Below are 72,089 nucleotides of genomic sequence, written 5' to 3'. Positions count from 1 at the left end.
GGTAGATGAACTCAAGTAGATCCCAGTACTTGTATCAGATGAAAGCTCCAATCACAATAACTTGGTTTCAGAAATATTGGCATTGGCCAAGTCCTTTTGCATAGGGAATGTTGCCTAATTCTATGTCCAAGGCTCAGATCACATCCAACAGTCCAAACAAACATTTTTAGGGTTTTTGTTGTTTATTAAGTATTTTAAGGTCCTAAGACCATAAACACAAACAAGATACACAAACAAATATATACAATCATATTATATGGCTCAAGTGAGAAAAGTGAAAATGGCATAAACATGAACAAGTTAAATGATATGTAAATGGCAAAATGGTAAATGACTTGAATTTAAATGACATAAAGTAAATGACTTGAAATTAAAAGTAACAAGAATAAAAGTTAGTCAAATGTTAGTTGATTAGATGTTAGTATTGTTTTGCTTTTCAATTGATTAAGTCATTCTTTGGAGAACACTCAACCCTCTATTCACAAGCATGGATCCTTGAACCAAGACATCTTCCAAAGGAAGGAAAAAACACCAAGTTTCCATATAATACCATGAAAGGGGGGAGACTTACAATCTCACTTACAAGAATGCTATGTCTTTTGGGTCCAAATTTAGCGCCATGTTAAGCAACCATAATTGGACTTACGTAGAAGTAACAACTATCTGAGGTCGGGCAATAGAAATTTAGGTGTTAATGCATGTTAGAGACATGTTATAATGAATCATACTCCTAAAACATACCACACTCAAAAAGAAAATGATCAAAGGATGGACCTAATCTCATTCATACTTGTATTGGTTGATCTAATATAAGTTATTGATGAACTAATTAGCCTTAGGATATTGAGATGTCATTGGCAAATGGAAAGGATAAGATAGAATGGGATTGAAGATGAAAAGGAAGAGGAGGTGAGACAAACACAAATTGGTCATGGGAGGAATTTTATCAAATTAAAATCATTCATTCATTTTAGGAGATGAAATGTACATTTCATCAATCCCCTAAATCCAATGATTTTAATCCAACAAAAGTCAAATCAACTTTGACCAAGGCCCAAACACATAGTCAAACTTCACAAGTCAATAAAAATGACTCAACACAATTTATTCACAATTTGTCAATTAAAAATCAAATTAAAATGCATTTAAATTAAATTATTTCTGATCAAAAACCTAAAACTCCTCAACACACCAAATAAATGACCAAGAGATTTATCCTAGGTCAATGAAGGTCAAAGGACCTTGGACTAAAAAATTCATTATTTTTGAAAAGTCAGAAGTATTTTTAAACAATTAAAAATATGCACAAAAACAATTAAATCATGAAAAACATCAAAATTAATCCAAAAAATAATTTTAATTCAAAAAATGAATGAGAAAAATGTTTGAAATTTTTTGGTGAAAGTCCCATATTTTTTGGATTAATAATGAAATTAATATGATTAATTAAAAATAATGGATTAAATGAAATATTCAAAAATTCAAAAAAAAATGAGAGTCATCTGGTCTCCCTCATTAATTGAGGTGGCAGATCAGATGGTGATATGCGCGCGTTCCATGATGCACTGCAGTCAACACGGAATAGACTTGGTAATCAAAAGCAACGCATGAGATTAAAACATTTAAATTGGATCTTATGGTTGAGTTCCATGACAACACATCACCGGAGCCATAGCTCCGGTCTTCTTCTCTGGTGGACCTCACCGAACTGGTCCACCATCAACCATCACCAAAATGAAAAAATAAGACATGGACTGAGTTGCTTCGATTTGACCTCAAAGCAACTCAATCTTCTTGCCTACATTGATATGACTTCAGACAACTAAAAATCACAAAGAATGGTGAAGAATTGAGGAAGAATTGAAGAGAAGAAGTTTCTAAAAAATCACCTTCGAGTTGATCTAATTCCACTTGATCTTGATCTGGATTTGATTGATTTCTCTTCCTCTTGCTTGGCGAAGTCAATTGAGATGAAAAGGGAGGTAAATTTCTGGAGTAAGAACTTCCAAACAGAAGATGAAGTTCAAGCTCGATTTCAAGAGAAAGATTCAAAAATTCTATGGAAGTGAGGGTTTGAATTGGTCTAGCAAAGCTTAAGCAAGGTGTTTTTGATGAATCTGAAGCCTTACGCTTGTTTAAATAGGCAATGTACTTGATATTTGCACCACTTGAAATTTGACCAATTTTAGAAACCTCCTTTCATGGATGCATGGGCAATGATTTAGGCTTTAGGAATGATGCAATCCACTTCCAATTCGTGTGCAAAGTATATTGAATCCAACATGTCGAAGCATGCAAAAGAATTTGATCATTTTAAATCCAATCTTGCCAAAACACTTCCCATAATGAAGCCATGTGCAAGTACCTCAATTTTGATCCAAATGAGCTGATCTTGGACTTTTTGGAAAGGTGATATCTAGGGGAACAATTTTCGTGTTTAACACATTTTCATTTGAAGCTTGGATCATGATGAATTTTGAGGTGGAAGTTTGGAAAATCAAACATATTTGAAAATTTTCTAAGTCCCAAGTCAAATGTTCACTTCTTCCACATTGAATAACTTTTTATATGGACTTCAAATGAGAAACGTTCCTTTATCAACGTTGTATCTCCTTCAAACCGCTTCGATTTGGTCTCAAACTTGACCTCATTTGGATTTGACATGAAATAGTTATGCATTTTAGAAGTTGAGGAAAATCACTTGTTCAATGGTAATGACCCAAAATGACCTATAATGTTTCCTCTTAGCACATGCATTTGCAAGTTGAATTTGAACTTCCTACAAACATACAAGTTTAAGTAGACATATTAAATTTGATCATGGAATTTGAATGGATTTGATCTCATACAAATTGAACAAGTTATGGTCTTGGGAAGTTGACCTCCAAACTAGGGTTCAGACAAAATAACCTATAATCTTTCATCATAAAAATGACTTTCCAAGCAAACCTATCTCTTTACCTCAGCATAAAATTTGTTTAGAATTTCATTTATAGTAACTTTTCTCTTGGAATAATTTTCATATGACAAAAATTGTAGGAGATAGGGTATAGGGAACCCCAGTTTTGACCAGTTGACTTTCTCTGGTCAACCACCATGAACCAACTTGCTAGCTTGACATTATCTTGACTTTTGGGGATCATGGAGGATCATATATGCATAAGATGATGTAATGTGAAGTATCCCTTGAGATATTTGATCAATTGTTAAAGAAACTTGTTGAAGAAGTCACATAAGATACCCAGATGAATTAGGGTTTCCAAGGCAAACAAACCCCCAAACTCTTGATGATTTCTTGATCAAAATAACATGTGAAGATCATGGGGATCCATATATGATACTTAGAGCCAATTTGAATCATTTCTTAATTGAGCTCCTTGCATTGAGGGTCTTAAACCCTAGATATGAGCTTGATAGAGCATAGGTGAGCACACACACACTACCTACAAAAGCAACAAACTATACATTGACATATTTTTGGTATTTTGGTTAGTAAATAAAGAAAAACAAAGTATGATACAATCTAAATTTCTTGGTGACCTCTCCCAATGCAAACCCAATGAATGAAGGTAAAGAGAATTCCAAGGTGTGATCCCAATGCCAATGCATATGATAAGATGGCATGAGGGATCTTTGGGTCAAAATTGGGGTCTTACAGATGGATGGCGCTTCATTCTTCCATTTGACTTTGAACATAGATGCCAATGTGGCTAGAGCATCTGCTAACTGATTTTCTTCCCTTGGAATATGATGAAAAGAGATTTCTTCAAAATAGGGTACTAGTTTTCTTATATGCTTCTTGTAAGGTATCAACTTTCTATCCCGAGTCTCCCAATCACCTTTTACCTGAATTATCACCAGAGCCGAATCACTGTATACCTCAAGAATCTTGATCCTTAATTCGATGGTCGCCTCCAAACCGTAGATGCATGCTTCATATTCTGCCATATTATTGGTGCAGTCAAAACATAATCTGGCGGTAAATGGAAGGTGGAATCCGGTCGGAGAAGTGATAACCACGCCTATGCCATGAGCTCGAGCATTGGAAGCACCGACGAACACGAGCGTCCACCGCAATCCTGGTTCGGGGCCTTCCTCAGGGCATGTCTCGAAGCCTGACATAGTGAAGTCTCTGATAAACATAATGTCTTCGTCGGGGAAGTCAAACCTCAACGGTTGATAGCCTCCGACAAGTAGGTGAGCAAGGTAGTCAGACATAACACTCCCCTTTATCGCTTTCTGGGTCACATACTGAATATCATACTCGGTCAATGACATTTGCCACCGGGAAATTATACCAGTAACAACTGGCTTTTCGAAGATATACTTTATAGGATCCATTTTGGATATCAATAAAGTAGTATGGCAAATCATGTATTGTCTCAGGCGTCGAGCATCCCAAGTCAAAGCACAACAAGTCCTCTCTCAAAGTGAGTATCTGGTCTCACAATCAGTGAATTTCTTGCTGAGATAGTAAATCGCATGTTCCTTCTTGCCTATGTCGTCATGTTGACCCAAAATGCAGCCCATAGATTCATCGAGTACTATAAGGTACATAATGAGAGGCCTACCAGGAACCGGTGGTATCAGGATTGGTGGTTCTTGCAAGTAATTTTTTATTTTGTCGAATGCCTCTTGGAAATCATCGTTCCATACAATTAATTGATTCTTTCTCAATAGTTTGAATATCGGTTCGTAGGTTGCTGTTAAGTGTGATATGAATCTAGAGATGTAGTTGAGTCGGCCAAGGAAACCTCGGACTTCTTTTTCTGTTTGAGGAGATGGCATTTCTTGGATGGCTCGAACTTTGTCAGGATCAACCTTAATACCTTTCTGACTAACTATGAAACCCAAGAGTTTACCGGATCGGACCCCAAAAATGCATTTAGCTGGCTTCAGATGCAGCTTAAACTTTTGGAGTCTGACAAACAATTTCCTCAGGTTCACCAAGTGATCTTCCTCAGTTATGGATTTGGCAATCATGTCGTCTAAGTAAACCTCAATCTCTTCATGAATCATATCGTGAAAGAGGGTTACCATGGCACTTTGATATGTTACCCCTGCATTCTTCAAGCCGAATGGCATTACTTTGTAGCAGTAAGTTCCTCAGGGCGTGATGGAAGTTGTTTTCTCCATATCTTTTGGCGACATCTTTATCTGATTGTACCCGGAAAACCCATCCATGAAAGAAAAGACGGAAAAATGAGTTGTATTATCAACCAAAACGTCAATAGGAGGCAACGGGAAGTCATCCTTCGGACTTGCTCTATTGCGGTCTCGGTAATCTACACACATTCTGACTTTACCATCTTTCTTCGGAACTGGGACGATGTTAGCAACCCACTGTGGATACTCAGAAATAGACAGAAAGCTAGCGTTAAACTGCTTCTTAACCTCTTCTTTGATCATGAGTGTCATATCGGGTCTAGTCCTTCTGAGCTTTTGCTTGACTGGAGGACATTCGGGCTTGAGTGGCAAGTGATGTTCAACGATGCTGGTGTCTAACCCTGGCATATCTTGATATGACTAAGCAAAGATGTCAACATACTCGTGCAATAACTCTACCAACTCGGAGTGTACATGCTTGGCAAGAGATGCCCCAATTTTCAATTCTTTTTTATCAGTTTCAGAACCCAAATTAATGACATCCACTGGTTCTTTGTATGGCTGAATCTTTTTTTCTTCGTGCTCAAGTGTAAGACCCCAATTTTGACCCTAAGATCCCTCATGCAATTCCATCATAAGCATAAGCATCGGGATCATGTCTTAGCAACCTCTTTACCCCTCTTTCGTTGGGTTTGTTTTGGGAGAGATCACCAAGCACTTTGTGATTATATCATACTTGTATTTTACCATTTCATTAACTAAAATACCAAAAATATGTCTTTGCATTTGCCTAACTCTTTTGTAGGAAGGACATGATCTCATTGATTCATCAAGCTCACATCTAGGGTTTGAGACCCTCATGAACAAAGAGCACAACCAAGAATTGATTAAAGTTTGGTTATGAACATCATATGTGAGTCCCATTGATCTCTACATGTAATATTGATCAAGTTTTCTTCAAGAGTTTGAGGGTGATTTGCCTTGGAAACCCTAGTTTGACTGGGTATCTTGAGTAACTTCTCCAACATGCTATCTCACCAATTGATCAAATTTCTCAAGGGACACTTCAAAATTCATCATCTTATGCATATATTATCTACCATGAGCCAATAAAGTCAATATAATTGGAAATTATCAAGTTGGTTGATGGTGGTTGGCCAGATGGATTCATCTGATCAAAACTGGGTCTCCCTAGACCCTATCTCCTAAAATTTTCACCATATGAAAATGATTCTGAGAGAAAACTTGCTCCAAATGACATTCCAAACAACTTTAATGTTGAGACCTAGAGCTAGTTTTGCTTGGAAAATCATTTTCTATGTTGAAACATTATAGGTCATTTTGTCTAAACCCTAATTTGAAAGTCAACTTCCCAAGGCCATAACTTGCTCAATTTTTATAAGATGAAATATTTATAAGCTTCACAATCAAATTTAAGGTGTCTACTTCAACTTTGATATTCTGAGTGGGAGCTAATTCAACTTTTTTGAGCATGTGATATGAGGTTACATTATAGGTCACTTTTGACCTATACCATTGATCAAGTTATTTTTCCAAACTTCAAAAATACATAACTCTATCATTTCAAATCCAAATGACATGAAATTTGTGACCATTTTGAAGTCCTTTGAGATAGATACAACTTTGATGAAGACACCTTTCTCATTTGAAGCTCATATATAAAGTTAAGCAAGGTGGAATATTAAGACATATGGCTTGACACTTAGAAAAAATTTGATATGTCACAAATTTCCAAACTTCCACCTCAAATTTGTCCAAGTTCCAACCTCCAAATGAAAAAGTGTTGAACATGAAAGTTGTTCCTCTTGATCTCACCTTTCCAAAGAGCTCAAATTCATTCATTTTGGACAAGAGATGCATAAGCTGTGCATGGCTTAAACAGGGTGACATCACTTAGCAAGGATCAAACTTCAAACATCCATGTGCATTTTCCTTGCAATCCATGCTTAGTTCCGAGCATCTGATATTCATTTGTGGACCTCAAGCAATCATTTCATGGGCTTATGCGCGCCCATGCACCATTACATCACCATTTGCTAAAATTGGAAAATGAATGAGAGTGTGCAATTATCAACCATTTCAGCTATAAATAGAGCTTCAATTGCTCAGAAATGAAGACAATTACGCCAGCTATGATCCCCCATTTCAAACCCTCACTTCTCAAAGGATAAGCCTAAAATATTCTATTGAATTTAGGCTTGAATCTCCACTGTTTTGGAGTTCAATTCTCCAGGAATCCATAGCTTCTTAACCATTCATTCCTTCTCCTGCAAGCAAGTGCAGTGAGATCAAGCACAAGCAAGATCAAGATCAATTGAATCCAGACCTACATTGAAGGTATTTTCCAGAAATTTTGAACTCTTCGATTCTCTCAAATTCTTACTCAATTCTATTGATTCTTTGGTTGTCTGAAGCCTACCAATGTAGGAAAGAAGTTTGAGTTTCTTTGAGGTAAAATCGAAGCAACTCAGTTCATGTACCTCAAATTTCAATTCCATGTATCTCTCAATATACTTGGAGTTGGAGTGAATGGAGGCCAGATTCGAGCTCAGTGCCATTTTTTCTTTAAGAATATGTCATTGTTTTTCATTTTGGTGATGGTTCATGGTGGACCAATCTGGTAAGGTCCACCGGAGAAGATGACCGGTGTAACACCCCGATTTAAAATAAGAGAATTATTTAATTAAGTTAATATTATGTTATTAATTTAATTAAATAAAGTTGAAATTTTGGGAATTATTATTATTATTATAGATGTTATTTATTTTAATAATAATTAAATAAATAAAATAAATGGAATATGAAGAGTGGAAGGGTAAAGGTGGAATTGGATATAAGAGGCCAAAAGGAGAACTCAGTTGGTTTTCACGTGTTTTGCTTCAGAGTCAGAAAAAGAGAAAGAACTGCAGAAGAGAAAGGGAAGGAAGAGGAAAAGGCCAAAGAGTGCTCAGAGTTTCCTTCAATCCAAAGAGGTAAGGGGTCTGAATCTTATTAAACGTTAATATGCGAGCAATTTCGTGATATCTGTTGGATCGTTGATAGATTTTGGGAATTTTAGGGAGATTGGGAAAGTTGGGGTTTTTGAGGGAAATTGTCCGATCTGTGAGTTTTGTGACGTTATATGTATTGTAATCGAAGTATGTTGTGTATATATAACTGTTGAATGTTGATTTTGGATTGTTAGCCGTGTGGTGTGAGTTATAGCGAGCAAAGAGGCAAAGCTGCGCTGGTTTTCGTAGCAGGGGAGTTCTGTTCGCGCGCGTTCGCGGCGCGAAGCTCAGTTCGCGGCGCGAACTGAGCAGGATTCAGAGGAGTTCTGTAATTCACTGTTCGCGACGCGATCCTTCGTTCGCGGCGCGAACTGAAGCGAAATTGATTATTCGCGACGCGAACCTATGTTGGCGGCGCGAACTGATAAATCCAGAATCTGATGTTAATGAGTTTTGAGTACGTTGAGTTGCGAGACTCTTAGTAGGTCGCTGTAATTGTATTATAACAATTAATAGTGATTATATGATGGTGTATGAGGTGTTTATGATGATTACATGTTGAATTTACATGTTTAATAATAAATGTGTTATGTAATGATGTGAAATCGATGAAATGTTGTTGTTGTTTTGTTGAGTTGTATATCATGTTATTAATGATGATGATAACATGACTATATGATGTTGTTGTTGCTATGATGATTATGATGCATGTTTGATGTGCATGCATTCATGAAAGGCCGATGCCTAGTGATGAACGGACTGAGTTCCAATGATGTTGTTGACTCCGGGCTTGTTGAGAGGCTTGGTTCCTTACGGGGAACTCGGATTCTATGGTGATGAATCTGGGAGTGGTGATCCTGTAGTGGTCACAAAATGGGTATACCGAGTCGTGTTGAGTCATGCATGGGTGTGTGCATTGCAATTGATGTGTTGTTTTGTTGATGTTCATGAGTTGTGATTATAATGATGATGATTGATGATGAACTGTGTTGACATGTGTGCAATATGTTTATATTATATTCTGTCGTTATATTATTGTTTAATAATGAAATTCTCACCCCTTCTGCATGTGTTTATGTTCATCTATGATGAGCAATGTGCAGATAATGAAGAGTAGCTTTTGTTGAGCTTTGAAGAATAAGTGTAGAGTTATTCTACAGAGTCGAGTCAAATGCTCTGGTCATGTGACACCGGGGTTATGGGATTCGATAGATAAACGAGTTATGATTTACGTTGTCTATGATATTTAAATGTTAAGATATTTTATGAATTGTCATATGATGCATGACATATTCCTGATGTTGTCCGCTGCGAAATTTTAGCAAAATAAATAATAATTTTATTCTCTGATGTGATAAGTATTATATGATGTGAAATGTAAACTCTTCTACATGTTGTACTCTGATAAATTAATTAAATATGTCGTTTGGGTAGAAGGTTGTTACATTAGTGGTATCAGAGCATGGTCAGTCCAGTCGAGTCATAATGTGATGTTTTCCCTGTTGGTCGATTAGTGTAAATGACACTGTCGATATTTAACGGTTGTAGTGGTGTTGTGCAGAGTATGGTTGGAGAAAATGACCGTGCGATTGCTGAGGCTTTGACTGCTATGGCGCAGGCTATGCAGGCGCAGCAGAATCCGCCGGTCGACGAGTTTAGGAATTTGGGAAGGTTTCTGAAGAATAACCCTCCTACATTCAAAGGGCGCTATGATCCAGATGGTGCTCAGATTTGGCTGAAGGAAATTGAGAAGATTTTCCGGGTGATGACGTGTACTGAAGCACAGAAGGTGCAGTTTGGTACGCATATGTTATCCGAAGAGGCTGAAAATTGGTGGGATAACACTCGCCAGAGAATTGCAGTACCAGGTGCTGAGATGACTTGGGAAAGGTTCAAGACGGCCTTTCTGGAGAAATATTTTCCTGCTGATGTGCGATGTAAGAAGGAGATGGAATTTCTAGAACTGAAGCAGGGTAACATGTCTGTTGCTGATTACGCTTCGAAGTTTGAGGAGCTGGTGCAGTATTGTCCTCATTATAATAATGCTGATGCGGAGGAATCCAAGTGTGTCAAGTTTGAGAACGGGTTACGTCCCGAGATCAAACAAGGCATTGGTTACCAGGAGATTCGTAGGTTTCCTACACTAGTTAATAAGTGCAGGATATTTGACGAAGATAGCAAGGCTAGGACTGCTCACTACAAGAGTCTTAGTGAGAAGAAGAATAAGGATCGTGGTAGTCCTTATGCATCTCCGAATGGTAAAGGTAAGCAGAAAGTGGTAGATGCGAAGAAGCCAAGTGGGGGAGGATCTCCCATAGCCGGTAAATGTTTCAAGTGTGGTGAGCCAGGCCACCGTGCTGATGGCTGTACCAAGAAAGTGCTGAGATGTTTCCGATGCGGTCAGACTGGTCATAGAGTTACTGAATGTAAGGATGCTGGTCCGACATGTTTTAATTGTGGCGAGAAAGGCCATATCAATTCGCAGTGCTCGAAACCGAAGAAGGCGGCTACTGCAGCTCATACTACTGGTAGGGTGTTTGCTCTGAGTGGGGCTGAAGCTCCTAAAGAGGATAATCTGATTAAAGGTACTTGCTTGATTAATAATGTTGAATTGCTTGCTATTGTTGACACTGGCGCTACCCATTCGTTTATTTCGTATGAGTGTGCGACTAGGATTGGTGTGATTATGTCGTCCCTAGACGGAAGCATGGTGATAGATACTCCTGCTAATGGTTCGGTGAGAACTTCTGTTGTCTGTCGAGGTTGTCATTTGACGATCTTTGAGAGAGAGTTCGTGGTTGATTTGGTGTGCTTGCCCTTGCACCAAATTGATATTATTCTGGGAATGAATTGGCTAGAATTCTATGGCGTGTTTATCAACTGCTATAGTAAGACGGTGCGGTTTTCTGAAGTTGGTGAGAATGATGAAGCAAGATTTCTATCTGCTAGACAGGTAGGGGATTTTGTGAGAGATGAAGCTCAGATATTCGCTCTATTTGCGTCTCTACAAGCAGATAAGAAGGAGGTGAGTGTAGAATTGCCTGTTGTCTGTGAATTTCAGGATGTGTTTCCGGAGGATGTAAGTGATTTACCTCCAGAACGTGAAGTCGAATTTGCCATTGACTTAGTACCAGGTACGAGTCCAGTGTCGATGTCTCCTTATAGAATGTCTGCAACTGAATTAGTTGAATTGAAGAAGCAACTTGAAGAATTGCTTGAGAAGAAGTTTGTGCGTCCAAGTGTTTCTCCTTGGGGTGCACCAGTATTGTTAGTGAAGAAGAAAGAAGGTACGATGAGGTTGTGTGTCGATTATCGGCAGTTGAATAAGGTGACTATCAAGAATCGGTATCCATTGCCGAGGATTGATGATTTGATGGACCAGTTGGTTGGAGCTCATGTTTTCAGTAAGATTGATTTGCGGTCGGGTTATCATCAGATCCGAGTGAAGTCAGATGATATTGCGAAGACTGCTTTCCGTACGAGGTATGGTCATTATGAATACACTGTGATGCCGTTCGGTGTGTCTAATGCTCCAGGTGTGTTTATGGAATATATGAATCGTATATTTCATCCGTACCTTGATAATTTTGTTGTGGTGTTCATAGATGATATATTGATATATTCTAAGACGGAAGAAGAGCATGCAGGACATCTGAGAATTGTCTTGCAGGTGTTAAGAGAAAAGAAATTATATGCAAAGTTATCTAAATGTGAGTTCTGGTTGAAGGAAGTGAGTTTCCTTGGCCATGTGATTTCGAGTGGTGGGATTTCTGTTGATCCTGCTAAAGTTGTTGCTGTATTACAGTGGGAGACTCCGAAGTCTGCTACTGAGATACGCAGTTTTCTGGGGTTAGCTGGTTATTATCGCAGATTTATTGAGGGCTTCTCTAAGTTGGCATTGCCGTTGACGCAGTTGACTAAGAAGGGTCAAGTGTATGTGTGGGATGCAGCTTGTGAAGCGAGTTTTGTTGAGTTGAAGAAGCGGTTGACCAGTGCTCCAGTGTTGATCTTGCCTAATCCTGGTGAGTCCTTCGTTGTTTATTGTGATGCTTCTTTAATGGGTCTTGGTGGTGTTTTGATGCAGAACGGTAAAGTTGTAGCTTATGCTTCTAGACAGTTGAAAGTTCATGAGAGGAATTATCCTACGCATGATCTAGAACTTGCAGCTGTTGTATTTGTGTTGAAAATGTGGAGGCATTATCTGTATGGTTCCAGATTCGAAGTGTTCAGTGATCACAAGAGTCTGAAGTATCTGTTTGATCAGAAAGAGTTAAATATGAGGCAGAGAAGATGGTTAGAATTACTGAAGGATTTTGACTTTGAATTGAATTATCATCCCGGTAAGGCTAATGTAGTTGCAGATGCGCTAAGTAGGAAGTCTCTACATATGTCTATGATGATGGTTCGGGAGCTTGAGTTAATTGAACAGTTCCGTGATATGAGTTTGGGTTGTGAAGTTTCCGCCAATAGTGTAAAGTTGGGTATGCTGAAGTTGACTAGTGGAATTATGGAAGATATTCGGAATGGCCAGCAAGTCGATGTCGCTCTAGTTGATCATATTACTATGGTTAACCAGGGTAATGGTGGTAATTTTGAGATTGATGGGAATGGCATCCTGCGATTTAAAGGTAGAGTTTGTGTTCCTGAGGTGTCTGAATTGAAAAAGAGTATTCTTGAAGAGGGCCATAGGAGTGGGTTGAGCATCCATCCAGGTGCAACTAAAATGTATCGAGACTTGAAGAAATTGTTTTGGTGGGCTGGTATGAAAAGAGATGTTGCTAAGTTTGTGTATGCCTGTTTGACTTGTCAGAAGTCAAAGATTGAACATCAGAAACCGGCAGGTGTGATGCAACCTTTGAAGATTCCTGAATGGAAGTGGGATAGCATTTCCATGGATTTTGTGACGGGATTGCCGAGGACAGTGAAAGGTAATGATTCTATTTGGGTGATTGTGGATCGATTGACTAAGTCGGCACATTTCTTGCCAATGAAGATTAATCACTCTTTAGAGAAGTTGGCAGAGTTGTATATTGAGGAGATAGTGAGGCTGCATGGTATTCCATCAAGTATTGTGTCTGATAGAGATCCCAGATTTACTTCTAGATTTTGGGAAAGTTTGCAGAAAGCGTTGGGGACTAAGTTGAGGTTGAGTTCAGCTTATCATCCTCAGACTGATGGTCAAACTGAAAGAACTATCCAATCCTTGGAGGATTTGTTGAGAGCTTGTGTGTTGGAGCAGAGTGGTTCTTGGGATAGTTATTTGCCGTTGGTGGAGTTTACTTATAATAATAGTTTTCATGCTAGTATCGGTATGGCTCCATATGAAGCATTGTATGGTCGGAGGTGTAGAACTCCATTGTGTTGGTATGAATCAGGTGAGAGTGTTGTACTCGGACCTGAGATTGTGCAGCAGACGACTGAAAAGGTTAAGATGATTCAGGAGAAGATGAAGATTTCTCAGAGTCGTCAGAAGAGTTATCATGATAAGAGGAGAAAGGCACTTGAGTTCCAAGAGGGAGATCACGTGTTCTTGAGAGTTACTCCGACGACAGGTGTGGGTAGGGCTTTAAAGTCTAAAAAGCTTACTCCGAGGTTTGTGGGTCCGTATCAGATTTTGAAGAGGGTTGGGGAAGTGGCGTATCGGATAGCTTTACCGCCGTCGCTTTCTAATCTGCATGATGTGTTTCATGTATCTCAGTTGAGAAAATATATTGCGGATCCTTCGCATGTTGTTCAGTTGGATGATATCCAGGTGAGGGATAATTTGACCGTTGAGGTGTTGCCAATTCGGATAGATGACCGAGAAGAGAAGACCCTGAGAGGTAAGAAGATTGCTCTAGTGAAAGTTGTTTGGGGAGGTCCAGCTGGTGAGAGCTTGACTTGGGAGCGTGAAGATCAGATGAAGGAGTCGTATCCGGCTCTATTTACTTGAGGTATGTTTTCGAGGACGAAAACTTCTAAAGTGGGGGAGAGTTGTAACACCCCGATTTAAAATAAGAGAATTATTTAATTAAGTTAATATTATGTTATTAATTTAATTAAATAAAGTTGAAATTTTGGGAATTATTATTATTATTATAGATGTTATTTATTTTAATAATAATTAAATAAATAAAATAAATGGAATATGAAGAGTGGAAGGGTAAAGGTGGAATTGGATATAAGAGGCCAAAAGGAGAACTCAGTTGGTTTTCACGTGTTTTGCTTCAGAGTCAGAAAAAGAGAAAGAACTGCAGAAGAGAAAGGGAAGGAAGAGGAAAAGGCCAAAGAGTGCTCAGAGTTTCCTTCAATCCAAAGAGGTAAGGGGTCTGAATCTTATTAAACGTTAATATGCGAGCAATTTCGTGATATCTGTTGGATCGTTGATAGATTTTGGGAATTTTAGGGAGATTGGGAAAGTTGGGGTTTTTGAGGGAAATTGTCCGATCTGTGAGTTTTGTGACGTTATATGTATTGTAATCGAAGTATGTTGTGTATATATAACTGTTGAATGTTGATTTTGGATTGTTAGCCGTGTGGTGTGAGTTATAGCGAGCAAAGAGGCAAAGCTGCGCTGGTTTTCGTAGCAGGGGAGTTCTGTTCGCGCGCGTTCGCGGCGCGAAGCTCAGTTCGCGGCGCGAACTGAGCAGGATTCAGAGGAGTTCTGTAATTCACTGTTCGCGACGCGATCCTTCGTTCGCGGCGCGAACTGAAGCGAAATTGATTATTCGCGACGCGAACCTATGTTGGCGGCGCGAACTGATAAATCCAGAATCTGATGTTAATGAGTTTTGAGTACGTTGAGTTGCGAGACTCTTAGTAGGTCGCTGTAATTGTATTATAACAATTAATAGTGATTATATGATGGTGTATGAGGTGTTTATGATGATTACATGTTGAATTTACATGTTTAATAATAAATGTGTTATGTAATGATGTGAAATCGATGAAATGTTGTTGTTGTTTTGTTGAGTTGTATATCATGTTATTAATGATGATGATAACATGACTATATGATGTTGTTGTTGCTATGATGATTATGATGCATGTTTGATGTGCATGCATTCATGAAAGGCCGATGCCTAGTGATGAACGGACTGAGTTCCAATGATGTTGTTGACTCCGGGCTTGTTGAGAGGCTTGGTTCCTTACGGGGAACTCGGATTCTATGGTGATGAATCTGGGAGTGGTGATCCTGTAGTGGTCACAAAATGGGTATACCGAGTCGTGTTGAGTCATGCATGGGTGTGTGCATTGCAATTGATGTGTTGTTTTGTTGATGTTCATGAGTTGTGATTATAATGATGATGATTGATGATGAACTGTGTTGACATGTGTGCAATATGTTTATATTATATTCTGTCGTTATATTATTGTTTAATAATGAAATTCTCACCCCTTCTGCATGTGTTTATGTTCATCTATGATGAGCAATGTGCAGATAATGAAGAGTAGCTTTTGTTGAGGTTTGAAGAATAAGTGTAGAGTTATTCTACAGAGTCGAGTCAAATGCTCTGGTCATGTGACACCGGGGTTATGGGATTCGATAGATAAACGAGTTATGATTTACGTTGTCTATGATATTTAAATGTTAAGATATTTTATGAATTGTCATATGATGCATGACATATTCCTGATGTTGTCCGCTGCGAAATTTTAGCAAAATAAATAATAATTTTATTCTCTGATGTGATAAGTATTATATGATGTGAAATGTAAACTCTTCTACATGTTGTACTCTGATAAATTAATTAAATATGTCGTTTGGGTAGAAGGGTGTTACAACCGGAGCTTTGGCTCCGGCGATGAGTTGGCTAGCATCTGAACCACATGATCCATGTATTTTGATCTAATCCTAAGCGTTGGTTTTGATTACCAAAGTTACCACGCACTGACTAAGGTCTATGGTGGATAGCGTGCTCTTGGCCACTTGATCTGCCACCTCAATTAATGAGGGAGATCAAGTGGTCCACGTATTTTTGATTTTCTGATTTTTTATTTTAATTGCATTATTTTCAATAATTCATATTAAATTCAATATTGATCCAAAAAATATGGGACTTTCACCAAAAAAATTCAAATATTTTTCTCTTTCATATTCTGAATTAAAATTATTTTTTGGATCATTATTAATATTTTTCATGAATTAAATGATTTTGCATTTGTTTTTAATTGTTTAAAAATATTTTTAAATGTCCAAAAATTATGAATTTTTTTCTCCAAGGTCCTTTGACCTTATTTGACCTATGATAAATCTCATGCTCATTTCTTTGGTGTTTTGATGAGATTTAAGGTATTGGACAAAACATATTTGATTTAAATGCACTATTTTATTATTTTTAATTGAATAAATGTCAATTAAATTTTGTGGACCATTTGTATTGACTTGTATGAGTTTTCTTATTGTTGTTGGGCCTTGGTCAAGGTTGATTTGACTTTGTCAAGTTAATATCATTGGATCTAGGGGATTGGTGGAATGTACATTCCATCTCCCAAAATGAATGAATGATATTAATTTAATAAAACTCTTCCTTTGACCAATTTGTTGTTTCATTCATCCCCTTCCCACTTCATCTCATTCCTCTTCTAAATTCATTCATTCCATTTGGCCTATGACATCTCAAAATCTTAATGCTAGTTGATTAAAAAATTGACATGAGTATGGATGAGATTAGACCACACCTTTTGCATATTCTTTTTTTTTGCGTGTGGTATGTTTCATGAGCATAGTCCATTATACTATGTCTATAACATACATTAACACCAAAATTCTATTGCCCGACCTCAAATAGTTGTGACTTCTACATATGTCCAATTACGATTGCTTAACATAGCGCTAAATTTGTGACATAAAAGGCATAAGCATTCTAGTTAGTGAGATTGTAAGTCTCCCCTCTTTCATGGTATTGTGTGAAAACTTGGCCTTTTTTCCTTCCTTTGGAAGATGTTTTGGCTCAAGGATCCATGCTTGTGATAAGTGGGTTGAGTGTTCTACAAAGGATATCTTGAAATGAAAAGCAAAACAAAACTAACCTCTAACCTACTAACTATTAACTTTTAATTTCAAGCTTTTACTTTAATGCAATTTACTGTTAGTACTCTATTTCATTTGCCATTGTTCATATCATTCTAATTGTTTATGTTAATGTAATTTTCACTTTGTCCATTTGGACCATATTGTGTGATATATTTTGTTTGTGTATACTTTGCTTGTTTGTGTGGTCTTTGACCATTAATGTACATAATAATAACAAAAACCCTAAAAAACTTTTGAGTGGACTGTTGGCTTGATCTTGGACAAATGGACTTAAAATCTAGGCAACCTTCCTATGCTAATGGACTTGGCCAATGCCAACTTGATGAAGAACCAAGTGCTTACAATTTGAACTTCATCTGATACATCTTTGAAGACCTCTCTAGGATTCATCTGCAACATGATCATTTATGAAGTTGTTATTTTGAACCTATGACCTGTAGATTTCATCTGTTACATTGGCTATTTTGAAGAAGATCATGGAATGGATAAGCTTGGATGAGACCATCTTTATTTGATGTCTTGCTCTTCAAGATAATATAATTGTGCATTTGTGTGTTGCTTGATTCTAAAAGTCCAAGGGAATTTTGGGTTTCTATTGACATTTGTGTCTATTGGATTGCTACCCATTTGGTCAAATCTTTTCAACTCTAAACTTTTAAATTTTGTACATAGGGCAGTCTCTTCATCTTCTCCCCATTTCTTTAATTTCAAAATCTCTCCTCCATTTTCAAAATCTTCTTTGTGTGAACTATTTTTGTTCTAAAACTATGACCATTTTTGCAAGAAGATAGAAACTTTGGCCTTATGCCATTGCATTTTCAAACTTATTTTCTTAAATCAAACTTGTAAACTATACTTGACTTAAACTTTCAAAAAAGCCAAAAAGAACTAACTCATTCAAACCATTTTAGGCCTTGGTACCTTCCAAACTTAAATTTTGTTAAAAGCAATGCATTCATTTTGAAATTTGTATCACGAACTACGAGGTTTTGATCCCTCATTTTTATGTTGGTACGTAGGCACAAGTCCGAAGGTCTTGTCAAACACAAAAATATAATTATTGAATTCTTTTCTCATCCCCTAATTCTATTTGTTTGTAAAACATCACTTTGTACAAAATACATATGCACACAAAAAGGGCTCCCGAGGAGTACCTAGGACACTTTGGGTGCTAACACCTTCCCTTTGTGTAACCATCCCCATTACCTGTGATCTCTGACTTTTATTAGTTTTTATTTGAAAACCTCTTACTTTTTGGGTTTTGTTCATACTTTTTCCCTTTTCCCTTGGAAACTATAAAAGCGTGGTGGCGACTCTTGTTAATTGATCTCTAGCTTGTCAATAGCTTAATGATCATGAATTTCCCGCTACAGAAATTAAGTGGCGACTTTGCTGGGGAGTAGTTGTCGCAACCTGAAAAATACAATGCGCGAAAAAAACAACCGGCGAAAGAAAATGACAGAAGAGTCGCCACCGTGCGTTATTCATCCCAAAGGAGGGAAAGGAAACGCTCGAAGTAAACCTGAAAAAGGAAAGGACAAGACAGGGTCTCGCAACCAAATCTTGGGTTCGGGAGTCGGTTATGCGAAGGGAAGGTATTAGCACCCCTACGCATCCGTAGTACTCTACGGGATCCACTTTTGTAGTTTTCGTCTAAAGGGTGTGGGTTTATCTTGTGCTGTTTTCCAAAAAAAAGGGTTAAATGCAAATGACTCGCGCGGATGTCGCATCCACTGCATACGTATCTCATCTGAATATGAGAATCAGAGTCTTCGTAGCTCGGCTGACCTATGGGTTGGGGTGTGTGCTCGCTAAGACATCGCGTCTTATGCCTACGTATCTCATCTGGCCTGAGAATCAGAGCAAAACGTAGTTCGGCTAACTACGGGGTTATGGATTGGGTTTTGGACGAACGACGTCACTACGCAATCTACCGGATGCTCGACCTTTGGAGACTTACTCGCCTGTAGTAGAAGGAGTTAACGTGTTGCTTTGGGTTTTAGGGTTTGGGATGCTCGAGGGCAAAAAGGCAGTCCTTGACGAAGGAACCGCGCTACCTGCAGGGATATGAATACAAAACACAAAACATGTATCTCAAAGTAAAATGCCACCAAGGGGCTCAAACGTTGCCTCCTATCGAGGTCTTCCAGCTAGGAAAGCAGTAAAATGCGGGAAAAATGTAAAAGTACCACGCGGATAAAGATCCGAAGTAACAACAATTAGAGAAATGGGAAACCCTGAGATCCTTCCAAGCTAACATCATCAAAGAAAGTGGGTCAGTACAGGTAATCGGAATGAACCTTCAGGGGTTATCCCACAAATAAAGTGGGAAACCACGCAAGTTATCCCTGCAAAAGTCATGTGAGCCCTCACAAAAACCCAACAAAAGGGTTAGTGAAACACCATAAGCATTTTTTTCATGAATAACAGTATGGTTTCAAAAACCTCAAACCCTGTGGCATACACTCAAAAATTAAACGGTTAAACATTCAAGGCATTGTTTATACATTCATATACATATTAAACCCATGGGCAAAGGTAATGGGGATAATGGCAAACCTGATTGGAGAGCTTGATTGAAATTGAGTTGCACCCGTGAGGTTTACAAAACAATCTTCAGGGTTTATGTGAGGCAGAGGCGATTCTGTGTAGCTGAGTTCCCTTCGGGGTTTGGAGGCTGCTCTGAACTCCGTTAGGTCTTCTCTCACTATCTTTTTCCTCAGGGTTTTGTTCCAAGGAAACCTCAGAGTATTTTGCTTCTCTTCTTTCTTCTCCTCTTCTGTGTGGCCTTTGTTTCAATGAAACTCTAGTATTTATAGGCTAATATTGGTAGCTTAGTGGGCTTTTGAGAAAGGTCCAAGTCAAAAAAATTTATTATATTTTATTTATTTAATTATTTATTTAATTAATTTTATTTTTTTTTTTGATCTAATTTTGATTGACATGATGAAATGCAATATGAAATGCTAAATGAATGCATGAATGAGGAGGGCAAATTTTGGGGTGTTACAGCTGCCCCTATTCAATCATCAGCTAAACCAAGTAGGATGAAAGCGAACAGCTTATCAGACAAACGGGGTGAGCTGTGATTGAATACCAAAGATAGACCGAAAATTTGCGCTCCGAGAACACCACAAAAACGCGGAAATACACCGTGCTGTTTATTTTTCTTCCGATCCTCTGGCTTGATTTGAATCAGTCTTCTGGCTTAATCTGGAGTGTCGATCCTCTGGCTGGATATTATTTTGATCCTCGGGCTGGATACGATTTTGATCTTCTGGCTAGATCTTCTTCGATCTTCTGGCTAGATCTCCTTCGTTTCGATTCTCTGGCTGAATCTATTTCCTTTGATTCTCTGGCTGAATCTACTTCGATCTTCTGGCTAGATCTGAATTGTTTCGATTCTCTGGCTGAATCTATTTCGATCTTCTGGCTAGATCTGGATTGTTTTGATGATAAATTCCCATCATTAGGATCCCGCATCTGAGGCATGCGCTGGTTGACCCTCTTTTGAAATCTACACTCAACCTTCATATTAGATATGCAGCTTCGAGAATATTCCACTTTTGGGCTTCGTACATATTCTTCGGGCTAGAACATGTTGTAACGACTCCTCAATTAGACTTGCTGGGGAAATAAAGCTTGTAGGCGACTTCACTGGGGAATCTTCAAATTGAGCCTCAGGCTGACTCTTGGGAAAACGATTCTCAGGCTGAATCTTCAAAAATGACCCTCATGCTGGATCACGGGAAAACGATTCTCAGGCTGAATCTTCAAAAAGTGACCCTCATGCTGGATCACGGGAAAACGATTCTCAGGCTGAATCTTCAAAATGACCCTCAGGCTGGATCACTCACGCTTGATCCTCTGGCTGGATCTCAAGACCTTGGTTGTACAGTAATTCTTCAGTCTGCTTGGAAGAACCTGTTTATCAGCTTATGTGTATGCTTGATATGATATGCATGCAAATGCAAATGTTATGCATGGTGTAAAAAGAAATCTGCTTGGGGAAGCAAACTCCGGTACGGAACAGATCGCTGTATCAATCCTTGAATGCTCTGTGGGGAATGATCCGTCTGCCGGGACCAATGAGCCACCAAAAATAAATTGGCTGCTTGAAAAGTTGACCTTGCGGGGGGAGTATCAACTATGGAAACTTTGTTCGGCGAGGCTCTGTGAGGAGAGTCTGTGGGGAAAACACTTCCTGGGGAAATGTCGTAGGAAACGACCTTTGCTGGGGATATGAACTTGCTAATCGCCCTCAAGCTGGGGATTAACAAATATGTTAAAAATAATCTACTGGGGATGAGATGAACACTGGGAACACCACCCTCTTGTCCGTTGGGTATGCAACCACTCCGCTGTTGCTAGGAAGATACAGTCTGACACCGTCAACTCCGTTGGGGATATATAGTTTGGATACTGTCAACTCTACTGGGGATAGACAGTCTGGATACTGTCAACTCTGTTGGGGAACATGCTCTGCTGTGGAGAGACTTTGTCAACCGCTTGGGGATGAGGATTCATGACTTGGCATCCGGTTCCTGTGACCTGCAACCAAAAATACACGTATGCCTCTGGGGAATTACTCGGTTTGAATTCACCGTTCGGGATTAAACACATTCAAAGCAATTTTAAATGTTTTCCTGTGCAAATCATCTGCAAAAGCCACCATTATGTTCATATGCAATATGTTTTATAAAAAATTCGGACATTTTTGCAAACAAACTGATAAATGAAAAATAAAGAGGCTCTTTAACTGAATTATTCGACTCTCAATGGGGAGAAAATTTGTGCCAGGAATAGGCGAGGGCATCAGGAAGCTGATCCCTAAAAAGAGGTGATCGCTATAAAAAGAGAACTATCCTAATGGCAATGTGGAAACGGGGTCCCACTGAGTTTCGACTCTGCTATGGTTCGTATGTCCTCAAGACGCTCTGCTCATCTTGCTTTCTGAAGTGGATGATTAGTCGATCTTTAACCTTCGAAGATTGTCGGATTGAATGAAATGGTGATATAACACTGATGAACTCAGATCACATTCATTCGCTTATTCCCTAACTTTTGCCTGGATCGCCCCCTTTTCGGGTTTTCAATCCACCGGGATACCCATTTTTGCCTGAGCCGCCCTTTTGGGTTTTCGACTCACCAGGTGTACTCTTTTTTTTTATATATCCCTAATTTTTGCCCGAACCTCTTTATTCTTTTTTTTTGGTTCGTCGGGATGCCCTTTTTTTGCCTGGACTATTCTTTTTATCGTCCAGCGGGTCTATTTTATGCGAAGTATTTTTTTAACTGCGTCTGAGTTGACAGGGGACGGGAAGTCTTCGCCATCCATGGTTGTTAGCATCAGAGCTCCGCCATAGAAAATCCTTTTAACCACGTACGGACCCTCATAGTTCGGTGTCCATTTGCCCCTGTGATCTGTGTTGGGAGGAAGAAATCTTTTGAGTACCAATTCACCGACTTGATACCCCCGAGGGCGCACTTTCTGACCAAATGCTTTCTTCATTCGTCTCTGACCGAGATACATCAATTTTGGGTACGTAGTTCCAGCATAGCACCATTTCCCGTTGGTTTGATTGATGACCAAAGCTGAATCCCCGTATACATCCAGGGTTTTAATCTGTATATTGACGGCTTCCTCAAGTCTTAGGATACAAGCTTCGTATTCGGCTTCATTGTTGGTGCAGGGAAAAGTTATTCTGGCACCAAATGGCATATGAACCCCCTTCCGGTGTGATCAATACTACACCAACTCCGCGACCATTGACGTGGACCGCCCCATCAAACATCATAACCCATTTGGATTCAGGGTCAGGCCCCTCCTCCGGGAGTGGTTCCTCTCAATCTTTCGATTTGAGAAACATGATGTCCTCATCAGGAAAGTCAAACCTCATAGGTTGGTAGTCATCAATCGGTTGCTCTGCAAGATAGTCTGACAAGACACTTCCCTTGATGGCTTTTTGTGAAGTGTATTGGATGTCATACTCTGTCAGTATCATTTGTCACCTAGTAACCTTTCCGGTAAGTGATGGCTTTTCAAAAATATACTTGACTGGATCCATTTTTGATATCAATAGAGTCGTGTGAGTCAACATATACTGCCTTAGTCGGCGAGCAGCCCATGCCAAAGCGCAACAAGTTTTCTCGAGCAATGAGTATCTTTGTTCACAGTCGGTAAACTTTTGCTAAGGTAGTATATTGCATGCTCTTTTCGACCTGACTCGTCATGCTGACCGAGCACACAACCCATTGACCTTTCTAACACAGTCAAGTACATGATCAACGGTCTTTCCTCTCGGCCTGTAGACTGGCCCCGATCTTGATCTCTTTCTTGTCGTCTTCGGTACCAACGTTGATGGTCTCAACCACCTCCTGATAAGGTGTAATAGCTCGGTACCCTTCAGGCAATTCACAAACTTCCTCAGCCCCTTCTTCGGCTTGATAGATAGGATTGTCGAAGTCATACTTGGCCATAGCAGTGTCGTTAGCAGTGAGATCCGAGTGGTCGGCTCTGCATGATGGAGGATCATGCTTTACCTTAGAATGAGAGATTTTTTTTTTGAAAAGAGAGAAAAAACGAAAAAAGAAACATTGCCATTTTTTTTGTAAAAGTAAAAAAAACTGAAAGAAAGAGAACACAAAATTGTTTGCAAAAGCCGTCATTTATTTATGATAAAAATAATTGCGAAACATAACTAAATGGATGGCCCTACAAATGAGTCATTACACCTTGGGCCAAGTGTAAGACTTTATTATGCATGTAATAAAAGGAAAACAATAAAAATCACTCTTTCAGCAGAATAACCCGGACGGTTTTTCGGACGACCAATTGTCGAGCTTTTCTCCTGGGACACACGGGCGAATCCAGCTATCTAAGTCACAGTCGCTGTCAGCCTTGTCTTCATCTGCAACATTGACGATGTGGGGAGAAACCAAACCCCCGCTGGAGAGAGTACCGGTTTCATTCTTCTGAGATCCCGGAGCATACCCCAATCCAAACTTGTCTTCTTTGATGACTGGCTCCACAAATTTGCCCCAGCCTTGGGCATTACCAGCTTTAACCACTTCGACAGCTTGCTTGTATGAAGAGATAGAAGTCCCGACCTTCTCAAACTCAGGTGAACAGACAGCTTCGGGCGCGACCTCATTGATGTTTGTAGTTTCGAAGCCCTGACACAGCATCTCATGCATCTCGCCATCCATCTCCACATACTTAAATGTAGACAGGTGGCTAACAAAAATATCCTCTTCACCACATACAGTGACGATCTGACCTTCTAGTTCATATTTGAGCTTCTGGTGGAGGGTAGAAGTAACAGCACCGGCAGCATGAATCCAAGGCCGACCTAGCAGACAGCTGTAGGCAGGCTGGATATCCATCACATAAAAGGTGCTCTTGAACACCTGCGGTCCAATCTTAACTGGCAACTCAACTTCGCCAAAAACAGCTCTCTTAGAGCCATCAAAAGCCCTCACAACTAAGTTACTTGGCCTCAGGATGATGCCATCGCAATCCAACTTCATTAAGGCTTTCTTTGGAAGAACATTCAGAGAAGAGCCTGTATCAACCAAAACATGGGAAAGCATCACCCCTTTGCACTCCATTGTGATATGCAAGGCTTTGTTGTGATTCCTGCCCTCAGGTGTCAGGTCATTATCGGTGAAACCTAGCCCCCGGCTAGCGTTTACATTGGAAACTACCGACTCCAGCTGGTTAACAGTTATCTCCGGTGGAACATAGGCCATATTCAGTACTTTCAACAAGGCTGCTCTGTGCGCCTCAGAGCACAACAATAGTGAGAGAATGGAGATCTTTGAGGGTGTCTGATTTAGCTGGTCGACTACCTTGTAGTCACTTTTCTTGATAATCCTCATAAACTCATCCACTTCCTTCTCGAATGCGGTCTTAGGAGGATCTTCCTCAGTAGTAACCTCTTCGGTGGATACCTGTTTCCCTTTAGCCTTGGCAGCTGCCTCGGCTTCAGTATTCGCGCGTAATGTTGATGGTGCAAATAGGCGTCCACTGCGAGTGAAGCCACCAACCCCTCCAACATTGTCTACAGCGGAGTTACCAATGTCAATCTCTTCTTCGTTAACTTTCTGCCCCTGGCAGTAGATATCAGCCCCATAGTGCCACGGGATAGCACTGTCTTTCTCATACGGAACGGGTCCTGGTATTGTGATGGTGATCGGACCAACCAAAGTCGGTTGAGGGCTGTCTGTCGCATCACGCGAAAAACCGGCGGGAGAACAAGAACAACATAGCCGCCACCGTGCGTTATTTATCCCAAAAGAGGGAAAGGAAACGCTCAGAGTAAACCTGGAAAAGACATGGTCTCGCGACCAAAGAGAGTGGGATCGGGAGTCGGTTATGCGAAGGGAAGGTATTAGCACCCCTACGCATCCGTCGTACTCGACGGGATCCACGCACAAAAGGAAGGAAAATGGTTGCTAAACACTGCTCAAACACACACACACTGGCTGAAAGAGACACAAGAAAACAAAAGAGACTGACTCGGCAGGATATCGCATCCTGGGCCTACTTAGTCTATCAGGCATAGACATCAGAGTCGAAGTAGTTCGGACTGGGGAAACGACACATGCTCGCTAGGATATCGCATCCTATGCATACGTATCTTCTCGGACGAGAGAAGAATCAGAGCACTCGTAGCTCGGCTAACACGCACACAAACAAACACAGGCAAAGGCAAACGTGGAGCCTGAATGCCAATCACTGGACTTACATCAGCATCCGAACCAACAAACCCACACTGGAACCCAAATGCCACTCGATGGACTTACATCAGCTTCCAAGCACATAACAAGCAAAACAAAGACACAGGCGCCCGGAGAGATCAGCTCATCTCCTGCCTACGTACCTCATCTGGTATGAGGATCAGGGCGACGTAGTTCCCCTACGGAGGGATAAAGGACTAGCCTAACCAGATAACAGAGGGAGACACAACTAGGGAGACTACGACTCGAGCCTAGATGTCATCATGCAAAATCATCCCTAAGTTAAGGTTTCTAGCTAACTGGCACAGGGAGCCAGCCTATCCTAATCATGACTTACACAGGAAGCAAGCCACACACACACTTAACTTGCACAGGAAGCAAGCCAAGCAAAACCTAACTTGCACAGGGAGCAAGTCTAAACTAAACCTAACTTGCACAGGAAGCAAGTCAAACAAACATACAAGCACAGGTAGCACACACTATACACAAGCAAGGGCTCACACAAGGGTTAGGTTTTAGTCGAGGGGTCATATCAACCTCAACAAACAAACCTCTGGAACTGGGTAATGTTAGCTCTTAACCTTGCCATTGAGGGGCTAAGGTGAAGCAGATGATAGGTGAGTGAAGATAAGACTTCACAGCTCTTATCCCTGGCCTGGGAGAGCTTAAGACAAGAATGTGTGGGTTCAGAAAGTGGGAACCCTTCTACACATTTAAAACTGACTCAACTGTACCATTGTACAAGATCTTGGGTTTGTATCTGCAATGCATCAACACAGTGGTGTGAGCAAAGCAGATGACACACAGAATAGCAGGGGATAGGTTGCTTATCCCTTGGTTCTGCCAATTGCCTCTTCACTTAGGAGGTCTTTGAATATGTACAGGGACAAATGTAAACAGTCACAAACATTGCCTCTTAAGGAGGGCTTCAGACAGTTGCCTGGCCAAGTAACAGGCCAGGTCTTCCAGACTACATGAAGATGAGAAATATACCTCAATGCAAATTGCTTATATAAGCAAAGCAAAGCAAAAGTTCACAAGGAAATGAGCAACTAAAGTACCTGAAATAGTCAAACTAATCAGTACACATTTCAACAGCTAAAGCAAAAGGAATTGGGAAACAACAGACAAATCAGGTAATCAGATGTGCAATGCACAAGACTCAAATCACATGAGTCAAGCCACCTTCAAAACAAAGGTTAGCTCATGATAAACAGATAAACCCAATCAACTTGCAAAAGTTTCTTTGAAGCATTTGTAGCTTAACCTGAAACAATGAACTCAAACATAAGCCAGGAGACCCCTAGGACAAGCCTAGGGTCAAAAATGAATGAGAAAGCCAAAACAGCAAGCCATATCCAATCAAGATCAAATTCAAACATTTAAGAAGCAAACCCAATTGGTTTCAAGTTCATATCAATCACTATCATCATTTCATGAACAATTTAGGTCAAAGTGTGGCAAACAGAAGCTCATAGAAGTCAACAGCATGACTTAACTCAAAAGCAATCTTAAACATTTCCAAAAATCACCAAATAAATCATGACCAATCACAACCCACAGCATGGTAAGCATGTCACATTTCATCTCATTTGTACAAGTGGAAGGCAGTCAATGAAAATCAGAAAGTCAAAGCAATTTTGAACATGCTCAAAGAAGTCAACCCAACATGCATCAACTTATAAAAATCATAAATCAGAGATGGTGTATGATAAATGAATGGGACTAAAACCATGGAAAAGATGAGGATGTCTAGTTATCTCATGTAAAATTTCATGTCCATCTAATAAAGTATGAGAATTTCACAAATTAAATGGGAAGATGTGTCACACAAAGTCAACATTTGACTAGGCAGGGGAGAAAAATCTCAAACAATTAGGAAATGGCATAATTAATTCCAAGAAAAATCACAAGTCAACTAGACATATAAGAGAAGGTTCATGCAAAATTTCACATTAATTGGAGGTCAAGAAGCATGGTATCAAAAATCATGAAGTTGGACATCAATGGTGTGACACAAATTGTCACACCCTAATTCAAAAATTCATAACTCACAATCCAGATAAGATAAATTCACAAACTCTACACCAAAATCACCATGAGTGTGTCTAGTTTAAGCACAAAAAATTTGGGAGCCATTGGATAAAGCATCATCATTTCACAAATGTTTTGGCAAAGTGTACAAAATATGCATACATGTCACAAACCCTAATACCAATTAAAATCCATTGATCACAAAATTCTGGAAAAATTATGATAAAAAAGTAGAGATCATGATGAAGATAATTCAAAAATTCCCATGAGAAATGGATTTAAAATGAATGAGTTATGATTTTTCAAAGTTTGATGATTAAAATGAAATTAAAATAAAAAAACAATGTCATTTAATGGGTCATGTGCCACGCTGATGGCAAACTTATAAATAAACCATCCACTAATTGGGACGCGGTCGTTTTGGGCAAGCAAACGAAATGTTCCTATTGGTTGTTGGCTAATGACACAGTAACACACGCTCATGCACGTGAAAAATGAAAAAAATCTGGAAAATGAGGAACTAGGGTTCATGTACAGTGCAAAGCTTCATCACCTTCAAATCGTGTTCAACAATTTTTTTCCAGAAAATGCAATTGCATACACAAAAATGATCAGCAAACAACAAGCAACATGAATCCATCATTGGTTTTCATTAAAACATCATCATCAAAGCAAATCGACTAAAAACAAGTTTGAGCACAAAAATGAAAATCCAGATTTCTCACAGCACAGTTAACCAATTCAAATGATTCAAGTTGCAATGGACTCAGCATCAAAAGACCTATCCTAAGCATCTCATGATTTTGAAAATGGTGAGACTCGAGCACTTACTTGGATTTGAAGAAACTTGAGATGCAGTGGTTATTTGGGTGCCTTAGCTTGAAACAGATCTTCCTTATGGTTCAGAATGATGGATGCTTGAAGTAATCGAGCTCAGCAAGGCTTGGGAATGTCCAAATCCAGTTTCACCATTGTTGGTCCATGGAAAAACAGAACATGAAAGGGAGCTTCCAGCTGGGAAAATATGGTTGCAACAGGTCCACAATGTTGTATGGATGTTGTATTAAGCAAGGCAAGGTTCAGTTCTTTGGCCAATGTTGACTTTTAGGGTTTCTGACTGACTGTGCACTGACTGATGACTTCTGAACATCCAATCTTTGACCTAATCACTTCAAATGGACCCCCAAGTCATGTGAACATGTTGGACCAACCCTGGGGCCTTGGCTCCTTGAGAATTGTGCTTGCTTGCTTGACTGACTGATCTCCTGACCAGTTTGACCTAATTTCTTGATTGGCTTGCACTTGAGGCAAATGGGACAATGCAATGCTATGCAGTGGACCATGTTATGCTATGACCTAATATGAGAATGTATGTACAATGATAGGTGCAAATTTGAGGTGCTACAGCTGCCCCTATTCAATCAGCTGGGAACCCGAACGGATGATAGCAACGGCTGTCAGACTTTCAGGGTAAACAAGGATTGAATACCAAGAACCGTAGAAATTTGCACTCTGCCGGATATGATACAAGAAGAACCACATCATTTACTGATGACGCCTGCAATTGACAACTTCAGAAAAGCGAAACCATTTACCGATGGTTAGAAACTGGAAACTTGATATTTACCGATATCAACTTCAGCAAGACCATTTACCGATGGCTGCTGGAAAACAAATCTGATGTAAAAGGAAGCAAGACCATTTACCAATGGTGGCTTCAAAGAAACTTGATATTTACCGATATCAACTTCAACTCGACCATTTACCGATGGCTACTGCAACTGGGGATCTGATATTTACCGATATCGAAGCATACGGGGCCATTTACCGATGGCGGATAAAACTGGGCATTCAATATTTACCGATATCGAAGCATACGGGGCCATTTACCGATGGCGTCTCCACTTGGGGAGGAACAAAATCTTCGTGGTGTAATCAGACAAGACGTTTACCGACGACTTCTGGGGATCTTGATTTTATTAACAAGGAAACAAAGCATGACCAGACATTTACTGATGACTGGGATGAGACTCGATGTTTACCGACATCCAAAAACGACCAGACATTTACCGATGACTGAGGAACACTTCACTAAGGGAAAAAACAAATATTTGCAACTGGAAACCAGATAGAACATTTACCGATGACTCTACTGGGGATCTCTAGTTGGGGATTATCAGACATTTACCGATGACTGCAGAAAAGACTCGATGTTTACCGACATCGAAAGACGATGTTTACCGACATCAAAAAAATGACCAGACATTTACCGACGACTGGGGTGAGACTCGATGTTTACCGACATCGAAACAATGGTGTTTACCGACACCAAAAATGATGACCAGACATTTACTGATGACTGGGGAGAATACCCGATGTTTACAGACACCAAAGCAATGGTGTTTACCGATATCCCAAAAACGATGACCAGACATTTACCGATGACTGGGGAGAATACCCGATGTTTACAAACACCGAAACAATGGTGTTTACCGACACCAAACAAAGAAACACACGTGGGTGCTGGCATGACACTTACCGGTATCACAAGAACGACATCTTAGATATGTCAAGGCAAGGTTGACCACCTGCCGGGGGTCTCACTGGGGAGAAACAAACTTTCTGTCACCAACGGGTGAGGTAATAAACTTCTGTGGGGATATCAATCCTGAATGCTGTCAAGAGCAACTGTAGCAGACTTGCTGTGCTGATGTTGAATGAAATGATCCGCCTATGCCGGGGATACGGTCTGATTGGGTTAACACATGAATGCATATGTTTGAATTTTTCTATGGCGTAATGCTCCATATTGAATGGGAATGCTACGCAGTTTGAGGATGCAATGATCACTAAAATGCAAAAATGCAAGAATGATGAAAAACTCCGGCTGGGGGGCCAAAACTGATCGGGTACTCCAACTCTGCGGGGAGACTCTGCAAGGAGAGCAACGACTTCTCACTCATGTTGGAGAATAGCACTGTCGCTGGGGGAAGGTAAACTCCGCTGGGGATATCCTTCAGTCCACAGATATGATAAATGTTGGAGATAAATTTCAATGAACCTGCCTCACTCGGGGAGGAAATCGGCAAATACAGGCCTGCTGGGGATAGGCAATCCTTAGATCTGTTGGGGAATAGAAGGCACTATCCACAGACGTCTCCGCAGGGGAACATAGCTCTGATAGCTTCCAAACTTGCTTGGGGAAAATATCTGCTGAGGAAACGTCCTCACAGACGCCAACCCGAAAAACAGCACAACAAAATGCCCCCAGGGGATACATGGACAAGATACGCTCAAGTGTCCTCAACATTCAAAATGATTTTCAAATGTTTTATCCTTTTGCACGTTATTGTGTAGCCTTCATGTTCTTATATGCAATGCTTATCAAAAATTCGGACATTTTTGCAAACAAAACAGTAAAAAAAAAATAAAAACAAAAGAGCCATTTATCTGAATAACGACTTTTATTGATTGAAAATGTGCCTGAAGAGGCAAATACATTGGGAAGCAATTCCTAGAAAGAGGTAATTGCGCACAAAAGGAAAAATCTATCCTAATGGCAATGTGAACACGGCATCCACTATTTCCAAATTCTGTTATAACTCACAGATCATCAGTTTTCCTCCCAACTCCTTGCTTTCTGAGAAGAATGACTGGACGGATCACATCTTTCGAGATGGCAGACGACAAAGCTCGATGAAGTACAGACAACTCAGACTGTAGTCTTCGCTTTAATCCCTCTTTTGACTGGATCGCCCTTTCGGGTTTTCAATCCACCGGGATACCCATTTTTGCCTAAGCCGCCCTTGCGGGTTTTCGACTTACCGGGTGTACAAATTCTTTCCATTTTATCCCTAATTTTTGCCCGAACCTTTTCTTTCTGTTTTTGGTTCGCCGGGATGCCCCTTTTTTGCCTGGACTCTCTTTTTTCTTTTTGTCCAGCGGGTCAATTTATGCGAAGTATTTTTTGACTACATCTGAGTTAACAGGAGACGGAAAGTCTTCACCATCCATAGTCGTAAGCATCAAGGCTCCACCGGAGAAGACCTTCTTCACAACATATGGACCTTCATAATTAGGAGTCCACTTGCCCCTGTTATCTGTACCGGGAGGGAGGATCCTCTTCAAAACTAGATCACTGATCTGATAGCTTCGAGGACGCACTTTCTGATCAAAGGCTCGCTTCATCCTTCGCTGATACAACTGTCCATGGCATACAGCTGCTAGCCGTCTCTCTTCGATAAGGCTTAACTCGTTAAACCTTGTTCGAATCCACTCGGCTTCGTCCAGCTTGACATCCAATAAAACTCTCAGAGAAGGAATCTCCACTTCAACAGGTAGGACAGCTTCCATACCATACACAAGGGAGTAAGGGGTTGCCCCGGTCGACGTACGTACTGAGGTACGGTACCCATGCAAAGCGAAAGGCAGCATCTCATGCCAATCCTTGTACGTAACGACCATCTTCTGCACAATCTTCTTGATATTCTTGTTTGCCGCTTCTACAGCACCATTCATCTTCGGTCTGTAAGGAGAAGAATTGTGATGTTCAATCTTGAAATCTTTACAAAGCTCTTTCATCATCTTGTTATTGAGATTTGAACCATTGTCAGTGATGATTCTCTCAGGAACTCCATAACGACATATGATTTCTTTCTTGATGAACCGGGTAACCACTTGTTTGGTAACGTTAGCATAGGAAGCTGCTTCCACCCACTTGGTGAAATAGTCAATCGCAACCAAAATGAAGCGATGTCCATTCGAAGCAGTAGGCTCAATCTTCCCAATCATATCAATGCCCCACATGGCAAACGGCCAAGGCGAATTCATGACATTCAGAGGGCTTGGTGGCACATGCACCTTATCAGCATAAATTTGACACTTATGGCACTTCCGAGCATACTTGAAACAATCGGATTCCATAGTCATCCAGTAATAACCCGCTCTCAACAATTTCTTAGCCATTGCATGTCCGCCGGCATGAGTACCGAAGGAACCTTCATGAACTTCCTGCATTAACATGTCTGCCTCGGGTCTGTCCGCGCATCTGAGCAAGACCATGTCAAAGTTTCTCTTATACAGCACATCATCCTGATTCAAATAGAAGCTTCCAGCTAGCCTTCTCAGGGTTTTCTTGTCATTCTTCGACGCACCTTCAGGATACTCCTGAGTCTTGAGGAAGTTCTTGATGTCATAATACCACGGCTTCTCATCAATCACAACAGACTCGGCTGCAAACACATACGCAGGCCTCTCGAGTCGATTCACCGCAACATGTGGCACATGATTCCACCAATGAACTTTGATCATAGACGACAAAGTTGCCAAAGCATCAGCCATCTGATTCTCATCCCGGGGGACATGGTACAACTTCACCTTCTTGAAGAACGTCAGTATTCTTCTGGTGTAATCTCTATACGGAATCAAATGCGGCTGATTCGTATTCCAATCTCCATTGACTTGATTGATCACTAGAGCGGAATCTCCATAAATGTCAAGCGTTTTGATCCTCAGATCAATGGCTTCTTCTATCCCCATGATACAAGCCTCATACTCAGCTTCGTTGTTGGTGACGTCAAACGTCAATCTGGCCGAAAAAGGTATATGAGCACCTTTAGGATTGATCAATACTGCCCCAACACCGTTACCGTTCATATTCACAGCCCCATCAAACATCAGTGTCCATTTGTCATCCGGATCCGGTCCCTCCTCGACAAGAGGCTCTTCGCAATCTTTCATCTTAAGATACATGATGTCTTCATCAGGGAATTCAAACATCATAGGCTGATAATCTTCAATCGGTTGCTCGGCGAGGTAGTCTGACAGAATACTACCTTTGATGGCCTTTTGTGACGTGTACTGAATATCATATTCTGTTAGAATCATCTGCCAACGAGCGACGCGTCCGGTGAGAGCCGGTTTCTCAAAGATGTACTTCACTGGATCCATCTTAGAAATCAATAAGGTAGTATGGTTCAACATATACTGCCTCAGTCGGCGAGCAGCCCAGGCCAAAGCACAGCAAGTTTTCTCGAGCAGTGAATATCTTGTTTCACAGTCGGTAAACTTTTTGCTAAGGTAGTATATGGCATGCTCTTTTCGACCAGACTCGTCATGTTGTCCCAATACACACCCCATCGAGTTCTCAGTCACTGACAGGTACATTATCAGAGGTCTCCCTGGAACTGGAGGTATAAGGATTGGAGGTTTCTGTAAATACTCCTTAATCTTGTCAAAAGCTTTCTGACAATCATCATTCCACATGATTGCTTGATTCTTTCTGAGCAGTTTGAAAATTGGTTCACACGTGGCAGTTAGGTGAGATATGAACCTTGCAATGTAGTTCAATCTCCCTAAAAACCCACGGACCTGCTTTTCCGTTTTTGGTTCAGGCATCTCTTGAATAGCTTTGACTTTTGCTGGATCAACCTCAATCCCTTTTTCACTGACAATGAAGCCTAACAGCTTCCCTGATCTCACCCCAAACGTACACTTGTTCGGATTCAACCTCAGCTTGAACTTTCTCAACCGGCCAAACAGCTTCTGCAAATTAACCAGGTGCTCCTCTTCTGTCTGCGACTTCGCAATCATATCATCTACGTACACTTCAATTTCTTTGTGCATCATGTCATGAAAGAGAGTCGTCATTGCCCTCTGATAGGTAGCACCAGCATTCTTTAGCCCAAATGGCATCACCTTATAGCAGAATGTGCCCCAAGGTGTAATGAATGTCGTCTTTTCCATGTCCTCTGGCGCCATCTTGATCTGATTATATCCAGAGAAACCATCCATGAAAGAGAATACCGAGGATTGAGCCGTATTATCAACCAATACATCAATGTGAGGTAATGGGAAATCATCTTTCGGACTCGCTCTATTCAAATCCCGGTAATCGACACACATTCTGACTTTGCCATCCTTTTTCGGCACAGGAACGATGTTGGCCACCCATGGGGGATAACTTGTAACAGCCAAAAAACCTGCATCCCACTGCTTCTGAACCTCTTCTTTGATCTTAGTTGCCATATCAGGACTCGTTCTACGAAGCTTCTGCTTGACCGAAGGACATCCTTCTCTAAGAGGTAATCGATGCACCACAATGTCTGTATCCAAACCAGGCATATCTTGATATGACCAGGCGAATATCTCCACATATTCTCTCAGCATCTCAATCAGCCTCCTCTTGACAGAGTCTTCTAAAGCAGCCCCAATCTTGATTTCTCTTTTGGCGTCCTCAGTACCCAAATTAACAACCTCCAACTCCTCCTGATGAGGTTGGATGACCCTTTCCTCCTGCTTCAGCAATCTGACCAATTCTGCAGGAAGTTCACAGTCTTCCTCACTCTCCTCTTCAGCTTGGTAGATGGGATTGTCGAAATCATACTGAGCCATAACAGAACTGTTCATAGTGAATGCCATAAGATCGCTTCTGCATGTTTAATGCTTTGTTTTAGAAAAAGAGTTCAATAAAGTCACAAAAAACAAAAACATTGCCATTTTTATTGTTTTTGAAAAAGGATGAAAACAAAAAAATAGAAAGACAGGGATCACAAAGTTTGATTGCAAAAAATGTCCTTCATTAATGATAATCATTAAAACATGATGAGGCCCTACAATGAATCACTACGCCTTGGGCAGATCGTAGGATTTTCATGCAAAATGACAAAACAACAGAAAATTACTCTGTCAGAAGAGTAACTTGAACCACTTCTTCAGCCGTCCAGTTGTTGATAGACTCCCCTGGTGCACACGGGCGAACCCAGTTGTCCAAATCACAATCACTGTCACAGTCTTCACTACCGGTTGCAGAGACGTCGCCATGATTCGTCAGCCCAGCGCTGGTGAAAGTACTCGGACCCGCTTGACCATTCTGCTCTGCTTGGAGAGGCTCATAACCAACGCCAAATTTGTCTTCTTTGACAGACAAGTCCACCATCTTGCCCCAGCCTTCAGCTTTGCCAGAATCAATAACCTCCTTAGCCTGCTTGTAAGAAGTAATTGAAGCACCTGGCTTCCTCTGCTCAGCGTACGCCACTTTCTCAAGAGCCACAGTCTCAAACGCCTGGCATAAGGTTTCGTGGATCTCGCCATCCACCTCAACATATTTGAACGAGGATAGATGACTCACCAGAATCTCTTCTTCACCGCACACAGTCACAATCTGACCGTTCCAGACATACTTGAGTTTTTGATGGAGAGTTGACGAGACTGCCCCTGCTGCATGAATCCATGGACGCCCCAATAAACAACTATAGGCGGGCTGGATGTCCATAACATAGAAAATGATATCGAATACCTCAGGACCTATCTTCACAGGCAAGGTAACTTCCCCACACACAGAACGTTTGGAGCCGTCGAAAGCACGAACGATCAGGTCACTGGGAGTAAGCACAAACCCTTCCACATCAATCTTCTTCAGAATCTGCTTAGGCAACACATTCAGCGACGACCCGGTGTCTACCAATACGTGAGACAACACTGCCCCCTTGCACTCCATGGTGATGTGCAAGGCTTTGTTATGGTTCTCCCTGCAGGCGTTAAGTCCAGGTTGGTGAATCCTACACCATGCCTGGTGCTCACATTGGCCATCACACCCTCCAGTTGATTGACAGAAATCTCCTGAGGCACGTAAGCCAGATTCAACATCTTCAGCAAGGCATTACGGTGTGCCTCAGAGCACATCAACAGCGAAAGTATAGAAATCTTGGACGGAGTTTGATTCAACTGATCTACAATCTTGTAGTCACTCTTCTTGATTATCTTCATGAACTCCTCCACATCCTTCTCAAATGACCCCTCGGGCGCTTCCTTCTGGACAGGTTCTTCCTCAACCACACTTGCTTACCCTTTGCTTTGGCGAGAGCCTCAGCATTATTGTCCCTCAAAGGCTGCGGTGCGAACAGACGACCGCTTCTGGTAAAACCTCCTGGACCCCCTACATTATCCACAGCCAGACCAACAGTTGCAGGAACTCTATTCGGTAAACCAATTGTCACTGGAGTTTGATTCACTGGTCTCGTCTGACTTTCAGCCCTTCTGTTACTGCGGTAAGCATTATCATACTTCCACGGCACGGCTCTACTATTCTCAACAGCCCTTCTTCCAGACGCAACGATAGTAGTTGGAGCACGGATGGTTACAGGCACGGAAATGGTAACTGGGGTACCATTTGTTGCAGGTGCACTAACGACCCTTGGTCCACGTTCTTCAGACGGTTTAAAGTAAATGGTGATAGTTGACACTGTCCCACGATCCTTTACAGCCCTACTGAATTGCAAACAACCTTCATCCATCATACCCTGGATACCGGCCCTTAACTGGTCGCAACCATTCTCAGATTCGGCACAGCCCAAACAATCCTCATCACAGCCCGAGTAGATACCCCCATTCAGCAGACGGCCCTTCACAACTAACAGAGAAGTCTGAACATCATCAACATTAACAACCAGATCTTCAGCTTCTTTCCCCTCAATATTGTTCACTCTATGCCCACCATGCTGAGGCATAGGGTTGTTTACGACGTTAGGCACTGGAGCGAAGTTGATTGCTTTGGCATCGATCAAACCTTGGACCTTGTGCTGGAGAGCCTGACACTTCTCAGTATGATGCCCTGGTGCCCCAGAGTGAAAGTCACAACGGACGTGGGCGTCGTACCCAGGAGGCAATACTGTAGGCGGAGCCATTGTACGCAACTCAACCATCCCCAACCTGAGTAGTTCGGGCAGCAGTTCGGCGTACGACATGGGTAGCGAATCAAAACGTCGATCAGGCATCCTTTGTCTGGGCTGATACGGACGTTGCTGTTGTTGTTGTTGTTGCGGTTGTTGAACTCTTTGTTGTTGTTGTTGACGAGGTTGAGGTGCCGGAATGGTCACTGCAGCAACTTGACGGTATTCACTTCTGTTCTGATCTCTGCGGTTTTGAACAGCATTAGTTTCACCCTCTCTTCGACGAGGTGCCCCAGCAAACGACTTCTTAGAAGAAGAGGAACCAGCATCTTGGATCCTCCCAGTTTTAATCAAGCTCTCAGTCCTCTCTCCACAAATGACAACATCAGAAAAACTACCGAATGGGCAGCTCCCCATTCGGTCCATAAACACACCCTGAAGAGTACCGATAAACATGTCTGTCAACTCCCTCTCCAGCATAGGGGGTTGAACTCTAGCAGCCAGTTCACGCCACCTCTGGGCGTACTCCTTGAAGCTCTCTCCGGATTTCTGACAAAGACTCTGCAGCTGAGTCCGGCTAGGCGCCATGTCCATGTTGTGTTTGTATTGCCTCAAAAAGGCCTCACCCAGATCCCTCCAACAGCGGATAGAATCTCTCTTCAATTCCATGTACCAGTCCAAAGAAGCCCCAGATAGACTATCTTGGAAAAAATACATCTACATCTTTTCATCATCGGTGTACGCAGAGATTTTTCGATAATAAGCCTGCACATGGGTGCGAGGGCAAGACGTACCGTTGTATTTATCGAAGGACGGTGCTTTGAACTTGTAAGGGATTCTCAAACCTTCCACCAACCCCATATTGGTAACATCAAAACCGAGAGAATTCTGACATTCCATAGCTCTAATTTTCTCAGCAAGGGCATCAACTTTACGATCCCTCTCATTAACCCTTCCCAGAACGTCTTCGTCTTCACTGAGCAGAGAAAACATATCCTCTTGTCTGTCAACAATCGGAGCAGGATTACGGGCCGGGGCACGGACTGCTCTGGCATTAGCGGCATCTGGAGCAATAGGTTGACCGTTGATTCGAATTCCCTCCAACTCATCACCTACAGCATAGTTGTTGATGGGTACAGCAGCAGCAGCATTATTATCATTGACCGGGCCTCCCTCTGGCGGAGCATGGTTGACCGGTGGAAATGCAGCCTCTTGTCTCTGAACCATGGCTCGAAGTTCTTCTTGACCTTGTGCAACCCCTTGCATCATATTCATAAACTGGGCCATGTTAGCCTTCATCTCAGCCAACTCAGCTTGAACCTGATCCATACCTCTCTGTTGATTCAGTCTTGTTGAGTAGCGGTGCGGACGTTGATCAGCTATCCTGCCTTAACAGGAACCAAGAGTGAGAAGTCACGACCAAAAACACCTGTTATGCAAAATGATATGAGTATGGTGCTAATGATGCGTATGATGCACATGATATGTTCATTCCTCAGGCATTCAAAGAGCCTGAGTCATCCTCAAAAGATGGCAACCTGCAGCAAGAACGACATAGAAGCACAGAGACAACATACACAAGAGTGATGAGTACAAGGTGAAACCAACAACCTCATCTATATGAGTAACAGGATCATACAACAAAGTCGACAAAGAAAACCCAAACAATCGGAGTACAACAATGAATCCCATCCAACAAGCCTGGAGGTGATTCTCAACATACATATCAAAGATACAAGCTAAGACAAACGGCCTCCCGGAATGAGAGTCTTCAAGTACTGACACTGGTCTATCAACAGGTCACATTCTGAACATTCTGGCAAAAGAGTGATCTTCTCCTTCAGTTGTCGTCTAAGCTCTACCACTTCTCCTCCAAGGTGGTTCTCTGATGCCTGTCTCAAGTCTACTTCCTTCTTCAACTGGATGTCTTTATCTCTGAGTTGCTTCTCCAAGTCTCTGATCTTCTTCTGATAGCTGGCCTCAACCCTCTGTAGCCTCAAGCACTCCCGGTGTTCTGCATCTAACATGCTCTCCATCTCCTCGTAGGATCTTTTCTTGCTTCTCAGTCTGTTAGCATCTTCTTCTCGCACTCCTCTGAGTTGATGAGCCAAGTTCAAACTATCAGCTTTGGCTTTGTACAGCTCCATCTGGGTATCTTGCTCCTTCCCTCTCAAACGGCGATTCTCCATCAGGGCTTGCTTGTAGTGCTCCGCAGGCACACTCTCAGCAAGGATCAAAGGTGGTTGCTCCTGTAACGGCTCCATCCTATCATAGGGTAACAACAAAGTTTCTACTCTCTCCTTGACCCAATCAGTGTAATCGGGCATAGCAACGGCAAACTTCTTCCCTAAGACAGATCCATCCTTCACACCAATAGACTTCCAAGCTCTTCCTATCTGCTCCAATCTGTCCGGGTCACTCTGCTTCTCAAAATACACACTTTCAGCTACCTCAGCCTCAAGTGGTCTTCCCTTCATCACAAACCCCAACTGGCGGAGAGAAAGAACCGGGTTGTAATTGATGCAACCCCTAGTCCCTACGAGTGGCACATTACGGAATCCTCCACAGCTCATAATGACGTTACGCACATCCATCCGGTAAGATTGCCATCTGATATCATAGGAAGTAAGAGACATAACCCTCTGAGTCCACTTATGCGTGCTCTGAGCATTCACAAAAGGTCCACTGACTGGCAGGAGAGACAAGAACCATCTGAGCAAAAGCGGGAGACAACACCTGATAGCCCCACCCTTACCATGCCTACTGTGAATAGCATAGTAAGTGTCAGCTAAAAGAGTAGGAACCGGATTTCCTCCAATGAAAATACTGACTGCAGCATAGTCGACAAAATTTGGCATACTCGGAAACAAGACGATCCCATAGATCATGACGGCCAACTGAGCATGAAAGGCTTCCCAACTTCCCTTCTCCGCTTCTTCTCTAGCTACCCTCAACAGAAACTTCAAAGGCAAACCTACAACATCCCCACTGGACTTCCAACTATCACTGACTTCCTTGATACCCAAATGGAGAGCTCTGGCAACAACTCTGAAATCAACCTCCTTGGGCACATCCAAGAAAGGAACCTGATACCGGACCGGGACACTCAGCAGAATGGAGTACTCCTCAAGAGTAGGCGCCAACTGATAATCTTGAAAGGTGAAACAATGAAGCTCTGGGTCGTAGAACTGTAGAAGAGTCTGCAACGGCACCGGATCGACTACCATCTTCAACAGTGTCAGAATATCTCCATACTGGTCAACAAACCCCTTCTGGTTACCACTGGTCATAAGGTTGCTCAACTCAATCAGAGACGTCAAAGGTTCACGGTGAAAGCGGTAGGAACAAGTCTTCCGCTTCAACTCTGGGACTGTTGCCATCTCTATTAGTGAACAAGCTCTGGAATGTACCTGAGAAATGATATGCATGCAGGGATTAGTTTTTTTGTTTTTTTTTTTTTTTTTTTTTGTATCCTTTTTTATTGCGTTTCTTTTGAAAAAATAAATATGCTATGATGCAAATGATGCAGACTGGACTGGTTGGTTGTGTCTCTCAGAACACAGGATCAAAGCTTCGGCTTGAACTCGGAACCACAAATTCATCTGAAACCCAAAGTCATCTGAGACCCTAAACTTCTGAACCAATAATCACCAACAGGATCACAAGTCACCAACAAGTCACCAACTGTACCTGTAATAATGATCATTCCCTCCCCACTCACGGGTGTCATCTAGGCCAGGGTAAGGTCGAGAGAAACGCAGCATAAATAACCTTTCGCAGAACATCATCATATACACACCCGAAGTATGTAACGATAATATCCCACCAGGGTCTGAACTGCTCGTGATATCAATGTTCCGCTAAGTGGCGCAATACCACCCGCTTCCCATGAATCACTCTATTCCTAAGTATCCTAGATTTCACTCATGGCCTGGGTATTGGGCCTTTTACCTCATGTAACTCCCACCCCAACAGAGAGAAACAGACAACCAGCAAATGAATATGAATGAATGCAAACATTAATGCAAACAAAAAATGCAAACAGTAAATGCAAATATATACAAATGAATGCAATAAATAAAGCAGCACAAAGCAACCAAAACCCTAACCTAGAGAGCGCTAGGAGAGACTCGCTCAGGGAAGATGGACCAGCATAGGTCAACTTCTCTATATTCCCCAGCAGAGTCGCCAACTGTCGCATCACGCGAAAAACCGGCGGGAGAACAAGAACAACAGAGCCGCCACCGTGCGTTATTTATCCCAAAAGAGGGAAAGGAAACGCTCAGAGTAAACCTGGAAAAGACATGGTCTCGCGACCAAAGAGAGTGGGATCGGGAGTCGGTTATGCGAAGGGAAGGTATTAGCACCCCTACGCATCCGTCGTACTCGACGGGATCCACGCACAAAAGGAAGGAAAATGGTTGCTAAACACTACTCAAACACACACACACTGGCTGAAAGAGACACAAGAAAACAAAAGAGACTGACTCGGCAGGATATCGCATCCTGGGCCTACTTAGTCTATCAGGCATAGACATCAGAGTCGAAGTAGTTCGGACTGGGGAAACGACACATGCTCACTAGGATATCGCATCCTATGCATACGTATCTTCTCGGACGAGAGAAGAATCAGAGCACTCGTAGCTCGGCTAACACGCACACAAACAAACACAGGCAAAGGCAAACGTGGAGCCTGAATGCCAATCACTGGACTTACATCAGCATCCGAACCAACAAACCCACACTGGAACCCAAATGCCACTCGATGGACTTACATCAGCTTCCAAGCACATAACAAGCAAAACAAAGACACAGGCGCCCGGAGAGATCAGCTCATCTCCTGCCTACGTACCTCATCTGGTATGAGGATCAGGGCGACGTAGTTCCCCTACGGAGGGATAAAGGACTAGCCTAACCAGATAACAGAGGGAGACACAACTAGGGAGACTACGACTCGAGCCTAGATGTCATCATGCAAAATCATCCCTAAGTTAAGGTTTCTAGCTAACTGGCACAGGGAGCCAGCCTATCCTAATCATGACTTACACAGGAAGCAAGCCACACACACACTTAACTTGCACAGGAAGCAAGCCAAGCAAAACCTAACTTGCACAGGGAGCAAGTCTAAACTAAACCTAACTTGCACAGGAAGCAAGTCAAACAAACATACAAGCACAGGTAGCACACACTATACACAAGCAAGGGCTCACACAAGGGTTAGGTTTTAGTCGAGGGGTCATATCAACCTCAACAAACAAACCTCTGGAACTGGGTAATGTTAGCTCTTAACCTTGCCATTGAGGGGCTAAGGTGAAGCAGATGATAGGTGAGTGAAGATAAGACTTCACAGCTCTTATCCCTGGCCTGGGAGAGCTTAAGACAAGAATGTGTGGGTTCAGAAAGTGGGAACCCTTCTACACATTTAAAACTGACTCAACTGTACCATTGTACAAGATCTTGGGTTTGTATCTGCAATGCATCAACACAGTGGTGTGAGCAAAGCAGATGACACATAGAATAGCAGGGGATAGGTTGCTTATCCCTTGGTTCTGCCAATTGCCTCTTCACTTAGGAGGTCTTTGAATATGTACATGGACAAATGTAAACAGTCACAAACATTGCCTCTTAAGAAGGGCTTCAGACAGTTGCCTGGCCAAGTAACAGGCCAGGTCTTCCAGACTACATGAAGATGAGAAATATACCTCAATGCAAATTGCTTATATAAGCAAAGCAAAGCAAAAGTTCACAAGGAACTGAGCAACTAAAGTACCTGAAATAGTCAAACTAATCAGTACACATTTCAACAGCTAAAGCAAAAGGAATTGGGAAACAACAGACAAATCAGGTAATCAGATGTGCAATGCACAAGACTCAAATCACATGAGTCAAGCCACCTTCTATACAAAGGTTAGCTCATGATAAACAGATAAACCCAATCAACTTGCAAAAGTTTCTTTGAAGCATTTGTAGCTTAACCTGAAACAATGAACTCAAACATAAGCCAGGAGACCCCTAGGACAAGCCTAGGGTCAAAAATGAATGAGAAAGCCAAAACAGCAAGCCATATCCAATCAAGATCAAATTCAAACATTTAAGAAGCAAACCCAATTGGTTTCAAGTTCATATCAATCACTATCATCATTTCATGAACAATTTAGGTCAAAGTGTTGCAAACAGAAGCTCATAGAAGTCAACAGCATGACTTAACTCAAAAGCAATCTTAAACATTTCCAAAAATCACCAAATAAATCATGACCAATAACAACCCACAGCATGGTAAGCATGTCAAATTTCATCTCATTTGGACAAGTGGAAGGCAGTCAATGAAAATCAGAAAGTCAAAGCAATTTTGAACATGCTCAAAGAAGTCAACCCAACATGCATCAACTTAGAAAAATCATAAATCAGAGATGGTGAATGATAAATGAATGGGACTAAAACCATGGCAAAGATGAGGATGTCTAGTTATCTCATGTAAAATTTCATGTCCATCTAATAAAGTATGAGAATTTCACAAATGAAATGGGAAGATGTGTCACACAAAGTCAACATTTGACTAGGCAGGGGAGAAAAATCTCAAACAATTAGGAAATGGCATAATTAATTCCAAGAAAAATCACAAGTCAACTAGACATATAATAGAAGGTTCATGCAAAATTTCACATTAATTGGAGGTCAAGAAGCATGGTATCAAAAATCATGAAGTTGGACATCAATGGTGTGACACAAATTGTCACACCCTAATTCAAAAATTCATAACTCACAATCCAGATAAGATAAATTCACAAACTCTACACCAAAATCACCATGAGTGTGTCTAGTTTAAGCACAAAAAATTTGGGAGCCATTGGATAAAGCATCATCATTTCACAAATGTTTTGGCAAAGTGTACAAAATATGCACATGTCACAAACCCTAATACCAATTAAAATCCATTGATCACAAAATTCTGGAAAAATTATGATAAAAAAGTATAGATCATGATGAAGATAATGCAAAAATTCCCATGAGAAATGGATTTAAAATGAATGAGTTATGATTTTTCAAAGTTTGATGATTAAAATGAAATTAAAATAAAAAAACAATGTCATTTAATGGGTCATGTGCCACGCTGATGGCAAACTTGTAAATAAACCATCCACTAATTGGGACGCGGTCGTTTTGGGCAAGCAAACGAAATGTTCCTATTGGTTGTTGGCTAATGACACAGTAACACACGCTCATGCACGTGAAAAATGAAAAAAAATCTGGAAAATGAGGAACTAGGGTTCATGTACAGTGCAAAGCTTCATCACCTTCAAATCGTGTTCAACAAATTTTTTCCAGAAAATGCAATTGCATACACAAAAATGATCAGCAAACAACAAGCAACATGAATCCATCATTGGTTTTCATTAAAACATCATCATCAAAGCAAATCGACTAAAAACAAGTTTGAGCACAAAAATGAAAATCCAGATTTCTCACAGCACAGTTAACCAATTCAAATGATTCAAGTTGCAATGGACTCAGCATCAAAAGACCTATCCTAAGCATCTCATGATTTTGAAAATGGTGAGACTCGAGCACTTACTTGGATTTGAAGAAACTTGAGATGCAGTGGTTATTTGGGTGCCTTAGCTTGAAACAGATCTTCCTTATGGTTCAGAATGATGGATGCTTGAAGTAATCGAGCTCAGCAAGGCTTGGGAATGTCCAAATCCAGTTTCACCATTGTTGGTCCATGGAAAAACAGAACACGAAAGGGAGCTTCCAGCTGGGAAAATATGGTTGCAACAGGTCCACAATGTTGTATGGATGTTGTATTAAGCAAGGCAAGGTTCAGTTCTTTGGCCAATGTTGACTTTTAGGGTTTCTGACTGACTGTGCACTGACTGATGACTTCTGAACATCCAATCTTTGACCTAATCACTTCAAATGGACCCCCAAGTCATGTGAACATGTTGGACCAACCCTGGGGCCTTGGCTCCTTGAGAATTGTGCTTGCTTGCTTGACTGACTGATCTCCTGACCAGTTTGACCTAATTTCTTGATTGGCTTGCACTTGAGGCAAATGGGACAATGCAATGCTATGCAGTGGACCATGTTATGCTATGACCTAATATGAGAATGTATGTACAATGATAGGTGCAAATTTGAGGTGCTACACTGTCAGAGTAAATTGCAACTGGTGCTGAACTTTCGATGTTCACCGCCGCTGGTTCTGTACTTTCTGGGAAATATATTGTTGTCAGAGTGAGTCTCTCGGGAACATATATTTCTTCAGGAGTGAAATAAAACGTCACCGTCGATACATCATTCTTCACCGGACGGGCCTGATCGAACTGAAGACAACCTTCATCTATCAGTTGCTGAATACCCCTTCTCAAACTGTCACATCCATTTTCGGCAGCTTGACAATTTCTGCATTCTTCCCCACAGCCCGGGAAAATCTGTCCTTTCAGAAGTCGGTCTTTAACCACCGATAGCGAAGTCTTCACCTTAGTCACATCATAAACCAAATTCAAAGTTTCCCCACTATCAACAGCATTAATCCTCTGCCCGCCGTGAGCCGGCATCGGGTTCTGGATAACATTAGGCACCGGAGCAAAATTGATAGCCTGGGCATCTCTCAGATCTTGTACCTTTAACTGGAGAGCCTTGCAATTATCTGTAGTATGGCCAGGTGCGTAAGAGTGAAAAGCACATCTGGCATTGACATCATAACCTCTAGGCAAATTATTGGGATCGATTGGTGGGGCCAGAGTTCTCAACGTAACCAGATTCATGTCAATCAGCTTGGGAAGTAATACTGAATAAGGCATTGGGATTGGCTCGATGACCCGGTCCGTCTGCCTTGGACGTTGTTGATAATGTCTCTGCTGACCCGGATTACCTCCTTGTTGTTGATTGTTGTACCTGGGTTGTTGTTGCGGATGATATTGCGGTTGAGGAACAGGTGTTGGAATGGTGACTGCGGCCACTTGATCTTGATAGTAATTAGGGCGTCCTCTACCCCTGCCTTTGTCGGCATACACAACGCTTGTCTCGCCTTCTTTTCTTTGCTGACCGTTACCAGCAAACGGTCTCTTGGGACCTGATGGGTTGGAAGCACTATTGTCTTGAATTCGGCCCATCTTCAACAGACTCTCGATTCTTTCTCCAGGAATTACTATCTCTGCAAATCTGATTGACGGGCAAGCAGCCAATCTCTCAATATAATTGCCTTGAAGAGTGTTCATGAACATGTCCGCCATCTCCCTTTCAGACATAGGGGGTTGGATGCAGCAATCTGTTTCCAACGTTGAGCATACTCTCTAAAGGTTTCCTTGGCAGTCTGAGACATACCTTGCAACAAGGTCCGATTTGGAGCCATGTCCAAGTTGTATTGATATTGCTTGACAAAAGCCTCTGCCAAGTCTTTCCAGCTCTTGATGGTAGTACGAGACAAATGAGAATACCATTCACGAGAAGCTCCAGTCAGACTGTCTTCAAAATAGTACATCCACAGCTTTTCATCTTCCGTGTGAGCTCCCAACCTTCCCAGATAAGATTGGAGATGAGTGCGTGGGCAAGAAGCCCCGTTGTATTTCTCAAAAGTAGGGGGTTTGAACTTGTGAGGAATCCTTACTCCCTGAACCAGACCAAGATTTGTGACATCAAAGCCTAAGGAATTTTGAGACTCCAAAGATTTGAGCTTCTCAGCAAGCTCATCCATACGGCGAGTGGTCTCGAGGGCTTCGTCGTGCAAAGAAAATTGATCACACTGATAATCTTCAGTAACGGGGTGCCCGTTAATCTGAACTCCTTGATTCACATTGTACCTTCCGCCAATACCATTTCCAACATTCCCTGTGTTGCCAACATTACCCGGGTTTCCATCAGCATTTGCGTTACCCGCGTTACCAGTGTTCACAGGGTTATCAGCGTTCCCAGGGTTACCAGGGTTTCCCTCAGCATTTGGTATCTCCACCTCCGGATCGTGTCTCGGTTGCTCAACCAATTCCCTCAGCTTTTCCTGACCTGCTACCATACCAGTCATCAATGTCATGAACTGATCCATCCTTTCACGCATATCAGCCAGCTCTTTCTGTACTTGGTCCATCGCTAGTCGTGGATGGTTTTCCTTTGTCGGGTATCTGTGAACTCGCTTGGGACCAATAACTGCCTGATACAGGGAACAAACATTAGACACTGCGGTGACACCTGCAAAACAGACAAGAGTTAATATGCATGGTATGCGATGCACTGCTTGTTCAGTTTTAAGGCACCCCCGTTTTGAAAGGGAATACCCTGCAAATGAATAAGCATGAGATGTTGGATGCAAATATGCAGATGATGTTATACAATGCAAAGGCATTTCAATCAGAATTGATGGATCCGCTTGAACATCTGTCAGGTTGCACTGTCTGGAGAGAAATTAAGAGCACACCAAACAAAGGTCATGGGATGGATCATGTTATCCTTAATATCAACCAACCATTTTGGTGGATTATGGTTTACACCTTATCAACACCCGAGTTTCATTGATATTAAGGATACCTGATCGGATTAACCATGAATCAAGGGTTTGTTGCAAGTCACGAGCATGAAGTTTAGGTTAAGAACCACCCAAAAGGAGTGTACTAAGGTTTAGACCTGCCAAACATGTTCTACAAAAGGTTCCCATAGTCATAATCCCATCTTTCGGATATTATCAGAGGAACGACTACTCGTATTCCAACAATATTCTCAAGAGAGACTCTTATGAGTGTAGTATCGCGTAACAATCGTATCAAATCTTACATTTGAACGACTTTCGCACTACGTCCTACGAATAGGCCAAGATGGGTTTGGTAAACTAAGGTCCTCGGCTTCTTAGGTCTATATTGGAACAAGTAATGTCTAACCACAACTTACTTATGTGACATTATTGATCTCAACATGACCTCCACCAAGTGAATGGGCTTGCAAGTCAACTCGCTAAGGAATAACTCCACACAAGTCGACAGGACTATGCCATTCTCCTATCCTAAGTGCACTCGAGTTCGGGTATAGAACTCATCTCACAAAGATCACCAAGCAGCCATAGCCAACAGAAACAACAATGATATATACATAATGCAATAAGGTAAAGCAGGTAAATAAATAACTGCACAAAAGCATGAACACCCAATAAACAAACTACAAAAGCTAGGAGGGACTCGCTTAGGGAAACCGGGTCCCCAGCAGAGTCGCCAGCAGTCGCAACCTGAAAAATACAGTGCGCGAAAAAAACAACCGGCGAAATAAAATGACAGAAGAGTCGCCACCGTGCGTTATTCATCCCAAAGGAGGGAAAGGAAACGCTCAAAGTAAACCTGAAAAAGGAAAGGACAAGACAGGGTCTCGCAACCAAATCTTGGGTTCGGGAGTCGGTTATGCGAAGGGAAGGTATTAGCACCCCTACGCATCCGTAGTACTCTACGGGATCCACTTTTGTAGTTTTCGTCTAAAGGGTGTGGGTTTATCTTGTGCTGTTTGCCAAAAAAAAAGGTTAAATGCAAATGACTCGCGCGGATGTCGCATCCACTGCATACGTATCTCATCTGAATATGAGAATCAGAGTCTTCGTAGCTCGGCTGACCTATGGGTTGGGGTGTGTGCTCGCTAAGACATCGCGTCTTATGCCTACGTATCTCATCTGGCCTGAGAATCAGAGCAAAACGTAGTTCGGCTAACTACGGGGTTATGGATTGGGTTTTGGACGAACGACGTCACTACGCAATCTACCGAATGCTCGACCTTTGGAGACTTACTCGCCTGTAGTAGAAGGAGTTAACGTGTTGCTTTGGGTTTTAGGGTTTGGGATGCTCGAGGGCAAAAAGGCAGTCCTTGACGAAGGAACCGCGCTACCTGCAGGGATATGAATACAAAACACAAAACATGTATCTCAAAGTAAAATGCCACCAAGGGGCTCAAACGTTGCCTCCTATCGAGGTCTTCCAGCTAGGAAAGCAGTAAAATGCGGGAAAAATGTAAAAGTACCACGCGGATAAAGATCCGAAGTAACAGCAATTAGAGGAATGGGAAACCCTGAGATCCTTCCAAGCTAACATCATCAAAGAAAGTGGGTCAGTACAGGTAATCGGAATGAACCTTCAGGGGTTATCCCACAAATAAAGTGGGAAACCACGCAAGTTATCCCTGCAAAAGTCATGTGAGCCCTCACAAAAACCCAACAAAAGGGTTAGTGAAACACCATAAGCATTTTTTTCATGAATAACAGTATGGTTTCAGAAACCTCAAACCCTGTGGCATACACTCAAAAATTAAACGGTTAAACATTCAAGGCATTGTTTATACATTCATATACATATTAAACCCATGGGCAAAGGTAATGGGAATAATGGCAAACCTGATTGGAGAGCTTGATTGAAATTGAGTTGCACCCGTGAGGTTTACAAAACAATCTTCAGGGTTTATGTGAGGCACAGGCGATTCTGTGTAGCTGAGTTCCCTTCGGGGTTTGGAGGCTGCTCTGAACTCCGTTAGGTCTTCTCTCACTATCTTTTTCCTCAGGGTTTTGTTCCAAGGAAACCTCAGAGTATTTTGCTTCTCTTCTTTCTTCTCCTCTTCTGTGTGGCCTTTGTTTCAATGAAACTCTAGTATTTATAGGCTAATATTGGTAGCTTAGTGGGCTTTTGAGAAAGGTCCAAGTCCAAAAAAAATTATTATATTTTATTTATTTAATTATTTATTTAATTAATTAAATAATTAATTAATTAATAATTTATTTATTTTTTGGATAATTCTGATTGACATGATGAAATGCAATATGAAATGCTAAATGAATGCATGAATGAGGAGGGCAAATTTTGGGGTGTTACAGTAGTATCCAGTGGGTTTAGCCTACTTTTTGTGTGAATATATTTGTATATATGTGATGTTTGTATATATGTATGTGTGATATAATATGCTTGTTGTGTCTGGTGATCTCTAAGTGGTGAGATAAGTTCTAACCCGAACTTGAGTGCAATTAGGATAGGATGATGGTATAGTCATGTTCGACTTGTGTGGAGTATTCCTTAACAAGTTGGCTTGATATCAATCTTCTCAGTGGAGACTCCTTTGGATTTCGAAATGTCACACAAGTATTTGTGGTTAGGCATTACTATCTCTAATCGGGTCTAAGAAGCTGAGGACCTTAGAACATTTAACCCATATTGGCCTATTTAGGACGTAGTGCAGAAACTATTCAGGTGTAGACTTGATAAGAGTTGTTACGTGATACTACACTCAGATGAGTTTCTCTTAAGAATACTATGGGTCGATGAGTCATTCATCTTAACCTGTAATATCTGATAGATGGAATTAAGACTTTGGGAGCTTTTTAGAACATGATCTACAGGTTTTTATCCTTAGTTCACTCCTTTGGGATGGTTCTTACCCAAACTCCATGCTCGTGACTTGCAACAAACCCTTGATTCTTGGTTGATCCAATCAAGTCTTGTCAATATCAATGGAACTTAGGTGTTGATAAGGTGTAAACCATAATCTACCAAAATGGATGATTGATCTTGACAATGACTTGATTCATCCCTTGACCTTTGTTTTCCTTGTGTGTGATCCCTTATTTATGATTGTTGCATTCATGCATTCATGCGCATCATAACATTCATCACACGAAATTTTCAAGGAACTAAGGTATCATTTGTAAATATTTTCAGACCATGGATTATGGACGAAGGAACACTAAGAAGTACAGTTTCAGATGTCCCGACTTGAAAGAGTTAAGGAAGCTAGCATCTTTTGTATTAGATCCCTTGGACTTCAAACAACGTCATGGGAAGCTTCTGTCCATCTTATCTGCTGATGTGGTTGAAGGACTCTTGAGTGTGTTAGTGCAGTTCTATGATCCTCTCTACCATTGTTTCACTTTCCCAGATTTTCAGCTTGTGCCTACCTTGGAGGAGTATTCTCATCTTTTGGGGATACTTGTTTCTAGCAGAGTACCTTTTAGTGGATTGGAGGAGATTACCTGATCTAGTATTAATGTTGAAGCTCTTCACTTGAAGAAGTCTGAGATAGAGGCTCATTGGGTGAAGAAAGGAGGGTTATTTGGGTTTCCATCTCTTTTCCTCATCAAGGAAACTATTACTTTTGCTCAAGCTGGTAGTGTGGATGCTTTTGAAGCTATCTTTGTGTTACTCGTCTATGGATTAGCTTTGTTCCCTAACATCGACGGTTTTATCGATATTAACGCCATTAGAATTTTCTTAATTGGGAATCATGTGCCTACTTTGTTGAGAGACATGTATTTCTCTTTGCATCTAAGGAATTCCAAGGGTGGTGGAACGATTTTCTATTGCATTCCTCTTCTGTACAAGTGGTTTATTTCACACTTGCCTCAGACGCCTGCTTTTATGGAGAACAAATAATGTCTAAGGTGGTCTCAGAGACTTATGTCTCTCACTAATGATGATATAGTTTGGTATGAACCGTCTTTGAGTAGTTTAGAATTTCTTGATAGTTATGGTGAATTTTCTAATGTGCCTCTCATTGGTACACAAGGAGGAATTAACTACAACCCTACTTTGGCTCGTCGTCAACTTGGGTTCCCCTTGAGACACAAACCTAATAACATGTTGTTAGAAGGTTTTTTCTATCAAGAGGGTAAAAATCCCCAACATTTGAAGCAGAAGATTGTGCATGCTTGGCATAATGTGCATAGGAAAGGAAGATCTGAGCTTGGTCCGCGCAATTGTGTAGCTTTGGAAGCTTACACTCTTTGGGTGAAGAAGAGAGCTATGGAGTTGAAGATGCCTTATCCTTGTGAAAGACCTAGGTCTACGGTTGTGGTTGAGACATTAACTCTCCCTAACCAAGATGTAGAGGAGTTTGAAGACGCGCTTGTCAAGATGAAGCAAGAAAAGGATATGTGGGAAGAGTGTTTCCGTGCTTTGAGCAAGAAGCATGAAGAGTTGCAGTTGGAGTCTAAGGACAAAGATGCACTTATTGAGTTACTCGAAGACCGAGTGACAAAGAGACAAAGAGAGCCAGAGGTTTCATCTTCTAGCATGCCTCAGCCTTCCGTTGCTTGGAAGAAGATTGTTGATCAGCTTGTCCTCGAGAAGACTCAGATGAAGGCTTCTTTTGAGACCGAGATCCGTCGCATTCGAAGGAAGTACGTGCCTTCAGCCAGGTCTTCTGACATTGTTGTTAGGGATCCTTAGGATGACTAGTCTCCTTTTCTCTTGTATCTTTTTATTTTTGGTTTCTGAAATTGTACTCAATGTAATCCTTCCAACTTATATAAATAAAAAGAGATTTTTCAGCCATATCAAATTGTTGTAATTACCATTTAAATATTATATATTTGCAAATGATATAGTAAGTTCCTTGAAAATAAAAATAATCAAGCATTGCATTTCATGCATCATTTGCATAAGCAGGTTTTTTCCAGGTGTCTGATTGGTGTTTCTTTTGTGCTTTAGCCAAGCTGACTCACCGGTACAATACCAGAGCCAATCATATGAGAATTATGGAGCATCTAGAGAAAGAGAACAGAGAGATGAAGGACGAGATCGCCCAACTGACTGCCATGATGGAGTCAGTTCTTGCTGCTCAAAGCCAAGCTTCCCCAACGCCTGCAACTCCTCCCGCGAGGACTGTTACTTCATAAGTGGTTACGTCTATCGTACCTGCTGCTACCGCCAACTTTGTGCCAGAAGGCTTTACGCCTACCTTTGCTTCCATGTCGGCATCTATCCCGGTCATGTCTGTGCCACCTCCCGTTGTGCACACTTTGCCTCACGTAGAGGATACCATCTATCATTCCAAGCCGTCAGAAGGTCCGAATGTGTATGAGAAGATGGATGAAATGAAAGACTAGTTTCTTGAGCTGCACAAGGAATTGAAGACATTGAGAGGTAAAGATCTGTTTGGGAAGAGTACTGCCGAGTTATGTTTGGTACCCAACGTCAAGATCCTGGTGAAGTTCAAAGTGCCAGACTTTGAAAAATATAAGGGGAACTCTTATCCGCTCAGTCATCTTGTGATGTATGCCCACAAGATGTCAACTCAGACTGATAATGACCAATTGTTTATTCATTACTTCCAGGATAGCCTGACTGGTGCTGCACTTCGTTGGTATATGAGGTTGGATAGTGCAAGCATCCGCACTTTCAATGACATGGGAGAGGCTTTTGTGAAGCAGATACAAATACAATATGGACATGGCGCCGGATAGAGACCCGTTGGGGTCTATGTCTCAGAAGGACAAAGAGACGTTCAAAGAGTACGCGCAAAGATGAAGGGAGTTGGCTGCCCATATCACTCCTCCTTTGGAGGAGAAAGAGATGACAAAGATCTTCTTAAAAACCCTGAGTTCATTTTATTATGAGCGCATGATCGTTAGTGCCCCCAGTGATTTTACCGAAATGGTAAATATGGGGATGAGACTTGAAGAAGGGGTCTGTGAAGGATGTTTGTCAAGAGATGAGGCGTCAACAAGTAAGAGATATAGCAGTAGTTTCAGCAAGAAGAAGGACAGTGAGACAAATGAAATTTCCAGTGGGAGGCAAAGGAGGCCTCAGATCAGAAGAAATCCACCACCCCGTCAACATCATCATCATCAAGTATCTTTCGTTATCCCGGTATTTTCTAATCAACAAGCAACGCCCATTCAACAACAACAACATCAATGTCAATAACAACAACCGCAACAAAGAACGAACACGTACAACAACAATAATACCCACAACGGTCATCAACAATAGAACTTTGAGAGGAAGAAGGTATCTTTTGACCCGATTCTTATGTCGTATACAGAACTGTATCCCTCGTTAGTCCTCAAGAACTTAATTCAACCGAGGAACCCACCACGAATCCCAGAACCACTTCCCTGGTGGTATAAACCTGAGCTTCGTTGTGCTTTTTATCAAGGAGCACCCGACCATGATATTAAAAATTGTTATCCATTGAAATATGAGGTTCAAAAGCTTATGAAGAGTTGTATGGTGTCCTTTAAGGACCGCGCGCCAAATGTGAAAGCAAACCCTCTGCCTGCTCATGGGAACTCTTTGGTGAATATGGTGGATGGTTGTCCTGGAGAATTCAAGGTTTTTGATGTCCGGTTTATCCGAAGATCTTTGGTGCAGATGCACAAAGATATCTGTTTGGTGAGTGACTGTGAACATGACCATGATGGTTGTGTTGTGTGTAGTGTGAACCCAAGAGGGTGTGATATGGTGAAAAGGGACATCTAGCGTCTGATGGATGAAGGCATGATCCAAATTGTTCAATCCCGTCATGTAAATGACGATGTCAATGTCATAGTGCCCATTTTCAAGCAACAGGAGCAGTTGATAATTCAGTATGATAGCAGCAGCAACAAGAGCGTTAGTTAAAGATCAGTATCGCCGTCGCAAAATGCACTAATTTATTCACCACTAAGATTTCACCAACCATCTGTCTTCCCGCCAAAAAAGTATATTTCTCTTTAACGATTAAACCATCCAACACCTTTTTAACTCTTGAAGCAAGCAATTTTGCGATAATTTTATATAGGCTACCAATTAAGCTAGTCGGGCGAAACTCATCTAAAGTTTGATAATGATCTACTTTAGGGATCAAAGCCAAAAAAGTTGCAGTAACAACTTTCAGTAATTTCGCACAAAGATGAAATTCATTAATAAACCTAATTACATCAATCTTGACCACCTCCCAACATGTTTTGAAAAAGACCAAATTCAATATGTTTGGGCCCATACTCTTATCACTATCCACACTCTAAATAACCTCTTTGATTTCTTCTACTTGAAAAGGAAACTCCAAAAAATCTCTATCAGAGGAAGTCAGACGCTTAAAATCAACCCCTTCAAGCAAAGGTCTATAGAAATTTTATTCCTTGAATAACTTTTCAAAATGGTTTTTTACTTCCATCTTGACATCCTTTACTTCTGAAATTCTGCCCATAGCTGAATCCAAACCAACTAAACAATTTCTTCTATAACTTTGTTTCAAAGCTTTATGAAAAAACTTCAAATTTGAATATCCCTTTTTCAGCCAACACATTATGGATTTCTGTCTCAATGTACTTTCTTTGAGATTCATCAACTTCCGCACTTTCTTATAAGCCTTCATCCTATTGTTGACCACTTCAATTGGAACATTGATCCAAGATTCATCAGTAACCAAATAATCCAGATCATTGAGATTCTTAACTGTATCCTCGACCTCTAAGTCCATAACGCTAAAGACTCCCTTGTTCAAAATTTTAAGATTACCCTTAAGGACTTTGAGCTTTTATTTCAAAACAAAAGCGGCCTTACCTTGAATGAGAGTCTAATTCTAAGTCTTCTCAACAAACGGGTAAAAATTCCCGTGCTTCATCGAATAGTTAAACATTTTGAAGGGTTTTGGTCCCCAATTCTCCAACCTACCTTTGATCCAGATTGGAGAATGGGCAGAGAGGTCTTTGTCACCCTCTATTTGACAAGTGATTTTCCAACTCCTAATTAACCCTTATGTGCAAATAAATATATCACATCTCGATATAACGCTACTGTAAGACCCCAATTTTGACCCTAAGATCCCTCATGCAATTTCATCATATACATTAGCATTGGGATCATACATTGGCATCCTCCTTACCCCTATTTCATTGGGTTTTGTTTTGGGAGAAATCACCAAGCACCATGTGATTGTATCATACTTGTATATTATCATTTCACTAACCAAAATACCAAAATTATGTCTTTGTTATTTGCCTAACTCTTTTGTAGGAAGGGCATGATCACCATTGATCTATCAAGTTCACATATAGGGTTTGAGACCCTCATAGCTAAGAGCACAACCAAGGAATGATACATAATGTCTCTAAGCATCATATATGAGTCCCAATGATCTCTACATGTTATTTTGATCAAGATTTCTTCAAGAGTTTAGAGTTAGTTTGCCTTGGAAACCCTGGTTTGTCTAGGTATCTTGAGTAACTTCTTCAATAAGCTTCCTCATCAATTGATCAAATTTCTCAAGGGGAACTCCAAAATTCATCATATTATGCATATATGGTCTACCATGAGCCTAAAAAGTCAAGATAATTGCAAGTTAGCAAGTTGGTTGAGGGTGGTTGGCCAGATGGATTCATCTGATCAAAACTGGGTCTCCCTAGACCCTATCTCCTACAATTTTCATCATATGAAAATGATTCCAAGATAAAGATTACTCTAAATGACATTTAAAACAACTTTCATGTTTAGGTCTAGAGCTAATTTTGCTTGGAAAGTCATTTTCCATGTTGAAACATTATAGGTCATTTTGTCTAAACCCTAATTCGAAAGTCAACTTCCCAAGGCCATAACTTGCTCAATTTTTATGATATGAAATATTTCCAAGTTGAAAAATCAAATTCAAGATGTCTACTTAAACTTTTATGTTTTGAGTGAGAGCTAAATCAACGTTTATCAGCATGTGATATGAGGATACATTATAAGTCATTTTGGACCAATACCATTGAACAAGTGATTTTCCTCAACTTCAAAAATGCATAACTCTTTCATTCGAAATCCAAATGATGTCAAATGGGTGACCATTTTGAATTTATTTGAAATATATACAACTTTGATGAAGGCACTTTTCTCATTTGGAGCTCACATAAAAAGTTTAGTAAGGTGGAACATTGAAGTATATGACTTGACACTTAGAAAACTTTCCATCATGTTGAAATTTCCAAACTTCCACCTCAAAATTCACCATGATACAAGTTCCAAATGTAAAAGTGTTCAACATAAGATTTGTTTCTCTTGATCTAAGTTTTCCAAAGAATCCTAATTCATTCATTTTGGATCAGGTTTGCTAGGGTTGGGCATTGTGTTAACAGGCCTACATCAATTGGAAAAATCAAAACTTCAAATGATCATTTCACATTGCCTTGCCAACCAAGCTTGATTCATACCTCATTTCAGTTGGTTTTGGACCTTAGTGCATTGCTTCATGGGCCTATACATGCCCATGCAATCTTGAACATGACATTGCCAAATTTGGAAGAAATTGCAAGTGTGCAAATAACACTTGAATTTGCTATAAATAGAGACCCTCTGAGATCATTTCAAAGGATCCTTGCGCGCCAACTTTGCATCCACTCTTCAAACCCTCACAATTTAAAGGAAAACCTGATAATTTTCACTTGAAAATTGAGTTTAAATCTCACTGTTTGGAGATTCAAAAACTTCAGGATCCAAAGCTTCTTACCATTCCTAAGCCACTTCTGCAAGCTATTGGAGCAACATCAAACAAGAATTGAAGCAAGAAAGATCAAGTTCTGCACAATATTGAAGGTATTTTCCAGATTTTTTCTTCTCTTTGATTCTCATTCAATTCTCATCAATTCTCTTGGATCTTTGGTTGACTGAAGTCCTACCAATGTAGGCAAGAAGATTGAGTTGCTTTGAGGTCAAATTGAAGCAACTCAGTTGACACATCTCAAAATTCAAATCCTCATATCTTTCTATATATTTGGAGTTAGTTAAAATTGAGGTCAGATTCGCGCTCTACGTCATTTTTTCTTTCAGATCACGTCCTCCTTTTTCATTTATGTCATGGTAATGATTGGACCAGCCCGGCCAAGGTCACCTGAGAAGACGAACGGCGTTTTGCTCCGGCAATGATGTGGCGTGGTCCTGAACCATTGATCCAGTTTAAAATGTTGTAATCACGAGTGTTGGTTTGGATGACCAGTTGTGTGGCGCGCTGACTAAGTTCCATCATGGAACACGCGTTTGTGTCCACTTGATATGCCACCTCAATTAATGAGGGAGGTCAAGTGGTCCACGTTTTTTGTATTTTCTGATTTTCATTGTATTCCTTTGATTTTCATTAATTCATATTAATTTTAATATTGATCCAAAAAATATGAGAATTTCACCAAAAAAATTTAAATAAAATCCTCTTTCACATTTTGAATTAAAATTATTTTTTGGATCATTATTAATATTTTTCATGATTTAATTTATTTTGTGATTATTTTAATTGTTTAAAAATACTTTTAAGTTTCCAAAAATTTTGAATTTTTTTCTCCAAGGTCCTTTGACCTTGTTTGACCTATGATAAATCTCATGGCCATTTATTTGATGTTTTGATGAGGTTTTAGGAAATTTACCAACCATATTTAATTTAATGCATTATTTTTAGTATTTTTTAAATTGAATAAATGTCAAATAATTGTGTTGAGCCATTTTTATTGACTTTGTAAGTTTGACTTGTGTTGTTGGGCCTTGGTCAAGGTTGATTTGACTTTGTTAGGTTAAGATCATTGAATTTAGGGGATTGATGGAATGTACATTCCATCTTCCAAAATGAATGAATGATCTTAATTTGGTAAAAGTCTTCCTTTGTCCAATTTGAGTTTGATCTATCTGCCCTCCCTCTTCATCTCATTCCCCTTCTTTATGCATTCATGTCATGGACCTATGATATCTCTACATCCTAAGGCTAGTTGATTGCAAAACCAACATAAGTATGGATGAGATTAGGCCACCACTTTTGCATATTCTTTTTGTGTGTGGTATGTTTCATGAGCATAGTCCATTATACTATGTCTCTAACATGCATTAATACCAAAATTCTATTGCCCGACCTCAAATAGTTGTGACTTCTACATAAGTTCAATTACGACTGCTTAACATAGCGCTAAATTTTGACACAAAAAAACATAGCATTCTAGTTAGTGAGATTGTAAGTCTCTCTTCTTTCATGGTATTGTGTGGAAACTTTGCCCTTTTTCCTTCCTTTGGAAGATGTCTTGGTTCAAGGATCCATGTTTGTGATAAGTGGGTTGAGTGTTCTTCAAATAATGACTTTAAAAAAAAGAACAAAAGCAATACTAACTTATAACTCATTAACAACTAACATTTAATTTCAAGTCATTTACTTTAATGCACTTTATTTTTTAAGCCTTATTCATTTGTCATTATTCATACCATTCTAATTGTTTATGTTAATGTCATTTTTACTTTTTCCACTTGGACCATATTTGTGTGATATATTTTGTTTGTGTATATTGTGTTTGGTTGTTTGGTCTTTGACCATTAACGTACATAATAAGAACAAAAACCCTAAAAAAACATCTTGTGTGGACTGTTGGTTTGATCTAAGACAATTGGATTTAGAATTTAGGCAACACTCCCTATGCAAAGGACTTGGCCAATGCCAACTTTCATGTAACCAAGTGCTTGTAATTTGAAACTTCATCTGATACATCATTGAAGATCCATTTGATTTCATCTGCAACATGATCATTGTGAAGCTTTTATTTTGAACCTGTGACTTGTGGTATTGAGGAATTCATCTGCTACATGGGCAAATTTGAAGAAGATCATGGAGTTTCTAAGCTTGGATGTGGCTATATTTATTTGATGCCTTGCTCTTCAAGTTAATATATTGTGCATTGTTTGTTGCTTGATTCTAATGTCCAAGGGAATTTGTGTTTCTATATGACACTCTTGTCTATTGGATTGCAGCCCATTGGTCAGATATTTTCAACTCTCAACTTTTAAATTTTTGCTTATGATTAGTCCCTTCATCTCCTCCCCATTTCTTAAATTTCAAAATCTCCCCCTCTTGTTTTTTAAAATCTTCTTTGCTTGTGCTTGTTTTTCTAAACTTAGACCATTTGCAAATTAGAAACTTTGGCCTTATGCCATTGCATTTTCAAACTTCTTTTCTTGAATTAAGCTTGTAAATAGACTTAACTATACTTGACATAAAAATTTAAAAAGCCAAAAAAGAACTAACTCATCCAAACCATTTTTAGGCCTCTGTGCCTTTCAAACTTTATTTTTTATTAAAAAGCAATACATCCACTTTGAAATTTATACCACGAACTACGAGGTTTTGATCCCTCATTTTTATGTTGGTACGTAGGCACAAGTCCGAAGATCTTGTCAAACACAAAAATTTAATTAATAAATCTTTTCTCATCCCCCCATTCTATTTGCTTGCAAACATCATTTGTACAAAATACATATGAAAAAGGCTCCCTAGGAGTACCTTAGACACTTTAGGTGCTAACACCTTCCCTCTGTGTAACCAACCCCCTTACCTGTAATCTCTGGCATTTTATTAGTTTTGATTTGAAAACTTCTTATTTTTGGGTTTTGTTCGTACTTTTCCCTTTTCTTTTGGAAACAATAAAAGCGCGGTGGCGACTCTTGTTATTTGATGTCTAGCTTATCCATAGCTTGATGATCATGAATTTACCGCTACAGCTACCATCAAGTAAAGTAAATTTCTTTCTGAGCACGGGAACATCAATTATATTTATCCATTTTCTTTATTTTTCAAAAATATATATATTTAATTTAAAAGTAGTGCATTACATTAATATATAATTTGTGAAAACAATTTTACTGATTAAGATATATTTATATTACGAGTGTTCGTGGTGTCATACCCTCAAATTTGCCCTACCTCCACATCACCATCTTGAACCCTAATTCATGATCATACATCCCATACATGTCATCTCATATGCATCTATAACTATTAATCCACAATAATCCACAAACTCAAAACATGGGATTCATCTGTGAAGCCTCAACATCCTCTGGTCATGTTGAGGTGTGCCCAAGTCACCTTAACCCTTATCTCACCCACAAGCATCCAACAAATATTGGAGTATCATTCGAGACATCTCACTCACTCTTCAAAACCCTAATTGGATGGTGAGTCCCCTTTGAAGACACATTAAGGTTCATCTGGTCACCCAAGGACCCTAACCCTAGCTTTTGACCCTCACTTGGCTTGCACAAGTCATGATTCACCATGAATATTTATCATGTCATTGAAGACCCCTCAAATCTATTTTTTTATGCCCACACCTTTGAAATATCTCATTATTCCCCTTGCATCACCAAACCCTAATTCATCTGACCTTGGTTCTTGATGAAACTTATGACTCAAGAAACCCTAATTTAGACATCCATTGATCATTGACCTTGCTCTATTTTGATCATCCAATCACCCCACCATTAATTCAACATTAATTCAGGTCCATTACAATCAAAATCTATCATTTAAACATCCATTCCATCAATGTTACAAGTACTTGGTTTGATCATGGTTTTTCAACTTTCAAAGCATTTGATCCACTTATGAACTTGACCAAATCATCCCACAAAGCTCCAAATCTCATTTCCTATCATGGTATGATCATATGAACTTAAAACATCCACCATTATGCCTTGGAAATCAAGAAATCACAAAATCACATTTTTAGGTCATGTTGGTTTGTCACATTTTGGCAAGAATGGCCTATGGGAAATTCCAAAGACCATAACTTTCTCATTTCACAAGGTTTTTAAGTTCCACTTTGATTTAAATTTCCTAAATAAGTTCCTCTCCAACTTTGTTTCAAGGTCCAAGATCTAATTCATTGAGGAAGGACCTCAATTTTTTCATTGGCCAAGCTGGTCCAACATGCCTACCATGCCCTAAAACATGACCAAGACCACTACTTTACCACATTTCCATTTTCAAACCGTGACTCCTTTTGACCTGGTTCTTTTTGTATTCAATCAAGCACATGTAAATGGACATTTGGCATAATTTTTGGATAAAATGCATGAGCCAATTTCATTTAGCCTTGGTTCAAACATTGATTATTATCTTGATTGGCCAAACCAGGCATGTCAAGACAAATTTTGCATTTCCATTCACCAAGCCCTCAAAACACGTGGATCTGATCTCAATGGTCCCCAAACATATTGCATAATGTAGTGTGGGGTAATTGGAAGTCAACTTGGATTCCGAAACTTCTCACATTGCAAAACCCGATCCCATATGCAAATTCGGATTTTTTTCCCAAATTGGAAAAAAGTGAAATCCATAGCAGGCCATCCCAAGTCCTTTGTCTGTTCCAAATAGATGCTAAGGACCAAAGAAAGTTGATATGGAGTGCAAACAAGGTCATAGTGCAGCCACACTTTTCTCCCCATGTCCAACCTTGAGCATGCTTCGAGCTCCACACCATTCTGAAGAAAACCTCCAATTTTTTCCCTCCAATCCATCCCAACACTTTCCCTATAAATAGGGGAAGGTGTTCCAACCATTTTACAAGCTTCTAGAGCCACAAAAACCTTGTTGCACATTCGAGTCAAAGCAACCAAAACAGAGTTTCCACTTTTGAGTTTCAAAGTGTTTCAACCCCAAACAACCACCCAGAATCCATCACTAACCTCCAATCAAACTTTCCCAAGTCCTAACTCATCTTCCCTGAGCCTCACCTGAGCTGAGCTGAGTCATCGGAACTTCACTTTGAGATTGATTCTGATCAGGTAGTTCCACTCACCCCCATCTCTGAAACAAGTTACCATTCACTTCGAAATTCCGTTCTGATCATTAACCCTAAAGTTTTAGCTTTGATTAATCCATATTCACCATTTAATTTTTAAACTAGGTCAAAAGTGTTCATCTGGTTTTTGGTGAAATACTCCACACTCAGAGTCAATCAGTGCTCATGGGTATCGAGGATGATTTGTTATTGATTATGCAAGTTGAATCCATGTTAAAATTTGGTTAAAAACACTTATTTTTGAGTTTTGATTTTCGAAGGTTGGAGGTTGAAGAAGACCGTTTGCGCGAAAAAATTAATTTGATGATAAGTTGTGTCCCGTTCTGGTTGGTTGATCAGTGCACGCATTTATTTTTAATTGTTGTTATTTTATTTATGTTATTTAGCGCGTTTGCTTGCACAAGCGAGCGGTTGGCCCAATGGGAGAAAGGTTGGTCATGGGGGATCAACCCCCAGCGCGTGCATTCTATTTCTTTTTTGTTCTTTCCATTTTCATTTTATTTATTTTTACCATATTTTATTTTCAACTTTGATTTATTTTTTAACCCACTTATTTTATTTATTCTGAAAATATTTCCAACATGGACCCCTCTTATTTTTGTCCCTAGTATTTATTGGTGCTTTATTTCATGTCATTTGGATATTTTTAATGAACTTTTGAGGTCTTGAACTTTAGGGCTAATGAAGTCTACATTGGTCATGATATTGAATGGTGTAGGGTTGCTTGAACCTTACTTGTTTCAAACCTACTAATGGATGATCAAGTGATCATCCATGGTACTTTGAATCATAAATAGGTTTCCCCTACATCAACCAACTTGGGTCATTTGACTTGTAGATGAAGTCTTGCTCATACATATGCTAACTTATGATTTCATCTGATACATTGTTATTTCTTTTGGTTTATACTGGCCCATTAACCTCTTATACTTACTTGTCTATATTATACACTAACCCTTACTATCTTGTTAATATTTCACTTTGGTCTTATACCTTGTTTAACCTAACAACTTAATCAAAACTTTAACTTTCAACCTTGAGTTTGTATAGTCTACCTTTTGTCAATCTGTTGATAGATAGACTTGGGGTAGCATAATTTTCATTGATACAAACCTTTTGTAAGTTGATCCTTTGATCATCTTCAATACTTTGCATCATTGATAAGTTATCCCCTAATACGTCATATTTTGAATCTATTAACCTAAGGATAGATAATCCTCAAGTGTCGGCCCCTTGTTCATAATACTAACTTTACTAACTTTGATTATCACTAACCATTGTTATTATCATTGTTATTTTGTTATTTACTTTTATGTTTTTACTTTGTAATTTACATTAAAGTACTCATCATCATCATATTCATTGTACAAACTCATCATGCATATTTATTATTGTCATTTATCTTTATTATTATCATACATCAAAAATAACCAAAACATGATAAAATGATAAGACCAAAAACAATTCATTTCACTTAATCAACTTGGACTTAGAGGATCTCAACCTAGGACCTTTGCTTGGAGGCCTTTTCCATTACTTTGTGATACTTTTGTTAACTTTGGATTTTCATCTATAACTTACTACCAGTTGTAAGAATGGCATCATGGCACCACCTTAGGGGGACATGTTTGTAAGACCATTATCATTTGTTTAGCTTAGGTCATTTTTGCACACATAAGGCTTTCTCTTGGGCTACCTTACAATAAGATCCTTTATTTTCTTGTTGGTTACTTTGCATACCTGTTGCATTACCCAATTTCATAATCAAATAAACAAACTCTTAATCCAACGTCAAGTGGTATTTTCACAATCAAATTCAAAATACTTAAAATTACAATTAGTATTGTGCGCCATGAGCCTTAAGTGATGGAGAATGAGTAAGAATGAAGCATTCTTACCCTTACTCTGATTATTTTGGACGCAAGATGCTTGGCTTGTTGTCTAGAATATTCACCTCCGTCCATAGACTTTAGTGAAATCCAATCACAAACTCTTTTCATAAACTATTATCCAAGGTAAAAACAACACAACCCATCAAACCTTTTTTTTTTTGCGCCTTAGGCCTTAGGCACCACTCCGAAAATCTTTTTCTCAAAGGTAAAATCAACCAATAAACAAACTTTTTCTACTCTGAACTACGGAGCTCTGATTCCTCATTCTCAATGAGTGATACGTAGGCACAAAGGCCACAATCCTTGGCGAGCATAGTAAACAAAAACACCCAGAGTCCAATCATTTTTACACACTCTTTTGAAAATAAAACAATAAACGTGATAAATACTCGCATATGTAAACAACCCAAATGGTTCCCAAGGAGTACCATGGACGTGAGGGGTAATAATACATTCCCCTTGCGTAACCGACTTTCGAACCCAAATCTCAGTTGTGAGACCGAATCCCTATCTTTGCACTGCATGTGTGCACCCTTTCTTTCCTTGAGTGTTTTATCGATTATTTCTCTTCGCCTCTCCAATAGAGGCATATAAATAAAGTTCGATGACGATTCTTTTGTCTTGCCTTTCTCTCTCTTCGAAGGAAGGGGATTTCTTTTAGTTCCGGTTTCGTTATCCGATTGAAAAAGTCTGATAGTGGCACATGGTTCTGAACTACATTAAATCAAACCACATGTATGGTTCAGTTTAATTTGCAATAACCATTTTAATAGAAATGCAGTTAATTACTAAAAGGATTTTAATTCAATTTAAAACTAGTTTAGAAACGATTTGTATTTATAAACTACTTTATAATCGGTTGACAATTATAAACTAACTTTATATTTTGAACATTTTTAAAGCTATTTCTTTTAATTTCATAAAAAGTAGGGGAAAAAAATATTAGAATTTTTTTTCAAAATATAAAAAACATTTTCTTTTAGAAAAAAAATATTTTTTTCTATTTTTGAAAAACAATTTAATTATTTTCAAAAAAATATATTTATTTTTTATTTTTTTGAATAAAAAATATTATTTTTTTTCAGAAATTATTTTATTTTTATTTCAGATTTTTATTTTTATTTTTGAAAAAATGTATTTTTTTAATTATCCGAATAAAAAAAATTCAAAATAACTTTTTTTTATTTTCAGAAGTTTTTTGAACTTTCTAGAATTTTATTTTCAGAACAAATATGTATTTTATACTTTAAAATTTTTAATTTATTTTTTGGAATAAAATTATTTATTTTCAGAAATTTTTTCTAAACAAGCATATTTTTTTATTTTTTGGAATAACTTTTTTAATTTTCAGATTTTTTAAATTTATTTATAAAAGAAATTATCTTTTTTTCTGAATTAAGAATTTTATTTTTAGGATTTTTTATTTTCATTTTTTTATAACTTTTTTTAAAATAAAAATTATTTTATTATTTTCAATTTTTTTATTTTCACTCTCAATTGTTTTCCTTTTTGTTTTTATGAAAAACTATTTCTTATAAGTAAATCAATTTATAAAATGAAATTGATTTTGGATCAATTTTAAATATAATTATAGTTATTTAAATTAAATAATTTAGTTTATTAACTATTTAAGTGATTCGATTTTTTTATAATACAATGTAATTCATATTAATAATATAGGGAATCTATATGCACCACTTGATAATAATAGCAACGGATAACAAGCGTCTCTAGTAAAATTATTCTCTATGTTTTAAAATGATAGTTATTTCAGGTTTTTGTACAAAGATTAAAAAACTTAATCATGTTATTATAAAATATTACATTTTTATTAAATTAATCTTATAAATACATCAAATATAATATAAAAAATAATAATTAAAAAATTATTATTATTGTTACATTAGTTTTTTTAATGAGAATCACATCTATTTTAAAACAAATTTTATCCGATAAAACGATAGTTATGTAACATATGAAGTAATTACTAAATCAAATCATCCTTCTTCGTCAAAAGGTAGGAATAAAAGTAAAAAAGAAAATCATATTCCTTATAGAGTAATGAGAATCTGAAATCTTACCTCCTAAGAAACATTAACTAATTTAAAAATTCACAACAATTTCCTTAAAAACCTAGACATTCTTCATTAAGAAACACCTTACTTTACACCCATCGATACTCACCTTAATCATAATTAGGTTCTTTCTCTTTTAGTGAGATGACAAATATTTTTTTCTAACCAGGAAAATATAACATCAATTGAACAGGCACCAAACTTAAATAGGAAAAACCACGTTTAGAAAGACCCTACTAATCACTCTATCATGCTCATGATTAGACGCGTCAACAAATTTGCCAAGATGAGAAAGTTCCCAATTAGTGACAAATGACAATTTACATCAAATCTATGTTCCTTTATCAACTATTTTTCTATTGGCCTAAAAATAGTATTTTATGCTGAAAATAAACCATATCTACATCATTATCTTAATACCATTTTTACATTTTCTATATCTCTCATGACAAGGGGAGAAAATAGATTTTGAAGAGTGAAATAAATTTTGAAGAATGACAAAATAAGTAAGAGAAACAAAATCATGAGAAAAATAGAAAGTATAGAGGATGATGGGGAAAGATGGTGTAGGTGATTCAAATCATTAACTAACTATATCCTTGTTCTAATTGATTTAAAAGTATGTTAGTTTTAAAATTAATAAACATGTTTCATTAAGTCCATTAAACACAACACAATTTTTAATCAAATGAATAAGCGGGGAACTCATATTTCTATTTCTTTTATGATTGATTTAAGAACTCTATTATATGTTTTAACCAATAATAAATCGAGGGTTTTGGTCTTGGTGTTTAATTTGATTTGGAATTTTGGTTCATCTCTTGAGAGCTTATAATTTGACGGTGGTTTTAGTGATATGAGATCTAATTTATTTCTTTTAATGAGATTAGTGTCTTCCGTCTCTCCATTTTTTACTAAATACACGTGAAAATATATATGATATTTTTTATTTAATATTTAATATTAATTTAAAATAGAAGTTAGGTAAGAAGTTAATAGTAAAAAATTATATGAATAATTTTAATGGAAGTTATTATATAAGTTTACTTAAAGATAAAATTGAAAGAAAAACAGGTCATACAAAATCAAGTTTTATCTTTTTATATATTATTATAGATTATCTCAAAATTTAATATATTATTTTATTAAAAAATAATTTTAAAATTAAATCCACGTCTAACTTAGAAGTGGATTTTCACTCTTGGGTATTACGCACCAACACACCCTCTCTTTTCTCTCAAGTTTTGATCTACATTCAATTGTCATTTGCACATCACCTCGAAGAAATTTAAGATAGATGTAAATGTCTCCACTTTGATTATTAATCTCTGAGTACGTTTGAGTTATCTTTTGGAATAGGTACAAACATTTTTAGAGGTGTAGAGTTGATTTTAAAATGATTTTGAGGTATTTGATTCGATTTTTTTTTTTAAATAATCACTAATTTCAATTTAAATCCCTAAATAACATATTTTTTTAAAAATACAAAAATAACCACATTTCTTAACTGATGTGTCAGTTGAACTGACACATCCAATTAAGCTAGAGAGGAGACGTCATGCCTCTTGGTGCATGCTCCCAATGGTGGACAACATAGGCGACATGCCTCTTGGCGCATGCATACACTACATAGTGTATGTGTCAATACATGTGGTGCATGCACCTATAATTTTTTTAAAAAAAATTTAAATGTTAATTTTAAAAATAAATATAAAAAATTACTAAAAATAAAATTTTTATATATAATATAATCAAAAATTATACATAATTAACAAGAAATTCAATTACCCGCTCAATTGAAACGCCCCCCTGTTCCACATCCAGGTGCGTTAGTCTGTCTTCGAGATCTCCCACGATTTTCCTGAGGTGTTTGGGGTCTTTGAGTGCTGACATGATCCAATGGTGATTGGTGTGAAGGTCCGATGGAAGGTCTAGCGATATTTGATAGATGTGTCATCATTTGTTCCCAATAGCTGAGGGTTCTCGCCAACTGCGCTTCCGTAATTGAGCTCGGTGCCCATGTTCTCGTAGTTGGGTCGTTGTGATTGGGTGAATTACGGACGGCATGGTTGCCCGAATTAGGACATTGAATCGGTTTGGAAACGAATCAATGATTCCTGGGGTGTACTATAGTCAAACAATGGTTGGGTGTTGTGGCGATGAGATGTTTTGGTGGTCATTGGTAGGGGGTTACGTTGGCATGAATTGTATGGATCATCTGGACTATAGACTGTTGTGGTGGCTGCGTATGGTTGTTGGTGGATAGGGTTTGATTCTTAGTTTTGAGGTTGAGTGTGTGGCATGAATGGGTTGCGAGGTTGGATGCTTGGTTGTTAGGTGTATATGGTAGGGTGATGGTGTGAGGTTGGTCGTTGGGTTTGGGTGGTTGTTGGGTGTATATGGTAGGATGATGACGAAGCTAGTTGGCGTGGATCAATCAAATACCTTGGCTCAGACACAAATTATGGTGTTGTAACTGACCTAAACTATGCCATATACTGTTGAGTTGGTCTAGCACCATGAATGACTAGTTCGTTTAAGATGTGTTGTCGTTGATTCCTCCAATGACGACACATCTCTTTTGTGAAGTCCCTCCAATCGGAATAATCCCATTGGACATCGACTCTTTGTTGATGTCAATCTCCCAAACATGTCGAAGATTCTGGAATTTGTTGATGCATGTCGAACTGCAGTTTTACCCGGTCACTCTGGTGCATCTCCACTGTAGTGAATCAGATGATTGGTGTTTTTGTTGTCCAAACTGCAGCAGCATCATGGTTAACCTGATGATCAAGACCTAGATATGGCCTCCAGATAAACTGTACAAGAATATGACCTGATTAGATGATAAATAATTTGATAATTATTTTTTAATCAAAATAGAGTTGTGTTGGAGTATTACATCGTTTGGTCCAATGTGGTCCAATAGATTGCGATAGACTACTACAGCATGTTTCGGACACCTGTTGTAGTTCATCCCTCTAACTGACCACCTAAATCAAAAACATTTGAAAAAATATTAGTTAGAGTTAGTTGTAATATAAAGTCTAATAATTAGATAGTAAAGTTTTAAACTTACTTTGTTGCAAAGGGGAATAGGAATGGTTTCTCGTTTACCGAGACGAGTAGCGACATTCTTGACCAACCCCATGCTTGTAGCAAATATGCGAATGAATAAAACGTAAAAGTATTTTTTTTTCATTTTTACACAACGCACTATATAGATGGGCCAAAACTACTGAACCCCAACTATATGTGCTTTTTATGTTTCGTAACAACGGTAAGTACATAATATTTACTGTATTACCTGTACTTTCAGGAAATAAAAAATTACTGAATAGAATCATGATATAACACCGAGCTTTAATTATTTTTTCATACTCGGTAGATTCTTTGGTCGATATTTATTGTGTAAAAGCTATTAAATCTTGAAAGAAGGAGACATATTTCGCACAAAAGAAGATTGTGTAAAAGTTATTAAAAAGTATCACATAGACCTATCAGCTGATTACAGAGTTGATCGAACTAATGCATTGAGGTACAAGATTTATTATCGAAATGAGCGATGCCTTTTCAGGTTGTCAGCTTCGTACCAGAAGCGGAATGGTTCTTGGGAGATTGGATCCATGGGTCCAGTTCACACATGCATGCTCACGAACTCAATGCAAGACCATCGAAAACTTAGCTCTCAGTTAATATACGATGAAATTTTGTTTGTCATTAGCGACAATCCGTCATTAAAGGTGAGTACAATAATCTCGCATATTGTAACACAATACAACTATACTCCATCATACAAGAAGGCTTGGATAGCTAGGACAAAGGTGGTTGAAAAAGTGTATGGCAATTGGGAGGAGTCTTACAAACAAATTCGAAAATACTTGGTGGCTCTTAAACAGTATGCTCCAGGGACTATTGTCAGTTGAAAACATTGTCAGCGTATACCCCAGATGAGACTTGTGCTATTGGAAATGGAATATTCCACTGTCTCTTCTGGGTGTATCAATCATGCATCAAAGGTTTTGATTTATGTAAACCTATTATACAAATTGATGGTACATGGTTGTACGAGAAATATAAAGGAATGTTACTGTTGGCAGTGGCACAAGATGGCAACAACAAAAAATTTATAATCGCCTTTGCCCTAGTTGAAGGGGAGACTGCTGAGGGATGGAGTTTTTTCCTAAGAAATCTCTTATTGTACGTTGATCCTCAACCTAACTTATGTTTGATATCTGACCGACACCCTTGAATAGTGGGTGCATACAAAAACATTGATAATGGATGGCAGGATCCTCCGTTAACGTATGTCTTCTGCAATAGACATATCGCTCAAAATTTTATGTGGGAGATCAAATACAAAACATGCGGAAGAAGGTTGTCAGCGCAGGTTACGCATTAACAGAACCTTCTTTCAAACACTACCGCGAAGACATCAGATTGTCAAATGCAGATGTAGTACGGTGGATCAACAGTATTCCATTGGAGAAGTGGACTAGGGCATACGATAAAGGTCAACGTTGGGGCCACATGACAACAAATCTTATGGAATCAATGAGCTCTGTCTTCAAAGGCATCTAAAACCTACCTATAACCGCTTTAGTGCAGGCAATATATTTTAGGCTAGGGGCGCTGTTTAAGACCAGATGCTCCAAATGGAGTTCAGTGTTGCAATCTGGGCAGTTGTTCAGTGATGCTTCAATGAAATTCATTAGACACGAAGCTGCCAAAGCTAACACACACGTGGTGACGGTGTTTGACCGTACTAAAGCTAACACCCTTCTAAAATACCCCAAATATTTAATTAAAATAGCAATATATCAATCAGAGTAATTATGCAATTAAGGGTGTCACACAAACAATTCACACCATTCACCATAATAACTGTCATGCTCTTTTATTAATTCAAAACATAAAGTATTTGCACAATACGCAGCGGATAGAAATCAAATCAATCATGCAAAACATGTAACACATTACATGTAAAATTATTCAACAAGGTAAAACATCCCGTCCCGATGTTACATCTATCAGAGCATGACCCTCTAAGGAGACTACACTAGAATCCAAGCACTAGCTTCTACTCAATCACTGCTCGTTACCTGAAAAATAGTTGTAAGGGTGAGTTCCTCAATCGATATAAAAAGCATTATAAAATATCATGTAATGCTAAGTAAATAACGCATTAATCACCCTAATCATACCACACATTCAGTAACGGCACATCAACTCAAATATCATACTCAATACCAAC

Source organism: Lathyrus oleraceus, chromosome 2 (genome assembly GCF_024323335.1).
Source record: "Lathyrus oleraceus cultivar Zhongwan6 chromosome 2, CAAS_Psat_ZW6_1.0, whole genome shotgun sequence".
Lineage (NCBI taxonomy): Eukaryota > Viridiplantae > Streptophyta > Magnoliopsida > Fabales > Fabaceae > Lathyrus > Lathyrus oleraceus.
Note: the sequence above shows the minus strand (reverse complement) of the source record.